Below are 67,862 nucleotides of genomic sequence, written 5' to 3'. Positions count from 1 at the left end.
TTGACACAGGGGATACGCGGAACGCTGGCTCGGTCCCCGCCTTCCGCCGCAGATATCGCGAATTGTCGCGGCCTTTCCCGGAGAAATCGCGGCTTGTCGCCGGCAGGAGCTTATCTCCGTCGAGAATCGTCCCAGGATACCGCGACAAATGGTTTCCCGGAACCCCCTCTGAGCCGTACGCGCGGGTGACTCGAGTGCAGTTCCTGCAACCAGGGCTGAGTATGGATCTCTGACCCGTGCTGTGGGCTTCACCCTGGCCATATGTACGTATGTATGATCCTGCCTGCTTCGTGTTCTATTTACTCGTGAAACTATACCGCGTCGCGGGTCACACCTGGGCCTTCCACGGGGGGGGGGGGCTGATGTTCGTACCATCCCGGTCACCTCAATCGACTTTTCGCGGTTAGGGGGAGCGCCAGCGTTCGCTCTGTGATGTCGACATCCGAAGTCGTGTCCACCTCCGACATGTGCACTTACACCATTAAATATCACATAGTTTCTCGATAACGGTCAACGTTGCCCAGTTCGTGGAGAACAAGTTTCGCCCCCCCCCCTCTCCCCGCCTCGCTTTCAGATCGATGAACACGAAGCGGAGCTCATCAGCGTGACATGAGGTGAAGCTGATAGGAACGATCGATCGACTCTGAGGAACAGCTCTTCCCTGTGATAATGATGACTCGGAACACTTACTTAGACATTCCGGACGGTTGTCAGCTCGTGAATTGGAAATCGATCCCGTATCACCACCCGTGCGTGTGTTTCTCCCGCGGTCGGCTCTGTCAGAAAATCTGAATTAGAAGTGCCCGTGGTGTCGGGTGGGCCCTCCCCCCGCAAAAATCCTCGCCGATTGAAGGTCGCCAATTTTTTCCCTCCGAATGAAAGTACTGACTTTGTTCGGTTTGCTGTGTGGACCAAGATGGCGTCCTTACGAGCGGGTCGTCCTCCCCTTGTTGGAAGCAATTTTCCTTTGTGCGGTGCTCGCTTCGCTCGGAAAGCATTATCGAGAGGGTCTCAACTCCCTCATACGACTCTCACTGCACTTATCCGGACTCATGGTCGGAACGATATCTCGACTGTGGGTTCAAAGAAACCGAACAAAGCTCGAAGAGTTTTTCACCGCTTCAAATCGGAGAGCCTCCCTCTCAGAGTTGGCGCTCGGCCTTTTCTCTCTGAGCGCGTATCTGAGTCGTCTGGCCCTCAGGATCGACGCTAAATGGTTCTCTGAGCCTGTTGTGTCGTTCATAGCGTCAAGCTTATTCCTCTACCTCACTCTTTTCAGATACTTGTGGATCCATTATATTTTAGCAATTTTTCTCGCTGACCTGTATCACCGTATGAAATCCGTGCCTGGAGAAGACGTTGCTTCCTTCAGGCTGCACTGCCAGATGCTCGACTCGGCGAATGAGCTCCTAGGTGTTCTCCAAGATTCGCTCCTGTCCCTAACAACTTTCGTGATGGTGAATTTGTTATCAACGACGATATCTGCGGATTGTAAAACCGGGCGCTATCTCACCATGTATGGATCTCTATTCATTGTACCCAACGTCGCGTTGGCTCATTGGGGGAATCAAATCAGCAACCTGATGCGCGAGGAGAAAGCCCGTATCCGCAGGAAAAGCATCGTGAGCACTGACTTCGAGAACGAAGCCGCTACAATCGTGCGGGACATGAAAGCTTGGGGCATCGAATGGATAGCGGGGACGCAGTGTTTGAATTATTCGAGTGCATTGTCAGTGCTCTCGAAAATCACGGCTTACGCTGGCCTTATCTTAACCACGCCAGCTCTCCTCAACATGGGCTACTCTGATTTCTTCTGTTGAACATGTCGCGGGCGAATGTGGGCTATGTGGCATATCGGTGGATTACAAGCCGGCCACGGCGTCAACTTGACGGACTCGATTCAACAAATGATCTCGACGCCTCGACAAGGAATAAATGCTTCTTCCTCTTGAAGCACCCAACCCCCCTCCTGAGAGATCCCCGGGATGGTCTTGGGGTTTCTCAACTGCGATTCATTCCGGGTATTCTCCTGCAGACACCAATGTTCCGTAGCGGATTCGCACTTCGCATTCGGGACTCCTCTGATGACAAGAGGCAAAGGGAGAGTGCTCGGAACTACGAGCGTCATTTTCAAGGTCACAATCTGCGACGGTACCTACATTCACGAGAAAGCCATCGTGCCGATTGCATGCCTCCGAAAGTCTACAGTGAGGAATCCTCCAGGCTCTGAGTGTCGATTCGATACGAGCGCGCGATACGCCGCCCCGTAGGATCTACATTGGGGTACCTGAAAAGGTTGACGTTCTCGAGTATGCGTGAAATGCGTCAGTCATTCTGCAAGTGAGCCAGACGGCCAGCGATGTGAATTTCACGATCAGCATCCTGAATGTCCTGCACGCAGCGGAGTCCGTCGATGGAGTTCAAAATTCTGGGATGTTCTACTCGGAAACGCCGCTGGAAACTGCGATGAGCCGCTCCCGCGTAATTATTCGAGCGGGACTTCCTCTTGAGAGTGCGGTCATCTACACAGAGAACAGGGGCGCCCGGCGTTCGCTGGATCCCTTATCTCCACCCACAGGCATACCGTCGAAGTCGGAATATTCTCGAAACCTTTCCGATCCAAGATGCGGTGCTTCCTCGACCGAAGATCAAGATTCTGTTGGTATTATCTGGACCTGAATCACCCGGAAAAATCGTTCCGTTCCCCCGAGACTGCTCTCTTACTTCCGTCTTCTTCCGGTATGATTGTATCGGCCCGGTTGGTGCAATAGTGCTGTGCATCGAAGGGTTCTCCAGACGATTGCAGAATCTTTGGCTATCCTTGTTCGGTCACTCCCCCTGTTGCCTTCCGCGGCTGCCGATGACGTCGCCCTCATTGCCTCGACTATTCGCGGATTCACAGCTCGGCGTTTCATCGCGACCTTCCTTCTCTTGCACATCTACAGCTGCAGAACTGGGCACAAATTGTGGATACCTTCCACGGTGATTTCTCCAGTCTCAACGGAGAAATGGATGCGAGCTCAATCTTCCAGGTTTTGTTTGCCTCGAGCTGGCATCTCCGGTGAATCAGTTCCCACTCAACTGAGCGATCACGTGAAGATCCCGTCGAGGGCTAACTCACCTCTCCCCCGTTGGATCTCGAAAATCCTCATACACTTTTCCGCTCATCAGACACTGCCCGTATATTCGAGACCGCCCTCATATAGGGACACTGACGGCATTGCTGTCCGACTCTATCCCCATCACGAGAGCAATATATTGAGCGCCGCTGAGTTTCTATGCTCGATGTTGCCACTCTTTCGGGAGGGTCCAAGATCGGCAACCCCGGTCCAGCGCTCCAGTCGACAGATCCGCCTCGTAAGAAAAGGACGAGCGCAACAGTTGCGAGCGGACCCGGAGACCATGGGAACTTCGCGGCGTTTCGGAACTCCAGCCACTAAGCAGCTAAATCGAGAGATCAAGGATTCGGCTCACCTGAGGAGACGGAGAGAAACTCTCGAGAATTACAGAAGCCCCGATCGTCGGATACGCATCCGGGAAATGCGTGTTTCATACTCGTGGCCTTCAATTCACCACCGCATTGTAGTGATTGACGCTCAGCAGCGTAGGTAATTGATGAGAGCGCCGATTGATATCTTGTGGTTCACTCGTCCATACTTGACGGCTATGATTCTGATAAGGGAAATGCATGATATGTAGTTGCCTGAGGCTTGATCACCAGACTCTTCCGAATGTGGCGCTGGTCGACCAGACCAATAACAGAGGCGATTCCTGGGGAATTCAGGAGACCGGGGGGTGCGAAATACCTATCGCGAGATAGCCTCTGCGAGCAGGCAAAGTCTTTTTCAGCGAGGGAAACTTGCGTTCCTGTGAGTGAGCTTAGCGTGGTACTTCACGTATTTTCTCCCCACGAACAGCAAGAAGTTCCCAAAATTCGGGTCAAGTTCAAAGCCCCCTTCATCAAATAATTCAGAGATGAGCTGCTCGACTCATTCTGACGATGTGGCTGGCGAGCTCATCGATTGAGAGTCAACGGCTTGTCTCGGATATCGATGAGAATTCAATTTCGAAGCTCACAGATGCTTAATCCGACGGAGAGAAATCGAATCCGGGGGCTCTCGCGGAATTCTTTCCGCCCGAGCGGCGCGCCCAGAACCTTCAAGTCGTCGTCCAGAGAATCCTTCGGAATGCCGATGGATTTCAAGAGAGAATGGGTTCTAGATGCGGCTCGAGACAGAGCACCTTCTCACCGAGACCCTCGAATCGATGCAATAGGCGAAGGGTTCTCGCGGACGGTACCGAGGGTTATAAAATGTGAAGCGAGTCCGCAGATGAACATCATCTTCTATTCGAATCGAGAGATCTTCGAGTCGACACGATCCAGCCAGGTATTCCGCCGCCTTCATCCAAATCATGTATTCCTCCAACGTCGTCCTATGCCTATTTCTGTGCATTCTGCCAGCTCTCTGTGCCCTCGACGCTCGCTCAGATGATGAGCAGCTTCCCAACGCGACCGAGGACCCGAATGAGCTATCAGTCGCAACTGAGGAGGCCGAGCTCGAAGCGCCTGGAGATAGTCCGGATATCACGACGGACGACGTGGCGGCTTTGATCGCCGACCTCGAAGAAGCCACAACGACGCCGGCACCCGGAGGATATCTCTTCAACTTCAATCAGATGGTAGCAAACCGTACCGGCAACTATCGCAAAAGTCTCGTCGAGCTCCGGAAGATTTACAACAGAGAGGGTGTGAGAGGTGTTGCTAAATATGTCTATGGCCTCGGTCAATCAAGAAGTCTCCCCCAATCGGACGATGATGTATTCGAATTGCCAGTGGATCAAGCAGATCGGCGCTCGAATTCGACCCTGACCATCAACGCTCCGCGCAGCTCCCTCGATACGAGTGAGGACGGTGCGATCGTCGACTTGACGCCCCTTATCCCAACACTACGGAAAAATTTCTGCGGACCGGATGCATTTGAAAGAGTTTTCGTCAAAATACCGTCTCCGTGATGAAGCTCTCGGGTGTTTTCCACTGATTTCGATCGGAAGGGGGGAGAGGGCTGTCGAATTCTGTGCATATCGGTGATAGTCCGTCAATAAAATACTTTTTCTTCACAAGAATCGTACCTTTATGCTACAGGCGGTCGGGACAGTCCTGACCACTTTGCTCTTTGCTCTCAGGAGCTAGGGGAAGAATTTTCGAAGGTGATCAGTGATCATGCTGTGAAGCTGGCTCAATAGAAAATATTTCGCGCGGCTCGACAAACATTCTCCATCTCAAGACACATGCTTCTCCATGCCGAGATGAGAGAAAATCGAAATGAGACGCCAGGGCCATGTTGTTGAAACAGGAATGAGCTCAGCACTTTCAAGCGAGACGCATCGTGTTGACCTTCGAGCTGGAAAATTCATTCACACTATGACTATTGCTCAACGAAGCCGTTCGATAGAGCGTCGTAAGCCTTGAGGCTGAGGCGAAATCAGGGCCAGGAATTCCACGTCGAGCTCAAGAGGGAAATTCGACGACGCTTTCCGAACGTTGCTAGCCCCGTTAATCTGCCGATGATTCCCACTCCCGACCCAATAGAATCGGGGTCAGACGGGCGGCTGGTGAGACTCTGAGGCTTTTGGGACGACGAGGAGGACCACGGAAGGGGAGCGGGATTTCGAGACTCGATACAGACAGACGAGATTCTGACAGGGACCTTTGATTTTGAGCATCGGCAAATCTCGAGAGCAGACCCTATTTTGGTGCACGGTCATTGTATCCAAGATTCTCCGGACTCCCCGCGTGGAGTTCAGTCGTTTTGAGAATCTGCGACTCGAAGCCAGCCTGCCTGCCGAACGCTGTCCGCGGGGAAGGCGAATCAGTGAAAGATGTCCCCGGATTACCGTCTCAAAGATTGAAAAAAGAAACCTGCGGGCGATCCTGATGCCCGCGCGATTCTAATATGATTTTTGGAAGCCTCGATTCGCCGGACAATAAGCTCGACGATAATGCAAACATTTGAAATTCGAATGAAGCTCCGAAGGTGATTTTCATGATTCGATCGCCGGAAAGAATCACCGCGATAACGGTCTGTGAGATCCTCCCGAGCTTGATTTGAATAGCTTTTCAGTTTCACCGGTTCCGAGCTTTGACGCGCCGGCTTGTGAATTACGCGAGCAGTCCCCGAACTAGCTGTGAAAGTGAATCAACATAGCACGACAGCGTTGGCCGTAGCGATGGCCGATCGACTCTCGCTATGCCGGAGCGTCGGTACCGTCAAAGTTATCGATAGAATCGAACATCGAACTCTTTATCTGAGTATATATATGAGTTGGGGACGGGGCAGATATCGGACCAGACAACGTGCCAGCTGACTGACATGAAGTTCTCAGTGGTGATCCTCGCGCTGTCGGGACTTGTCCTCCAGTCCATCGGTAAGCCGCGCGCTCTTAAGATTAACCCTACCGCCATCCGCTTTGCAGATATGGCGTGCTGCGCAACTCACCTAGCAGGAAGAGTCGAGCCTTGAACGACGACACTCGTTTCGCAGATGCCCAGCTCTACCACCTGACCCCTGCCGGAATGATTAGGCGGCCGCCGTCGCCATTGGCATTCATGCTCCACCAACAGCATTCACAAGCCATGCAGGCGCTGTGGCATTCTCCCGTGACCGGCACCAATTACATGCGGGTTCCGTACGTGATCCGCAAAGGTCACGTCGGCATGATGCCCCCGAGTCAGTTCTACCATCCCCTCTCGATGATCTCAGTCACTCAGACAAACTTCCAAGATCCGAGAAATCGGCCGTCTGCCACAGTGCCCAAAAACTTCGATGTTGTGAACATGTCGAATACTTCGACACAGCCGCCAACGACATCGACGTCAAGACCTCAGGTCGAAACGACGACCAATGAGGCTCCAATGATGGACTCCTCGGCTGAAGATTCCGATAAGGATTCTAGCGATGAGCCGGAGACGACTGAGAATATTTTCACGATGACCACCGTGTCTCAGGAGAACCTCGAAAGCGCTGCCTTGGGGACTCGGAGAAAGTTCAACAAGAAGAAAGTTTATTTCTAATCGGATTCTCGGCCGGGGAGTGGGGGACGCCCCAGAAAGCTTTCTCCGCGTAGTTTCCATTCACTCCCGCCGTGTAGAAGAGAGTACGAGTTGTTAGGTGAGGGAACCGCGGTGAAGGTCCCCAAGTGGTGCTACAGATAATGGCTGTGGTCTTCTGACCTGCTCCTCAGTCAGATGCGTCGAAAATCTTTAATCTTCATATCGCTGGTCCGAAAACCCAACGGATTCTGAGAGTTTTCCGGCCAGACAGTCTTAGAATAATCATCCGACTCTCTTCAGCATTAGGCGACACCAAACCAGTAGCCGAGGCTCGAGAGCCCGATATGAAGCAGTTGGATTTACTGCAAGAAATCTTCTCAAACCCCAACGTGGATGACAACAAAATCATAGCAGCGATGAAGAATTTCGACAAAGCGCCAATCGACCGATCTATCAAAGATCTTTCGAACGTCCTGAAGCTCCTCGTGACCGAACAACAGCTCTCGCACCAATCCTTGCGAATCATTTCGATCGCGATGGACAAGGTGGGTTTTCGATCGGACGAAGAATCGATTCATTCTGATGGAGATGGGACTCATAGCCCGAATAGACTCAATAGTTAATTCCCTGTTCTTCGATTTCGATCCGCAGCTTTCTCAACGAACCAGCAGTGGGCAACAAACGAAATCGACGAGAACTCGAAGAGATACGCTGCCTGTGCCAGCTGGCGAGAAAACCGCTATCGAGGAGCTCGGAAGTTACGAATCATTCGGCGACCTCACTAGAAATCGACAGAAGAGGTGAGAGAAGAAGTCTGCCGGTACCATGATTCGACTTTGATTGGCTCCTGCGCTCAGGTTGGAATTCACTATTGTTGTATCGCAGATACTCGTATCACGCCGTGGGTGCCTTGGCTCTATTGGCTCTTGCGTCATCTCCTTATTTATGGGGGGGACCATGGGGCTTCGGAGGGCCTTGGGCCTACCGTTACCCCGGATATCCCGGCTACTATCCTGGCTACGTCCCCGTTGCTGGAGCCCCAGCTGCAGCTGCCGCCAAAAAATAATCCAATGTTGGAATGGAAGTTTCAATCACATCACTTTAGATATACTCGGAAGGATTATGTTCAATAAAACCAAAGCCGACAGTTCTCTGACAAAAGTCCGATCTGGATACATCGTCATGACAAACTCTCTCCGTTCGAGAATTCCGATTTCCAAAACGGGAGACGCCTTCTCCGGCAAAGCATTCGAGAACCCTCTCGACATATTCGGCAATACAGTCAACTGTTTCGTTGTCCATTGCGCTATTCGATTGCATCGCTCTGGAGCACATTCTCCTCAGTGCCGTTGTGTGTGTATTCTGCGGTCAAAACCTACCGATCGAGAATGAAAGCTTTGCGGGCTGGTCTGGAACGCATCCTGGCTTTATACAGGACATTATACAGGCTCATACTTACCAATCTGAGCTCGCCGCAGATTCCAGCGATCACAGATCGGATAGCGAAACTATATGCCGGGCTTCCAACTTTCCCACAGCGCGGGAAGTCCGAAAACCTCGTCAAGTCACCAAAAGCGAGAAAAATGGGTACGGTGCTCTTGAGGATGACGCTCGTGGAAGGAGCGACCTCAGCATGCGTTGCATGAATGCTCCGATTTTCTTTGTTTACTCAACGTGATCCTCCAAAAACAACGATATACAATGAACCATGAATAATTAGGAAAAAAATTCTCAAGGTGGAGTCCTAGGGAGGAAGAATACGGTGAAACCTCCAGAGTTTCTTGAGGAAAGACATTTGATTCTCCCGAAAGAGCTCTCTGTCAGGATGCCCCCAGCCCGTGAGTACAAGCTCTGCGACTTGGTCGACGAGCATATCCTCCAGAATCCAGAATCGCATCTTTCGGGAGAGCCCGAACTCTGGCGCGAGCAATTACAATTTCGGGATCATCTCGTTGACTTTCCTGGCGGAGTCACGAGAATCCCTCGATATTTCTCCCGAAAACCTCTGAGACCACTTATCTGCCTTGATAGTGTTCCGCTCTCAGCTCTCGATCATCTTTGACCGATTCGCGGAAGATACGGAAAAGTTTCTGGAAACCCACATTATCCTTATACTCGACAGCGAAGTCCAGCAAAGTTCTGGGGAAGAAGAAGAAACAAGGTGCTAAGAGCAAATCGGTGATCAAGAAAGGTCGAAAATCTGGAGCAAAATCAGCATTGGCGAAAAAGGACAAGAAGAAAGGACTTGGAGGCTCGATCCTATCAAAGAAATCCCTTCTGAGCAGAGCCGGAGGGCGACGGGAACTTGGGGGGAGCAAGCTCCTCGGGAATGTCAAACTGGGGAAATTGAAGAAGTCACAATTAGTTCAGAAGCCAATGTTAGAAGGTACGAAAAGGACTGCGCCAGCGCCCATGCTCAGGAACCCCACTACGGCGCAGCAACCGGCCTCCTCGAAACAACAGCCCCAACAAGAACAGCGGCAGCAGCCGCAGCAGCAGCAATACTCGCGATCGCAGCAGCAACAGTACGCGCAGCAGCAGCAACAACAGCAGCAGTACAGTTCGCAGCAGCAGCAATTGTATCAGCAACAACTCTTGCAGCAACAGCAGCAGCAACAAATGCTGCAGCAACAACAACAGCAGCAAATGCTGCAGCAGCAACAACAACAGCAACAAATGATGCAACAATATCCGCCGGGCTATCCTGGTCAGGGGTTCCCTCAACCGAACGGTTACGGCGGCTATCCGCCGATGCCAGGGCAGGGATTCGCAGATCCTTCACAAGTACAACCTGAGTACCAGCAGCAAGCGCCGGGCATGCCTCCTGCTGAATGGAGTCCCGAGCAACAGAGTTTTGTCGATCCCTCCCAACAATATCCCGGTCAAGCACCGAACAACTACATGGGTTACAACCCCTATGAGGCGCCCCAGGGAGGGTTCCAAGGTCAAGACCCCGGCTATGCCAATCCTTACGGAGCGCCTCCGTACGATCCGAATGCTTTCGACGCGAACGTCCCGATGACCGGACAGCAACCACCCATGGGCGGCCCTGTGCCGGATTGGGATCCTTACAACGTTTACAATCCCTGAGCTTATCCCGAAAATCGGGCTATCTATCGAGCGGCAACTCTGAGGTACGCGTCAACGACGGTACTCAACGTCCAACTATGGGAAGGAGTCGAAAGAGATCGTGAATAAATTTCAATGAGGAAATTTAATTTATTTACTTTGCGGTGTCGCAAGGCTCATTATAATTATAATAATGAGTCATTATCCCTTCGTCTGAGCAATTCTTCCGAATGAACAGGATCTGCGCTTCATGGACTCCACATCGAGGAAACCATGCAAATGGGCCATCGCCAGTCCTAGGCATTCCTTTCGAGGCCGCGATCTAGACCGCGACTCTTGCTCTCAAAAACGGCGGTCCCCGATATCGTTTCCAGCGCGGCACATCTTCCGAAGTCCTCAGCTGCACTCAATATCCCTTGCGATGTCATGTCGGAAGTACGAGCCGGTGGCTCCGCCACTTGAAGAAGGTTTTCGTTCTCTCTTCATTAGAGAAGCCCTTTGACTACGGCGAGAAATCCTGACGCCTTGTGGCTAACTGGAATTCTTGTTAGCTGTATCGGATGCATCTTCGCGAATGATCACGGGTCTCGGCATAATTTATTTTCATCGACCTCCGGGAACTCCGAGAACGGCATTAGGGGGCAGTGGAATAAAACATCGAGAATGCTCGGCGCCCATCGATATCCGTTCGAATCTGACCGGAATAAGTACCTAAAAGATATCGCAAGAGATATACGAGTGCTAGCTCTCGATTCTCGTTCGCTATTTGACCGCGGTTTCTCAGGGCGGAGACTTTTCGCCGAACGGCCTTCGTGAACAGTTTCAGATCGAGGCTCCCCGCGCCGTGAGGCTGCCTGGGAGCGGCGATCGGCATCCATATACTGACAAACATCCAGTGTTTTTCATACGGAAAAAGTATCAAGATTGGCTCTGATGAGTGGAAAACCTTAACTCCAATGTCGTAGTTTGTTCAGATACGGCAGAACGGTATCTTTTGCCGGAACAGATCGTGTCAGGTGAGTGGGAGACTTTCTAGAATGATCTCAAACCATGTTTAGTTCTCGCCTCGCCTCCCGGGCGCAACGATATCCTGAGAGCAAATATTCTTCTTCACATTTCCGCGGGAACCTGAACGCAGAGTGTTCACTACGACTTCGGGAAACCTCGATCTCACCTGCGATCGATGCGAATACGAACCATAATTTGTGCATAATGCGAGTCTCAACGATTTGTCCGTTGGCATTATATATTTATGGATGGAATGAATCAGGATTGGCACGAGATTCGAGATGAAGCACTGACCTATTGTCGAAAGGGGATAGTTTTCCAATGGATGCTCTCTTCTGACTTGACTGATCGACCTACAATAGTATTACACGCTTCCGGGGCCTCGTTTGGAAGTGATAAATCATTTTCCAACTCCTCGAGACGGAATCTCCGCAGGAGCTGGATGCGGAATGCGGGATTTTCTTATTCGACGTCGCAATGAAATTCCCGGAGCATCGCTCCCTGAGCTCTATCTCTGAGATTGGAAACCGGCGGATAATTCTCGTCAAGGATCCGGCGGATCCTTGTAGCTACGTATACAGCTGCGACTTATGCTTTTATGGCTTTGGAGACGCTTGTGTTCCACGAATCCAGCCCACTCGCACTCGGAAAACGGTTTCTGCGCACATTGAGCGAGTCTGTGAGCTTGTGGCATGGCCGAACTGAGAAGTTCGAGTGGAATAGAGCTATCGGAAGCGACTGGCAGCTTAAATCTGAGGGAATCGGAGGACCAGCCATGGAGAGATCGATAGTCCACGCGTATTCCCACCTATGAGGGATGGAGTTGTGACTCCCGTCAAGCACCGACGTCCAAATTGATCGTCTGGCGTTTTGAATGAGAAGCTCGCTGTGTTTCGTGAGTGCTTTCCTCACACATCCTGAATTTCGACCGAGACAAGTTACATTTGCAGGATGACCTCCACGGGTGTTCCTGACGGAACGATGGAGTTCGCGCCTCTGGAGGTCCAACAGAATGGACTCTACCTGAACGTTTTGAACGTCGAAGGGGTCGGGACGTACCTCATCGACACGTCTCAGCTCAATATCCAACAGGTATGACCAAGTCGATAGAATGATGCCGAGAGGGAATGTAATCGCCAGGCGTCGGATACACCTGTGAGGATGAGACTCGATCTTACTCGGAGGAATAACCTTGTAGGGTGAAGAGGGTTTGTGGGAGATCACTCCGGTGGCTTCACGGGCTTTCGGTCAGAACGAGGTCATCGTCTCCCAAGCGCTCCCCGAAGCTACCGAAGAAGCGGCCGAAGAAGACTCCTCGAAGGACGTGAGTGCCTGGATACTTCAAGTGATTCCTACGAGTAATACTTTTCGCGAAGACACAGGCTCTATATCCGTCGACGAATAATCTTCCCAGGTGGTGGAAACGTTCCGATGTCAAATCTGTGAGCTGGAGTTCGCTTCGGAATGTAGGCTATCGCTCCACGCGAAATCTCATTTCATGGAGAAACCTTTCAAGTGTCAGAGCTGTGAGCAGACGTTCAACCACGAGGTAGGTTTTCATGCTTGTACGAAATTTCGTCCGGGATTGTTGAGGCGATCTCACAGGTTCCCTTGTTTCTGTCCCAGGTCAACCTCCAACTGCACACAGCCGTTCTCCATAATACATCGGAATCGCCGTCCACTTGTCCAGTGTGCAAGAAGACATTTTTGAGGTTAGCCTCTCTGAAGTCCCACGTGAATGTTCATCTCGTAGATGAACATTTCGTCTGCCAGCTCTGCGAAGCCGAATGCGAAACTCAGGTATACATCGGAAACTTGAGCGGACAACGGGCAATAATGACGTGGATGAATCACACGAGACTTGAATTGCCCTCAAGAGGATGCTTTTCTACGAGCGGATTTCTCCGTATTCGATTTCGGAACGTATAGAAACTTTCCAGGAGGAACTCGACTACCATGAAAATACCCTACATCCTCCGAGGGGCCCCGGTCAAAGCTCTGTCGACAGTTTGGCCAAAGTTCGGCTTCTGCGATGCTTTCCATGCAAGAAATCTTTCAGCAGCAAAGAAGAATTCCAAGCGCATCGAGCTCATCATCAGAAGTTGAAAACAGCCCTACGCTTTTCGAGGAAGACAAAAACCCGAAAAGGGAAAACGGTGCCGAAAAGGAAGTGGCACGAGTGCGTGACATGCAAGAAAACCTTCAACAAAGCATCTCTGCTCGCCAGACATATGACTCTCCATACCGGTAATTGTTCACATTGGATATCTGTCGCTCGGTTCTTGCCCATATTTAGAGAGCTTGTCGCTGCCTCGTTCCTCGGGAAACGAGTTCGAGTTAGCCAATTGGCTCTTCCAGGCGAAAAGAGATTTTCCTGCGGCGAATGCGGAAAGCGCTTCAGTCAACACGTATCTGTGCGAGTTCATATGCTTACGCACTCGGGCTCCAAACCGGAATCCTGTCCCTTCTGCACTGCAACCTTCGCCCAGAAAAGCAATTTGAGAGCTCATATAAATCGACTGCATCCGATGAGTGGTGATCGGAAGCTGAAGGTGCGAGTCCTCCGATTTCCTTCATCGATCATAAGAATAATTCCCCGCATCTTCTTCTTCCTACCGTTCTGTGCACAGCTCGAGGATGCGTATTCGTTGGGAATGATCTATATTGAGAAATCTTCTCTGTTCCAGTGTCCGGTGTGTCCATGCGTTTTCGCTACGACGACGTCTTTGGGATGCCATATCTCATATCGTCATCAAGAAATAAGGTCGAAGGATATAATAGATGCTGCGGAAGCTTCATCAGCAGAGGAGCAGAATCAAGAAGAGGTTCGCTCGGATACTTGTCTTCCTACGATTTCTCATGAGTCTAGCTTGCAATCTGCGAGTGGCAGACGGGGCTGATGATAGACGAGAATCAAGCGTTCCTCAATCCCTCTCTCCTTTATCAGGTCCCACCGGAGACCCCCGCCGAGGGGCAAGGTGCGATTCCTCCTGCCGAAGACGAAAAGAAAGATGCGATCTGTGAGAGAAAAGCTGTCGATGACAGTGAACCTGTACTGGCTGAGAAACACCCCGAAACTCCTGAAGAAGCCCCGAAGGGGAAACAGTCCGAAATCGTATGTGTACCGAGCGGGTGCTGCTCATCTAAGACGACAATCGTTGAACGTCTTTCTCGAAGAATCAGCGCCCCAGGATATCAATCCATTTGATCAATTCGCTCCGAAGAGAAGACAGACATACACTCTCTAGAAGGAGTCTCGAAAAAAACCGCCCGACTTGGTCTCTAATGTGATTCTTGTCATCCCCCAGGAAAACGACGTTCAACTGCGATATGCCCCATTAGCGGACTCGCACACGGGAGAAGTGTATACGCACACGGTGCGATTAATCGGTAAACTGACTTACCACCAGTGTATGTACTGCACCAAAGAATTCCGTCGACCCTGCGATCTCATCCGACACATTCGGGTTCACACGAACAACCGACCTTTCAAGTGAGTATTTCATCCCAGATCCCGACGTTCGCAAAAGAACCGGCCGCTGCCAGCATCATTACGCGAGGAATACTCCACGCAGGCGCGGCTATCCCTCCATTTGTTGCGATTAGCGCGAAGCCGAAGACGCGCACAGCTCAGTTTGACACTAATCGTGTTATTCATGACAGGTGTCATATATGTTATCGCGACTTCACTCTGAGATCCTCACTCCGGGACCACCTCAAGCAACACGCAGACTCGGATGCCTCGGAACCTCAGAACCCGGTCTCGTGTCCTCTCTGCGCGAAAACATTCCGGACTACTCAGGCTTGTAAAACGCACATGATGGTCCACGGGTTGGATGCGGCTGACATGTATACCCAATACAGGTGCGGAAATTTCGAAGAGATTCGTGGCCGGGATAATTGGACAATCAACAGCGAAGAGACGATTGATAATGATTTCATGCAATCGTCGCGTTCTCCACAGGTGTCGCCAGTGCGAGGCGGTGTACGAGACGAAAGAAGCTTTGACGAGCCATGTTGAGGAAGCTCATGGAGATCTCATGGTTGCCACCGAAATGCCAATTCAAGATCCGATCATGATATCCGAAACCGGTAAGAGATCGATCTTTCTTTTCTGCTCATCTAAAATGGGATATTTCTCCGCTTGGAGTGGGGATCGAATGGTGATAATGGTGAAACCTCAGGCTATAGGACCAAACTCAGGCGGGATTGGGTTTCACAGTTATCACGCAATCAGCCGGAGCGATCAATCAGATTGAGGGTGTGATGGAGGAGACTACGGATAATATCGAGAGGGAAGAGCGTCGTCCGTTCACATGCAACGTTTGTGGCTTCAAATTCAAGAAGTCTTCCCACCTCAAACAACACCTCCGATCTCACACAGGTGATTTCAATGCGCGGGCCGAAGCTCTAATAGACCTTTTCCCGGGAGAGACTCCTTGTAGATCGATGGGCCTCGCCTCTTCGACAGCCCACCGCACTTATGGAGCAATCCATCCGACGGAATCGAATGCAATTTGATCCGAAAAAAAGTTGAATCCATTTGCAGGCGAGAAACCATTCCAGTGTCCCACGTGCGAAAAGTATTTCGCCTCGAAATCGGTCCTCAATGCTCACATTAAGACACACAGCAACGTGAAAGCTTTCCGTTGCCAGTTATGTACGGCAGCTTTCACCACAAAAGGTGAACGAGTATTCCTCCCCTCCGGAGCAGCCATTTCTTGTAACTCGGATGTTCTGGTATCTCTGAGAGAATGAATATCGGCGGAGGTCGCTTATTTGCGGGAAACACCAATCCGATGAATCCTTCCCGCCGCAGGTTCTCTGAGGCGGCACCTCGAAACACATGATAGGGAATCTTCGAATCAGATGCCCGAAACAGATGAAGCTGGCAAGAGCGTGAATACAAGGTGAGTCGATCGATCGGGATTTGCTCACCCCAGGAGGGCCTTCATATGTCTGTCCGATTCTTAGGAGCTGAGATGTGGCATATGCCTCCGCTCGGAGGTTCGGGCCAAACGTTTCTGGCCATGTATAAAGTGAGCGTGACGCGGTGCTGAACCAGCCAATGTTCCCTTTGCAGAAACGATCAAGCCGAAGGGCTAGCCGTCGAGAAGATTTTCATGTGTCCCTACTGCGAGAAGAAGTTCCGCACAAACCTGTCGGCGAAGAAGCATATCTCAACCAATCACGTGAGTTCTGCTTCCGCTCGCTCCTCCCATGGTCGGGGGTCGATGCAAGGCTCCCCGAGTTTGGGCAACTCGGAATGGAGCAGGCCTCGCTGGATGAAAGCTGTAACATTTCTTCCAGGCTGCCGAGTCAACTATCCAAATCCTACGAGAAGATGTAGGTCGAGATTCACTCGAAGAAGCCATGACAACCATCGAGCAAGTAGACGTCGAGGAACAGATTGACGCATCGGGAGACGCGCAGAATAGTCCCGAACAGGTGAGACTCCTGTCCTCTGGAATGTCCGCGTGGCCTCGCGATTCCGGCGGATCCTCGAAGAGAGCTTGGAGTAAACGTATGAGATCTGCTTCCAGCAAAACGCACAAGTACAAGCCGCTGCAGAGTCAATCATGAGGAAATCTCGAGAGGAGGAGAACGCCGTGATGCAGGTTCATATAGTCGAAGATGAGGTGAGGCTTTCAAACGACGTCATTGTGAGGTATCTCGATCGAGCTAATTCTAGAGTCTGAAAACTGTATTGACCTCCCCGCCCCCACCACAGCCGACCGCCGGGACAGAGATGGAGCCTGGCGTCATTTCGGTTGAAAACTCGAATGCTCTGGGTCACGGCGTCTCTGAAACCTTCATCATACCCCCCGAGGGTATCAACGTGTCTGATTTGGCCTCGCATCTTGGCACCACAGAAGAGGCTATCACGCTCCTGCTTCAAGAAAATGAAGGCCAGCAGCTTCAAGGCTCCGTGATAGAGGCTCATCAGGACCCCACAGGTGTGTTCGCCCGGAAAGAAGCTTCGGGAGCCGAGATCGTATTCCTCGCCTTCCGAGGTGAGAGATCTCCGCAACCGCACTGAAGGGCTAATGAGCTAATACCGCATTCCAGGGGGCGTGCCTCTGATCCAGCATCTCCCCGATGGTCAGGAAGTGGACGGGGAAAATATGTCTAGTATTATAAATTTCAAGTGAGTTACTACGCGATGAGCGCTCTCATTCGACAGGAAACCTGCCGATGTACGCAAGCGGAGCATATCTCCTCCAGTCCCATGACCCGGTGACCTGAGTAGCGGGACCGAGAAACTCATCAGTCCTTTGAAAAAATCTCGATCCCACAGGTGCAGCGAATGTCATTCAGTATTCCCGACCTCCGGCGCTCTCGTCAGTCATTTGACCGAGTGCAAGAATCAGGATATCTCTACTGCGGCTGAAATTCAGTTCCCGACCTGTCCCGAGTGCGGAGTCTTCGCAGAAACTGAAGCTGTTTTGCGCGACCACTTAGAGGTATGATCTCCGTTTTAGGAATTCATTTGTTGATTCTTAATGAATTTCCTCTGAGATGGAGCATAACATCTCCATATCCGCCCCTTAGCAAGATCACGGCTCACTCGCATTGCGGAACGCCCAGAAAAGCCAAAGAAAGCCCAATAAGACGCGCTTCACCTCAGATCACATCCAGATCCAAACCTCCGAGGAACTTGCTCTCAAGAATCCGAAGGATACAAACTCATTATTCGAGAAGGCTCTTATCGCTAGTGCCAATGACATGAAGAGGTCAGACCTAAGGATATGATTTAAGGACCATCCCGCCAGGGACTGATTATTGCACCTTGACTACTGAGCCTAAACCTGTCGATTCTGCAGGACTCACCGCGTTGGCGAAGAGAAGACGAAAATCAACCAATCGTTCGCACATAAGTGCACCGAATGCCCGAAATCCTTCCGAAAGAATTCGGACCTGATACGACACGTCAGGACTCACACTGGCGAGAGACCTTTCGTGTGCCAAATTTGTCAACGAGCTTTTGCCGGTACTTTCGTCCTCTTGGATATCTCGATTCCTGAACATGGCAGCCGGAAATTTTCGATTTCAATCGACCAAGACTCACTAGATCTCATGAGTATCGTCCGTTGATAATTGCAGTTAAATCTTCCCTCGACATTCATTTCAAAACTCATTCGGGTGAGAAGAACTTCCCGTGTGAGGTGTGCTCTCGAGATTTCGCGACGATGGGATCTCTGGTGGTTCACATGCGACTGCACACGGGAGCTCGCCCTTATGTCTGCTCATACTGTCCAGCGAAGTGAGTTTTTTCCCGACCTCAGGCCTTCGAAAGCAGGAGGAGTGCAGGAATCATGCGTGTCATTGAGCGAAGACTCTCTGGATCGGGAAAAGAGCTGAGGTGCTCGCGGAACTGCCGCCTGAGCACCTCCTCCGGGAAGGCGGATGATAATTGCTCGATTCAAACATTTTCAGATTCAGAACCTCTGGAAACCGCAAGGTTCACGAACGTCAGCATGGTAAGACTGCGTCGACCCTGGAACAAGACGCAGCCAGAGTTTCGCACCATATCGTCGCGGCCCATCCATCGGCGGTACCGATTCAGTACCAACAGCAAGCCGGAGAAGCGGCGGATCAGAGCTTGACGGGCTGGCTCGTCGACGAATACGAGACGACGCAGCGCTGAGATCAGCCACCGAGTCATCGACATTGTTCCTCCTTGTAATTTAAAATGTATATTCAGATGATACGTATAAACCGTGAGTAGATCATTATGGGACTGGCTCTTGTGTTGAGCTCCAGGCGGAGTACATCCTCAGGATCCATTTCGAAATGTTCCCCTGTCGGTCTTCTTCCTGTCCCCTCGCTCCCCTTCCGACGAAATCTCCGAATTCAGCTCATTTATGTGATGATCGGCAGCCTTAGGAATTCTTGAGATCGTCTACCAGCTGGACGCTAACTTTCTGACTCTTGCCGTCCATCTTGGGTTCAGAGTCACGAATTGCGGCAGAAGTCATTCGCTTTCGACTTCCGTCCAGGCTAGGGGCGATAGGAGTGTCGATATTTAGGTTCGTGGCCTACGAGTAAGAATATCGATCATGTCGATAGAACAGAGAATTGTATTGAATGCTCCATACATGAAGTCGACTCCTATTCGAAATTATATCCTCCCGGAAGTTATACTCGACCGGATCGCAGAAGAAGTTATATAGGGGGGAGATATGCTTCCCTGATCGTTCTCGATCAGCATCCTGAGATAGGTGAATGAGTTATGTGGCACCGCAGTCGGAAGTGGCTTCGGATTTCGGGCAGCCTAAGCTTTTTCTCGTGAGAATCTTCGAGCCCGTCGATCTGGAGTCGATTCGATCAAATTTATCGCAAGACGCAATCATCGTGCTCCAACCATATCCTTACCCCGCCAGATTTTTTTTCCAACGCGACCACATGCTCGCTTATCCCGGAGGGAACGCAGCCACCGCATGTCCTGCTAATCTGTAGTCGGCATCCGTCATCCGTAAACGATGTATGCGAACAGATGCTGATTGGCAGTTTTGCTTCTGGTCGGCTTGTGAGCTTTCCGTATAGCCCTGTCGGAAAAGTCTCCGCTTAAGTGTCCCGTTTTGTGCTGTGTTATAGGATACTCGAATAAGGGTGAGTTTCCTCCGACCTCAAAGGACTAAGAATCGCTCTCCGGAGACCTCGGCTGTGGTGTGAGGTAAATTCGGAACACTGTGAGAGAGAGTCTCGAGCGGCGATTCTTTTTTATTCCGACACAACTGACCTGAGGTGCTCCGGAGCCGCCGCGAGTCGCCGTGAAGAAATTCTCGATCATAGCAAGAAGCGAAATTTCGTGCGTTGAGATGGAGTTTCGACTAGAGCTTCGTCAGAGTAAGAGTGCTCGGATTCCAAAAACGTTGCTTCGCGGAGAATCGATAACCTGCGACGACGATTCAAAACGAGTACTCGGAAAAGTAATATGAGAATGACAAACTTCAACTAGATGACGAGAGCAGCAGAGGAACGCGCCAGGATCCCTGCCGGAGGCACTCCACGGGTGAGCGAGAGCCGAGGCCGGAGCTCTCGTCCAGGAGCCCCGAGGAGGAAACGCACCGATTTCGGTTCAGGCTCGATGAGTCCCGCGATGAAGCGGGCTCCCCCAGTGGACCCAGCCGTCAAGAGTCCATGATATTCAGCGCTTCCGGGCTAAATTTCAGAACGGGAATGGAAGGGCTTGGGAGGAGTTTCGAGTGAAAATCATCCCAAGTCACTGGAACGTATATCCCCCGATCGGATCCCGTTCCAAACAGTAATCGCCAGATGCGTGATATGAGCTCCAATGAGCTCGACGTTGTTGGTTCCGTAGTAAAATGCCCGTCTTTGCTGCTCGCGAAATTGGTAAGGGGAGCTTTTGACCATGCCCGCCGCTCGATGGGGCATCCTCTTCAAGAGTCTCTCGCCGCTCACATGTAAACATGCGTTTCCCACTGTTCGGGCGTGAAGCATGAAGGCACTGCATCCAGACAGAGTAAGTGAGACGATACTATCTATCCCCTCTGAGTCTTTTGAGCTCCCAGTTCCCATAAAGGGCCGTGGGTATGAGCCAGGACGCACATGCGTTAGGCAGGTGCCGCACAGCAGAAATCCGGATTCGAGCAGACGACTTTTTTGAAAGATGAGGCGTGAAATAAGTCATCACTCTCTCTTGGAGTCTCTCGGAACCTAATTCAAAGTCACTCCCTCGCTGAGCAATGCCGCCTAGGACTCCTGTTTCCTCGCCATATCAAGCGTATGCTCGTTCAGCGACATGGCATAGGGCCGATCCGACTGGGACAGGGCCGATGACCCATTCCGCAGGATGGCCGACGCTCCCTAATTCAGATTGGAGAAACTCCCTCTTACCCGAACGATGAGCTCGGGAGATGTTGAGGTTTTGAGAGTTGACAAACCTCCGATAGGATAGTGACAAATTCGAAAAGGTACTGAATATATTTGAAGAATCGAAACTTGCTGGTTTTCCCCGGTCCGCTCCCGTGCCCAGACCGAGACTGAGTCGGGATACCTCAATCCTAAAGAAAGGCCCATCGTAAATTTCCCTCATGGTTGCCCCGTGGGTCGATGCATCTTTTCCCCTTTCCTTCTATCGGCTCTTCGTCTCGAGCGAATTCTCCGGCTTCCCGCGATTCCTCGTGATCCCGTGCTTTCATCCCTTCTCTCGAATCTTTTGATGAATCGAATCTCTGATTTGCTATCGCGCACTCCAACAAGCTTCCTGCATTCCGTTGTTGTCACAACGTCTCCCGACGAGTAGCCAAACCTTCCGAAAATTCCGAAGAATCGCTGCTCAGCTCCATGGCCGGGAAATTCACCATGAATACTCACGAGACTTTGGAGGCCGCACTATCGGGACGGAGAGAGCTTAGCGACGGGCACTGTCACTTCTACCGGAAATCCATTGCTCATGATCGTTAGACACCCTATCATACAGGATGACTAGAAATTGATGAAATTGATGACTGATCAGTGATCAGCAGTTGAAGCCGCTCGCGGGTGCGTGAGCCTCTAGCGGTGGCGACGCCCGCACGGAGCCCCGAGTATCACTGAGATCCCTGAGGCTTCCTCGGGTGACTCGCGCGTCTCGCGGAGCGTTCCTCGAACATCGATGTGGTTGGCGATCAGGGAGGTGATCGCGGGACTCACTCGCCTCCCGGCGAGCGTTCCTCTAAAGTCGCGATATTTCGAATATATGGGCTGTTCCCCTTATGCCGAAATTCTTGGAGCTGGGTTTTCCCCGGCGGGCACGCCGGAGAAGTCGATCTCATTCCACGGAGCGAAAATCAGTTTGATTCGTCGGACAATGCTCTTTTTTATCCCATCTTACAGCGCGTGCAGAGGATGGGAAGGAAGGCATTCGAGCGTTCTATGAAATCCACGAGAATTCGAAGTTAAGATCTTGTTGTATCCTGAGACCGTCGGTTCTCACCGAGTCCATACCTCGAAAATTTTCGAAAGTACTCCATCCGAGCATGGTGTCCAAAAGGAGGAAATTCGGCCTGCGGCTGGCACACGAAGTTTCAGACGCGCTGACCACTCGACCTCTCGTCGGTGTTTAGATCGATCGAGCGGAGATAGCCGGACTGGCTCTCAGGGTCTCAGTAAAATTCATTCCGTTCGACAAGCTTTGAACGGATTATGTGATGGGCAATGTGAGCTCCAATCCCAGAGACGTCACTCTGGGAAACTTTCGGCGTTTCAACACAGAACACCCGACCGAAGACATTAAGGTTCTTTCCGTTGTTCGCAGTGGTCCACGTCCACGACAGACGAAGAGAGGCGGGAACTTCTCACTTCCACCTCCATCCGACCTCGTCGAAGGCCCCCAACCATGAAGATCTTCTTCGGTGAGTGTCGCGCCGGAATCCACGTTGCTTCATAACAGACTCGACGATGTTGACTCAGTCAATGATTCGGCTTCGGGAGACATCACAAATGCAGAGGGGACTTTCAGGCATGATCGTTCTTTGTGCGTTCGCGTTTACGGTTGTGAGCCTGAAACGGAGCCGACGAATGTCAAGAGCCCCAGACTCGGATCCCTCACCGTCGGAGGCTTCGAGAGAAACATTCGATCGCCCCTCAAGCCCCACTGCGGACAGCCAAGGAGGTGGGTGCGATTTCGTCGTCCAGCCTATTTGTCTCCTGACTACCTAATCCTAATTTCCCGGAATCTCTCCGAAAGGAACATAGCTGGCTATGGCTTTGGCTCGGTCGAGGTCTTCGGTTTTTTGTCGAGGTATTTTTTTTCGATTATTGTTCTCGTTCGGCTCAGAGTGGATGCTTGTTTTGGGCTGGCACTTGCCTGGGGTGTGTTTCTCGGGATCTGCGTACCAGGCACGTTCTGAGTCCTCGTCATGCATGTTTATCCTTAGGCAAATCGTCGACAGCAAGGAAACCTGTATTCCGACAGAATCGGAATCCGAGACGTCTCGCCGACAGTCCGCCAGATCCCACTAGCCGGCCATACGGCGATAACGACCCAAAAGAGGCAAACCTATCAACGATCGGGCCCCGCGACTCGCTTTCCCCACACGGCGGAGAGGGTTCTGATCAGGGACCATCGGAATACACCGAGGCAGATTCTGTCGAGGATGCCGGAACGACGTCCTCCCCGGATTCGACTGAGACGGACCTGCCCGGAGCCGGGAATTCCTCTGAAACTTCGACCTCGTCGTCCGACTCTCCGGGAACTCGAGGAAGGACGAATCTCGTCGCTCGTGATCAAGGAGCCTCCCCCAGAAGGTCTAATGACATTGTTGGAGACGTAGACGCGAGCGACGATCCCGCAGCGGTATCCCCTGCGGGCGAACCTGGGAACACGACCGACGCCGTCGCCAACCAGTCGTCCGAAAGTGAGGCTCCGGAATCGGACTCCAACAGCACGACGACTTCAGCCACCGACGGAGATTCCTCTTCGGTCGGACCGTTGACGGCCCCTCGTTCCGATTCCTTGGTCGCGACCGCTTCCCCTGATGGCGGCATTGTCATCCCCGCCCGCGTCGCGGCCGTCGCGCCCTCCGCAGGCACTGCCGGGAACCCTGGTCTTGCGATCGCCGTTGTCGCCTTCACTCCCGTTCCCGACACACCTGAGACTTCGAGCTTCCCAACCGAAGTGAGTACCCCGAATGAGTCCGTCAACGAGAACCCCGTGCCCACTCACAACATCTCTGTAAATTCGGATAGTCTTCCTCCGGCCAGTGTGACGCACATCACCGACCAAGGCATATTCATCAAGACAATGCCCGGCCGTTCTGGGGACAAGATTCGAAACCACGTTTCGGCGTCTGCCTCAGCAGGCCAATCCGTCGCGGCCTCATCTTCGGTCAACGCGAATAAGGCCGAAGTTCAAGCTGGTGTCTCCGCCGTCCCGCTCGAGGACCCATCAACTGAAGGTCCATCGGCCGAAGGATCTTCTGTCGCGAGTTCGGATGTCGGGAACCCAGGCGCAGATACTGCACCCGCAGGAGGTCCACTCGTCGTGGTGTCGAGCGGTGGGAGCGCTCCCACCGTAGTATCGAGCGTCGGAAGTCCTCCCGCCGGGAGCTCGAGCGTCATTATCCCGGCGGTCGGGGTTCAAGGCACAGACGGTTTACCGGCCATGACGTCAAGCGTCGAGGCTTCGGCGTCTGGTGGTCCTACCGCCGTCGTCGCGAGTGTCGGAAACCCCGCGGTAGGGGTTTCCGCATCCGCTGGTGCTTCCGGCTCGAGCGCAAGGGTCGAGCTCGGACCCGGGCCCGATCAGTTGAGCGGAAGCACGAATCGTACAACCAGACCACCGGGTACCGTCAATCAAGACCCAGTGACTCCAGCCACTGGCTTCAGATGGTTCAGTAACTTATTCCGAAGAAGCGACAAGCTATTCCAGAGGGATTTTGCAGCTGACGCTAATAGTACAGCTGACCCGGGTGAGATGCTTACACACATCACACGCATTCAGAGTCTATCACACGGGGACGCTTCAAAGAATGGTGAATTTGCCCTGTTCAGGTCACTAGAGAAACGTCATCGCTGGGGCCACTCAATTTATGCAAATTCTCCTCATACTCAGATGTCGCATATTTAATTCTTCCTCTAGGATGTCTCATTCATCTTCTGCAGATCTCTGCGTATTGCGCATCTATCGCTTGTTCTGCTTGATATAGCGGGTTCCGAATTTCTCGCTGATCCGGCTGGGCTCAAAGGGTCTTGTGTATCTTTCGGCATGACTCCCCGTGCAACTCCGGGAGGGCAAGGCTATGCACCTCCCGCGCAGAGCTTTCTCCAGAGAAAACTATCCCGAGTGCTGTGCGAATACTCCGCCTATTCTCTGCTCCATTCCCTCTCCCTTTTTCCGCACATTTTTTGCATAAATATTGAGGCTCTACGTTCCGAGAATCCGAATGCGTCTGTACGATGCGGAAGGTTCAGCTCTTCCTCCTCCTCCACCTCGAGATCTCTCTCGTATCTGGATGATGCTCTCATGTGACACCCCTTAGTGACGGCAGAAGGCCACCCCCAGGTGATCCCGCCGACAAACCTGTCAGCCCGCCGCCCGGAGCAGGAACCGTTCAGAGGCAAGCCACGGACCAACTGGCTGGCACAACAGCCAAGGATGAGCTTGCTGGCGCCCCGTCCACGGATCAGCCTCTCGTTGGTCAGAAGCGACAGGAAAGCGCTCCAGAACGAGCGATGGCCACTCCAGGAGGCGAGGCTTCTCAGGACGTCGTCGGAGCCCTCGATGATCCGAATTCTAAGGGGGCGCCGACGGCCGATCCGACCCTCGGAGATATAGTGGCAATAAACGCCCCAGGGGCGGCAGGAGCTCTCAGCGATCACTGCGAAAAAATATTGGACCCGGAATTTGACGAGAAAGTCAACGGCTATCGGCAAATCGTGGAACAGATCATCCTTCACTGTACCGAGACTTGTGAGTGGCCATTTTCCCCTCCGATCATGGCAGAGCCATCGCGACGGTGCTCGCGCGATTTCTATCCCAGAGAACTTCCCCCATTTGGTTCCGGTACGACAGGAAGGAATTTCAGGATCAGTTATCATAACTTCTCGATGCTTTTCTCTCCAGCCAAGGGTGAAACTTATCGACAGTTGGCTGACTTCGTCGACTCACACGGTCCGCGCTTCACCGGAACCATCCAGCTCGAACACGCGATCGACGATCGCCTGAACCATCTTTCGGACATAGCAGGCCCTGAAAATGTTCGTTGTTGTTGCATTATCTCCCTGCTCCCTCTGATCCCGGAGAATGAAGACAAGCCCATGAGCCGAGAGCTCATTGTTTCCAGGTGGCCGAGGAACCCGTCACGGTTCCTGTTTGGATACGCGGGGACACCAGAGTTGTACTAATTGATGCCTGGAAGGGCAACAGGAACAAAACCTTAGCTTCGTTGACCTTGGGCTACTCTGTCGGAACTGGTCATCTCGGTTTAGTCGCCGATGTCGTCGTTGTAAAATCCTTCGAAGAATTGGAGGCGTTCCCAAACGTGAGCGCTCGGCTATGGGAAATCTGGAATATATAAGTTTACGTAAAAAATGAACGCAGTGAATCCCAGAGACAGGGAGAGTGAGGCTGTACGTCTCAGAGTCAAACCGGAGAGACCGGCGGGACGCCTTTGGCCATGGCGTGCGGCGTGGTCCTTCCCATCGTATCGCATCCCCTTATCGCTAGCTCTCCAATCGGGTGTAATGAAATTCCTCCGTGCGTTCAATCCTCAGATCACGGGGAAGATCGTTGTATTTAATCAAGACTACGAGGGCTACGCAAAAAGCGTGATTTACCGCACGGAGGGCGCATCGAGAGCCGCCGAGAGGGGAGCGGTAGCTGTCCTCATTCGTTCCGTGACAGATTATTCTCTGTACACGCCGCATACGGGAATGATGACGTATGGAGTCAACATAACCAAGATACCGGCGCTCAGCATAACTGTCGAAGACGCGGAGCTCATGTGGAGGAAGCAACAACGAGGTACTCATCTGCACCATTGAGGGCAGTCGGCCCGGCTTCCAGCTCCATGGGTGCTCGGAAACGTCGGTCGCGGAAGCTACGAACATATTTTAACTTTCGAATGCCTTCTCAAGGCGAAGCGATGCAGGTCTACATCAAATCCATGGCTGCACAGGCGGGCGTTACCAGCTCAAGGAACCTCATAGCCGATCTCCCGGGAAAAGACCATCCGGAGGAGATGGTGGTGATCAGTGGACACATCGATTCTTGGGACGTAGGTCAGGGTGAGTGGACCGATTCGGCTGACTGGTTGAATCAATCGCAATCGAATGAAGGAGGCGCTCGAAACACCGCACATCCGCCGAATCGGTGTAAGACGAGCGGCCTCTGAGATAGGAAATGGCCGTCCCGATCTTGGACACGGATTTTTTCGCAGGCGCGATGGATGACGGAGGCGGCGCTGCGATTTCTTGGAGAGCTCTTGAAGTCCTGAAGAATTTGAACCTCATGCCAAGACGCACCGTGAGGACAATACTCTTCACAGCCGAGGAAATGGGGGTGCTGGGCGGTGCGGCATACTTCGAGGCGCACCGGGAGAACGCGAGTCTCATCCAGTTCATGATGGAGTCCGATATCGGAACATTCTCACCACTGGGGCTATCGAGTGGAGTCAAGAACGAAATGGTTTGTGTCGTATCGGGATGGAAGATTCCGACGAATTTGAGTTCGAATTTCAAACTTTCAATCGGCACGGATTTCCCCCTCAATCTCGGGACCCCGATTGCAGGCTGTCTGCATGATCAAGAAAGTTCTGAGTCTCCTGGATTCGATCAACGCGACAGCATTCGATCCCCAGTACGACGGCCCAGACATCGAGAAGTGGTAAGTGAATCTCTTCGATATCGTCGAGTGATTTCAGCGAAGACGTGACTCAGATCCCGCATGTTTCGCCGACAGGTTCGAACTCGGAGTGCCGGGTGCCTCGTTATTCAACAAAAACGATAATTACTTCCGGTATCACCATACGAACGCCGACACCATGCACATGATGGATCCCTCAGCGTTGGACCGAGCGACGGCTCTCTGGGCCAGCATGGCCTTCGTCCTGGCTGACATGGATGCGAGGATTCCTCATGATCCGCCCCGTCAAGACACCGACGAAGCGATTTCGACGACACGGGCTTGAGCGACGCGGATGTCCGTTGCCGAGGCATACGCGTCTCGAAAAGAAAAACAGAGATCTTTCGTTCTTCCGGAGCCGAGTCAACGCGAATGGGGAATCGACTCGAAGTGCGAAGAGAGATTTCCCCCGTGGAATCATAGGTATCTCAACTCAGAGAGATGGCTCAGATGGATTGAAGCACAGGATGGGAGCAGCCGAGAAAATCACAAAATAAAAATCGATCTCTCCATCTCTTCTGTAGAACTGACGGACCCCGTCATCCTGCCTCGCATTACTCTCACCTCTCACCGTGAAGCTATCTCGATCTCACGCACTATTCAAATCAATCAACTCTCTGAGTTGGTCTGGTTCAATTCCGGTCCATCGTAATCGGGCTGTCGAAGATCCGATGACTCGTTCTTTTCCATTTATCCAAGTGGATGACTCATTCAGCTCATTCGGTTTAAGAGCCTTATGCTTGGAAGAAGGCCCTTACGAGTCACGAACATGCTCATCCCGTTGATGGCCAACATGGGCAGTGTGCAAGTTAGGGGCTCCCAAATCCTCACGAGATCCGGAACCGGGACTGGGTGAACTTGGTCGGTGTGTAGAGCGTAGCTGGGGAGATCTTTGGCCCTTCCCATTCGGAATCATAACTGTCGATGGAGCGACTTGTATTTTTCGAAGTCCCTCCATCGGAAGCGATCAAAGAGCTTCTCAGAAAATAATGGATTCGGTAAGCAACTCCAAATTTTCCCGAGATACTCGATGTCTATCTGGGAAGGAGATAGGCTGTGAATTCGTGCGGGAGATCAGCCTCGCGACGGTTTTCCGATCCCGGATGCTTCAGTCGGGAATAGCCCTGTGTCGCAGTCATGGAATTCTGAGCTCCGGGGCCAAGCATCATTAAAAAAATTTCACCGGCTACAAAGCGGTCAATAAAACTGTGGGGTGGCTATATATGACTACATTCGAACCATCGCTGTAGATCGACGTTCAAAATTCTTGGGTCGTGTAGGCAGTCACAAAGTTTTACTCTCTCCCACGAAACCCTTTCCGAGACCTTTCCCATAACGGACTCGAAACCTTGGTCGGAGGGCCAGGAGTCTGAGCGCGATATATCGCAAAGAGACAGATTCGATTGATGAAACTTGAATCATGCAGTGGCATCAATAGGTTAAGAGTGATTCATTTGCTTCATATATTCGCTCCTCACGAATTCTTCGACTCCAGCCGCGAAATTCTGCGGGTTTCGAAAATCGAAGGTGAGCGACGAGAAATATCTTCTTCGAAGCATCGATATTGCATGGACTTGTAGTAAGTTCGCATGGAGTTTCTCTCCACCGAGCCAGTTGGCTCGGAATCCCAGACAGCCCTGGAGGGCACCGAGGGGGAAAACTGCAAGAAATGTCACCGGGAAGCCTGGGAATCTGCCTCAGCGAAACCCGGCTTCTCCCTGCGGAGCTTTGAGCTCATCGGAATTGAAGGGAACTGGGAGCAGAAATTCCTGACTGAGTTAATTTCACGTATGATCGAATGCTTGAAGCACTGCCGTTTCTGGAGATTCCGTTCTGGAAGTCGGCTGAGCCATGAAATGTTACGCTAGTTCGCATGTATGATATTTACGCTGCTCGGAAGCTCTTCTCTCACGCTTCTCAGATGTTTGCTTCCCGAGTGCGCTTCCGTGTCGAAATGATAAACGCGAACCCACTTTTTTGAGATCGATATGTCATCCCTGAGCTTTGGAGGGTATGCTCATTTTTGAGGGAAAATTATCCTCAAAGCTTGCGAAGATATCGGCCGGTCCCATTCCTCAGATTTCGAACTCACGGCGATAAACTCACTCACGGCTCTGAGGAACGAGTCGGGATAATCAATCGTTCCTCGCCGGCAATCTCGAGAAACCTCGCATAGAACACGTCACAGGCAGGAGACCGAGACGTGAGCCTTCGTCAGACAGCAGATGATTTTATGCGACACGATCCCGTTTTTCATTTGAAAGCGCGGCTCCATCACGATTTTATCGCGGGATTCAACAGGAGCAACCGTCGACTCGGAAGGTCGGAGCAGATCGTCCTCTTGGGACCGTGTCTATCGATGATCGTGATTGTTAGAAAAAAACTCCGCATGTTGATCGGAAGGATCTGAGGCCGATATCGCTCTCGGACTGATTTCTTTTGCGTTCAATATCTCACGCATGGCAACCCTTTCACGCGTAACTCCTCCTCGACTCTCGACGTGCTTTCTCGAACTTCTCTTTCTCTTGCACCGACTGCGACGCGAAGACGGTCCAGAAGACTTATTCGTCCGGTTGTTTATGTCACAAGGTTGTTTGGCGAGACTCTGCTCGAATCAATCGTCTGAAAGGTGGTCATGCTTGTGATCATGCTACCGTGAGCAGGCACAGAACCCGATAGACGCCGGAGGACACAACCAGAAAGGGAGACGGCGGTACATGTGTCGATTCTCCGATGGCTCGATTGCGGGAGCGCTGCCTCCATAGAAAGAGCCCGCAGAAGAATGAAAAGACGCCGCCTCTCAATTCGCTTGTCAGGCCGAAAATGCTGCCGAGAATTCTACATTGAGTACCTCGGGGGAATCGAGCTTCTCTTTAGGTAGTTCTTCAATTCTTGAATGGCATCGACTCGCATTAGCCTCGGCGTACTGACGAATAATGATCGGATCTGGGGGTCAGTCTCGATTCCAATGGCCCTCCCTTCAGCCGTGGATTTGAGCAAGAGCCCAATCCGGCAGTTTTCTTCGAGCTACAACATGTTTCATTCGCTACTCGCGCACTTCCACTCCCGAGAACATTTTTATGAAGACGGTGAGGAAGAGCACAGCGATGCTGACAAATAAGATAGTTCCCTCTGCGTTTGCTTACATTGAGGCTTTCAAGAATCGTCGGTAACAGGTATACCTTGACTGCGGCCAGTGTTTTGAGCAAATGAGCGTCTTCGAATGGCGATCACGTCATAAGTCACAGTGAGAGATGTTAATTTCTCGCACCGGCATCCAAACTCGCGGTTTCCAGCAGCTTTCGGTGATTCCCTTGGAATTCGTCATTACTACACTCGAAGATACCTAGATCAAAATTCCTCCGAGCGACTAAGGAGAACCGCCTCTCCGATTGTGAAATCAGGCTCTGAGGATTGGAGATTTTCCAAATGACGACAGAGCTCGGTGCCATTGCTTGGGTTGGGCCACGAGCTCGCATACAGGGCCGGTTCGGGATTCGCCACATGGGTCGAGCTTGCAAAACCCAACAATTAACTCCGGGGACCCCTCTAACCGCGGATTCGGACCGATTTCCGCGATTTTTCGCGATTCCGAGGGAACCCCGGGCTTTTCCGCTAGTTTTGACCTGTCCTATCGCGTCGCGCCGCGCTTCCAACGATATTCTGCTGCGAAACATCTCCATTGCTCGTCTCCAATCCGTAAGCAACAAACAAGGCAATCGCCAAATCTATCCACGGGCGTTCTGATCAGAGACAACTTGTGACTCAAGCATCTGCGGTAGTAGGATTGGCAGAGGACTCGGGCTAGAATTCGACGGAATCTTCTATACATTTTGGTATTTTCCTTCCGCAGAAAGCTCCTCCGATCCCTCCGCAGAGACATGCGGTCGCCCCGCCTCCGCGACGAGGAAAACGTCAAACTTACGTCATGTAGCCCGACCAGCCTACTTTGAGCGTACCTTCACTGCTCCTCGATCCTCTGTCCGGATCGTTTCCTCTCTGTCGTCCAAAATATGGAAGACGCCAAATCAGAAATTTCGCTGCGGGTCGACAGTAAGGTTACAGAAGGAAAATCGCGCGGCGCAAAGTTCCGGCAATGCGTCAAGGTCTTCCTAACGCACCTCTTATCTCAACTCGGTCTTTGCCTCTTGGTTGTGGCGTACGCTGTCGGGGGGGCTTTCCTATTCAAATCAATCGAGGCCGAAAAAGAAACCATAAACCGCCAACAAGTTCGCGTTTCTCGATCTCATTGCCTCGACGACATGTTCAACATCACCGAACGCCTCAACGTCTTCGAGAGGGCCCGCTGGATACGAGCCGTCGAGAGTCGATTGAGAAAGTAAGTTTCCGGTCGCTTCTCCCGAAATCGAAGACTTCTCCCCGGCGTGATAGAACTACAGTCAACTCTCGTGAAACAGGTATGAGGAAGACGTCGTGAAAGCGGTTCGCGACAATGGCTACGATGGGAACGATAGCGACCAACCTGTGCAATGGACATTCTCTGGAGCTTTACTATACTGCATCACCGTCATCACAACGATCGGTAAGTTGAAATATCCTCCGAATCATCTCCCGCAAACGCGATCGTTGGAAAGAGGCAGAGATGAAGATGTCGTTTCCGATGATATTGCTTCGGAGTGACAGAAATTATCGAGATATCCGTTCCCGTCAGTTCTTGAAAATTTTCATCCAATCCTTGAGTCATCGAACTCGAAAAATAGACGGCACAAAAGGATCCGGGGCAATGATGATGATGATTAGACTCTTGAGAAGATCGACGCGGATTCTTAGTCATGTTCGTTAGAGGGAGTACTATGCGACACCGAACGCAAATAGATAATTAAGCATTGGAAAGATCTCAGAGGGTAGCGAACCTTCCTTGAGGCCATGAACGATGCCTCTCCGTGCGGGGGGCCGCTATGTCTTTTCTCGCAAGTGTGAGGAGGCTTTACGAGCGTAACTCCGTCTTACGATGGCGATGTCAACTCTAGGGTGCGCACTAAGAACTTGAATGAAGGCTCGTCCGTCACCGCGGCCGATATCTTGATACAATTATCCCATTTGGAATTTTTCCTTCGTTTCCACCGGCAGATCGTTCCAGAGAGGAATAATAAAATAATAATGCCATCAAAATGGTCTACCGGTCTCCGAGAACGCGCCGTTTGGGAATCGAGGTTGACTGTATCGGAGTGTCGCTTTCCCTGTAGAGGCTCGTGCAAGCGATGACAGCAACCAGACTGCTCAACCGCGCGAATTTGTGCTGCAGAAGTGCAGAAGAATACGCGACGTATATTTTGTAGCAAATCGGGATTTGGACCGCAGCCAACGAGCGGTCTCGTTCGTCCCCAATGACTCCGAGACTGCCATCTCTCCGTGTGGTAGAATTCTCCTCTCCGTGTCTCCCTCCCTCAAGTTACCGAAGCGGTTCTGCACGACTGATGTCGACGCTTAGTTGGAGAGCTATTCGCCAAACGTCGACGGCTCTTGAGCAATTATCCACGATGGCTTCCTCTGGTCCTAGTCGAAAGAGTCCGCAGCCGTCATTCGTGTCAGCTTCCAGATCACAGGACGCGAATATGAGAAACAGCCGGAAATGTACTTGGAGGGAGGTGGTGGAGGAGAGAGAGGACCGAGCTTCTGTTCGGAAAGCCAGTTCATACTCCTTGACTTGAAAAATGGAATATCACAGCCCGGAATCAGAGGGAAATCTCGAGAGATACCTCCTCTCTCTTTCGGAGAGATCCCTATGACGGGCTCTACCATATCATGACCTTCAGGCATAGATTAAGATATATTTCTCCATCAAGGAGTCGTGTGCTTTACGTCGGAGCTATGCAAAAGACGGATCCCAGTCTCGAGCACCGATAGAACGCGGGCTTCTTACCCCAGATTCCTGAGCCTGCGAATCATCCTGCATCCCGGGAAAGACCTCTGGCCATTCACATGAGGGAGAGGGTCGCAGAACTGCAGCCTCGAGTCCCCTTCGCTCACCCTAATCAATGCTCTGACACTCGACGACCTGCACCGAGAACTTCTTTATGGACTCGCGTATTCCCCGTTCCAACTCGCTCTGGATGGAACGGCCTCTTGGCCTCTCGAACTCTACACTATGGATCTTTTCTAGTGCGCAATCGACCCCATCGCCATTGTCGTGCGAGTCTTGATTCTTGATTAATTTTCGGTAGAGGTTCGGTCGGAAAAATGTTGCTGATCCTCGGTGCAGATAATGTGATTGTTGGCGACGATTCACTGCGATCGGTCGCGATCGCGAGCCGGGCTGGGGAAATGTTTAGAGGAAAAATATGAGCCTGTCGGAGAGGCACGGCACGAGCACGAGACTCAACTCAGCCAGAGGTAGCCAGAGAAGCTCCGAGCGGAGAGTTGGGACTCCGCAAGCTGTGATCTATTTACCGAGGCAGAGCTCAGATAACTTACTCTTGTCGCGAATACAACTGGATATTTCCAAAGCCATCGCCTTGGTTTTATCTCATGCCCGGGAGCCCTCTGAAAGTGTTTGGCTGAAAAGCGTACGATCGTCTGAAATCCCGGCTGTTCCGATTGCTTCGCCTCGAACTTTAAGACAAATCTCAGAGCTTCCACAGATACGGACAAACGCTCAAAGGGATGAACAAGAGCAATTCTCTTAGAAACAAGTGATGCGGTGAAGTTAAGAAGAGACAAAGCGCGCTTCGCTCTGCTTCAAACAGAGTGCCGCCCCCTCTGGAACACGCTCGGCCTACTCGTACCAGCCAGGCGGTCTATTCTCGAGCGAGGCTTTCGAATCGCATTCCCATTGGCTGGTCAGCGAGCATACAGGCGCTTGTGGCGTGAGGAACTCAATAGAAATGTCACCACAATGCCGATCAAGCGAAACGATCGACAGTATTTTCACAACGTTTGTTTGCAGAGGAACCGTGTGCATGCCTAATCAAATGAATATTGGAAAGAGCAACAGAATGCGGGGTGACCGAGGTCGATGTCTGGAGAATGATCGGATAATGATTTTTCATTAACGATTCTAAGAGTAAATTTTTTTCAAGTAACCAAAAGTTATAGTCATCGGGCATGGGTGCGGCTCCTGTGGGGTCGGAATTTCCAGATTTCGCGGAGTAGAAGCGAAGAAAAAGCGGATTTGATCTAAGTGAAAAAAATCCAGAGTCGGGAACGAGATTCGAGGGAAGAATGTGTTGCTTGAGGACGACGCCGGCCTCGCGGTCACGAACTTTCTGTTTCCGGTGATGTTTCGCCTTCGCGCTGTCCTCGAAGCGGGGGCGCGCGTTCTTCTTCATTGTCATTCAGAAACCAGAAACGACAAGTCGAGAAGCGACTTTCGCGTGCGAGTCAGACCCAACACATCTCCCGGTATGTGAGTCGCCGCGTTCAGGAGGAGCTTTTGTTCAAAGCTGTTCTGGCGCGTTTGTCGGCGGTTTGCGCCGTCCCGCGCCTGCTCAACATACGAGCGTCTCAATACTGCTATTGTGATGTTGATTGTCGTGTTGGTGGTGGTCTTCGTTGCGATAGTTGACGCTGTTGCCCTTTTGCCGAGAACGTTCACTGTGTGACCACTTTCCTGTAGGAGCGCATCGCCCCCCACTCCCGGCATTCAGAGATTCCCTGTTCTGGCTCGGCTCCCGGAAACGAGGGTTCGTCCCGAACACCATTCTCGTCATAGGAGAGAGACGCAACGCTCGAGGAATTCCGACTGACAGCCGCGGAAGAAAATCTGGCACTGCTCTCACCGGAATAAATCGGCTTGAAATGTCGACCAAGGTGCTTCGAGTCGAGCTCATTCGTCTCTCGGTGAGACATCACATGTAGAAAACACGTTGTAACAGAGCAGAACGTTTGAGTGTCTATCACACCGTTCTCAGCGGGCTTCCAAATGAAGCACTTCTTGGGACATTGATGCAACACGACGGACTCAGATGCGAAGAGGGTGGCGAAATTCCTGGATTTGCGCATATGGGGCCAATGGATTCATTGAGGAGAGGACGGCGAGGAGCCGTCTTCAGAAATCATCATCGTCGGAGCCGATGACGTCGTCTTCGATCGCTCAGCCTGCTGGTGAGACGTCCTGCCACCCCAAGACCCTCGTTCGTCGAGAGACCGTCTTTACTAACAACAATATTAGAGCCGGATGCTTCCTGAGCAGCTTGATCTCATTTGAAGTGACAGCAATGTGTCACTGTGCGCCTCTTGGCTGGCTCTGCTCAAGTAGAGCCAGCCGCGCCGGCATGTCACCAACAACACAAATAGGCGAGCACACACCACATACGCTCGCGCAAACAAAAGGGACAAACATCTGATAAGATCGAAAGCTTTCCGAGAGCACATTTCGGAAGGCAACTACTCTACGTCTGTTTTTGAACACCTTCGGGCGCTCATCGTTTACTTTATCTTCTTCGTTTTTATTGAATTAGACTCCTCGACCGACAGCTTGCTGAACAGGGGGATATAGATCGAGTTGATTGAAGAGAGCGAATGAAAGTACAATAGATCGGTAAGACAGGATGCATCCGGCCCCTCTCGATTCACGATCGACTGGGGAGAGTTTCGATCTATTGAGAACCGGGCTGGAATGCTCTGATGATGACAATATTAGGTTCAAGGGCGCCGAGAAGTTCGAAATCGAATGAGCCGTCGACATTATCTACCGAAGACCGGGAAATTGGCTCCAAGTGCGTTTATCGTTGGCGCGGGCGTCGTTTCTTCGTTATTAGTTATTAGTAGAGTTCCTAAACTTCGGACATTTCATATCTATACAATCCGCAAGAGCGAAGACCGACGACCACATCGACGAGGGAATCGTCTCTGATGAGTTATCCCTGTCGCCGGACGATGTGGGAAACGCTAGATTACAAATGCCGCAATCGGATCTATCCTCATTCGAGAGTCGGAAGATGAAAATGTCCGAATTTTGGGAACTCCAGTTATTAGTGAAGCACCCAATTCCGTGTGATCGCGCTCGAGCTATATTCTTCACCGCTGGCTTGGATGACTCCCGGATTCTCGAACCAGCGAACTGTAGACTCCAGGCTGAATTGGCCTGTCTGAGCGAGTCTCCCGAGAGCCTAACTTTCGGCTCGTAGAGAATCGGCAGAAATCATCAGGGAGAGCTCGCGATCATCCGAGACGCCGCGAGGAGTTCCGTGGATAACCCCGGAAGAGTTGCATCGACAATCCATACACCTGATCCCAATTGTATTCCGTCGGAGACACCATATGCGGAACTTGCGATATCCATGCCGCGTGTTTTCACGGACCCCAGAGACTGCTTGCCAGGAATGAGCAAGAGCCCATGCCTGCGGAACAGTCGCCCCATGTCATTCTCACGGCGAACATGCGGCTCCCGGATTCCTCCGAGAAGCAATGCATTCGGTCTTGTCTCCATGCAGGTACCCGACCGGTGAGATGTCCATATAGAGGTACTCCTCTCGAATTTTTCATCTCATCCGTCTTCCACGAGAATGATGCGGTCGGTTGATGTCGCGTTTCCTCCGCAACCCATTCTCTCGCGGATCAAACGAAAGGTCTCGACTCTAGATTGAGGACCCCTTTCGAAAGGCGACTTTCGTCATGCTACATTAGACAGAGATGGGACGACGGGACTCGTGAAGCATTTCTTGTGACCACAACTAATTCTAAGGCGATTGAGGTCCTTCCCGATTTTCATCCTACTCACAGCTCACAGATCAGCGTCCCCCTATCCTTCATGGAAAGTCGCGATTGAGATCCGCCACTAGACGGACTGAAAATGCGAGAGTATGATACAGCCCAGCATCTCCCGCCTAACTCCATTAGATGCGCCAGTCATACAGTGTTCATTGTGGCCAGGGAGCGTTGTTCGCTGCAGTGCCGCTCAAATTGACAGAAGTAGCGCGCTGGCGCCTAGGTAGTGCTTTCCCAGCTCACCACGTGTAAACATTGAATGACGTCATTTATCTCTATTTGTGTATATGTTTGTGACTTATGAACAATCGAACGTCGATCGGGTGCCACAACTTCTAAGGGAGCGGACAACTCAATTTGAGCGGATGGCACGAGATTCAAGCTCAGACCGACTGAGGACTCGACCGGCGCATTGACTGGAGTCTTGCTAACTCGAGCAAGGAAAAAACACAAAAACTGCTCCACAATTCACCTAATGATCGTCATCATTATCGAATCAAGGGCTATCGGTTCTCGGTTATTACTCTCGCCGTTTCTTTGACGGCGGACCTCCCGGATTTTTCATCCATAAGCTCTCAGTCTGGCGGTGGCTTACGCGAGTCGATCACGTAACGTTGACGCGGAACATGATGTCTCGATTCCAACATACTCAGTGTTCGTTCCAATCCCCCTCTAAGGCTCGCACGATGTCAATGGGGGAAATGTCACGCTCCTGATCGTCGCTGCGCGTTGTCGAGCCGACAAAGACCTCAGATGCTTATGGTGAATTTATGGCGATCACCAAGTGTCCTCCCATCGGTATTTGTTAGCTCAACACGACACGGGTGATTTGTATCTCTCAGCGCTGCGGGTAGCGCAATGAAAATAAGGGTAAGCTTTTCAAAACACTGGCGCATCTAAGGGTCGTCAGGAAAAATTGAGACTCGCGCTGACCGGGAAAGCTTCTCTGCTTTCATCGGCGCGGAACTAGGGAGGCGATCTGCGAATGTTGCTCTCGTTCGCTTCTTCAGATGTGTTCGATAGCAGTTGAGTCAGCACGTCCGCTGTGGAACGCCTCGATCTCGAAGTGATTTCTTGGCGCTAAACAAGAATGATCCATTCATTTTATGCCGTTCCGAAGATGCTCACGCGTCGTCGGCTCGTCATAGATTTGAGAGCTGAGATGAAACTCGAGAAATTGCCGGAATCTCATGAAAGGACAAGAATGGAGCAACAAGGGAGAGAGACGCAGCAGATGAGAACGCTCAGCTCGATCAGAAGTTGCGTCGAACCACGAAACGGGACGGCGTTCAAATTTGGCACACTGACTCACAGAAATGATTTTTTCCTCGTTGGTCGTAACGATCGAGTCTCGCCGTTCTGGAGTTTTTCCCCAAGTCAGATCATTCCGGTCGGGAGATTCTCCTCAAGCGAACGCCGCAATCCGTCTCGGCGAAGATCTCTCCATGGACACGTATTTTATTCGCCGTCCTGGACTTCAGGCTGTCCATTCGTGACCTCATGATGACGCCGAGGATTCGGAGTCGTCTGTTGAAATTGGACTGGCTCTTTAGGACTGAAATGTTGCAGCTCGGGGAGTCTGTCATCTGCAGGAAGAAAGCGATTCCGACTCCGATAGACAGACTGATTCATTCGGAGTCGTTCTCCGCTTCGCTGGCACGGATGCCCCACGGAGAGATACGTCAGATTATCCAAGGTCACGCATGCGGAGCGATCGCAACGCCTCGAAACGAGCCGAGTACCGGCCTTTGAATCGCTTGGCCGGTTTTTTACGCGATCGCGGGCGATTTGCCATCTGTACGGTGATACCGCGCTTATAGCGGGCGGCGTCCTCGGGCTCCTGCGTAGTCCTGGTATTCAAAGCAAAGCCTTCTTACTCTGCGGCTACGCACTTTATAAGCGACCCACAATAAATTCCGAGCGCCCGACGCCCAGACCGTGCATAGCCGTCCGGTCCGAATCGAACCCCTGGACAACAAGTCTGACGTAGAAACCTCAGACATCGGTCGGAGGACGCTATGGAGTCTCGATCCGGAGGACGGCTTGGTCCAGAGTGGATTTGTGTGATGGGGATCGGTCTCAACGAAGAACGTGGACGTGGGCGGATAGCCTACCTCTCAGGAGTAGAAATGTTCCCATAGTTCGACCTCAAAGTCTCCTCTGGCGAGGAACAAACACTCAATCCGGGCAGGCGAACAATCAGCAACGATCGACATCGTAAACGACTCTTCTATCAAACTTGTTTCGAGAAAGACAATAAAGACTCGCACGATCGTGATGAGGATGCCTCATCGATTTTTCCGCTCGCCTGCTCTTCTTCTTCAACTCGCGGAATCATCCGCGAGAGCTCGGACTTTGAGGGTTGCTCCTCTCGGTTTTTCGGATCGATTGCCCCTCAGCCTTGAGCCCAGACAGCGTTCAGATGTTCACTTCCAGAGAGCATGGATTAACATTTTATTTGAGGACTCCCGAGTGAGATACACGAGAGGGTCGGATCCGGCTTGAGTGTCGATTTAATTGCCGAATTGACTCCTCATTCGATCCATTCACAGGCTACGGTCACATCGCACCGAAAACGAATGAAGGAAAAGTTGTCACAATCCTCTACGCTCTGGTCGGAATCCCCCTGATGCTCCTCTGTCTATCAAACATCGGAAACGTCCTCGCCGGTTCTTTCAGATTTGCCTATTCGAAAATGTGCTGTTTGTGCATAATTCCGCCGCAGCCTAGATCAATGCTCCCCAACGGATTCGAAGGGTGAGTACGATGCCCATAGCGTCTTGTCATGAGGGTCCTCCCTCAGGGACACATTACCTAGACCTAGACGGTTCAGCTTTTGCTATATCTCTTTTCCGGCGATTCCTCGATGGCCATTCCAGGAATAGCAGCTCAATGTGTGTCGAAGTCGTTCTTGCTTCCTCCGCAGCTCTTACCGAAGGGCGTTTTACAACCAGTAGAGCGGAAGCGGAAGAGCTTAGTCTACATAAAATTCATGAGGCATTGTTGTGACTTTTTAATGACGATTCGAGCCACTCGAATAAGGACCTCCCTTTTCCGAAAGTGTTTCTATCCTCTGTCTTCGAACGAGACCGCTCCGGGACAAAAAGCGCGGCTTGTTCTCTGATCTTCAAACATAGCACCAGACTATGCGCTCAACAAGCCGGGCGCTCTCTATGGATCGTGAGAATAGGGTCGAGTAGAAACAGCGTGCTAGGGTTAGCAGATTCGCGGCGCTTAAAAAAAAAACATGTAGCAAAATCTTGGCCCCATCATGACGACACACGGATGAATGTTCCAACCTCATGTGTCCCCCGCTCGAAAATACTCGATACTGTATATATGTGTCGCCCGTCCTTCCGACCACCATCGGTCTTCCGAAAAATCCCCGGTGGCAAGCAGCAGGCCGATAGGTGATCGATGTCGGCGATTTCGATGAAATAGCTCGAGCCCATCATCAACCATCATGGATTGAATGGTCTCTCCGGGAGTTCCGCAGAAGGCAGCACGTCAACGCCGACTTGACATCGTGTCCTACAAGAACGGATACTCCCCCTTTCCGCCGACAGTCTTCGGGTAACCTCTTTCGCATCGCTGGAGCCATTTGTCTCCTTGACGATGTACCGTCGGACGCTAAACGGATGAAAATGTTTTTGGCCTCCAAAATTCAGCGACCACGTTCTCCCTTTGATACCGACAATCTGTTCTTCCTCCTTCGACTCGAGAACCTACTCCGCCTGATTGCGAACGGAGCGGGCCGTGCGCTGTGATTCACCGTCATGGGCGCCAGCGACTGTCTGGAATTTCCAGAAATTTCGGAAGCCGTTCAGAGATTGGAGATCCGCTGCTCGATTGGACCCATAGCGGGGGTACGAATCGAGTGAGCGAATGTTGAATATTTTCCCTTTCTCTTCCCCGCAGCAGTTCGCCGAACTCGGTATCTGTGGCTCCAGCGAGAATTCCTGTGTGTTTAGTGATGCTCTTCGTAGCGTCCTATATTTGCGTTGGAGCTGTAATCTTCTCGAAGTGGGAAGGCTGGACGATCTTGAATGGAGCTTATTTCTGCTTCATCACGCTGAGTACGATCGGCTTCGGGGACTATGTACCAGGTCAGAGTACATTCGGCTTCGATCCCACCACGAACACTTTGCAGGTCAGTCTCAGAGGCCGAGAGTCTCCAACCGATCGCTTAGCAGACAATTTCCTCTGGACAACAATGCGCTCATCTTTGGCAGCGCTCCAGACCCTCCTCGGTTGATCCTCGGGATAAGTCTCGAGATTTCACGACAGACCATTACGCTTTTCAGGACAGAGACGCTCAATTAAAGCTGATTATATGCTGTCTCTACCTCATTATGGGTCTTGCCATCATCGCTATGTCGTTCAATCTCGTCCAGGAAGAGGTAAGTGAATCGTGAATGTCTGGCTCGGGTTTCGTCTAGGGGGCTAGCGCTCCGGAGAGGGGGTCGATCAGCTCCGGATCGGGGCTGAGACATTCGGTGGGAATCGGAGTTGTGTGGTCTCTCTCGCCAGGCAGGAGATTTTCCCGTTCCAGGTGATCCTGAAGTGCAAGGACGTCGCGCGCCACCTGCGACTCCTGGCTCATGTCGATGATTAGGCGACGCATGCTTCGGTCACCCCAGTCACACCGGTTTCTCTCTTTCGAAACGCTCATTCTACACCGACAAGTTCAGCAGATCAACTCCTTACGGTTGTGATAACCGATGAACGGTCGGCGCGGAGACCTCGTGTTGAGATTCTCTCCGACTGTTGTCCCCCACCGACTGAGAGCTTGGACGTTCCCACGTTGAAGATTGAACGCCCGAGACAAGGCAGGAGAATGACCATGTGGAACATAAGGTCTAATTCCTCACGGAGAAAAAGAGCCAAACGTCCCAGTATGTGAGGTCGTCTCGAAAGAGCGTCCGCCGACTAGTCCGAGAACTGGAATACATGGGGAACACTTTCAGTACTTGACTGTAAATATTCGACTCATCGGAAAGCGTTCCCGTTGATAATTCCCGCAAACCGCCTGAGACGCTCACGAATATCTGAGATGTTGAGTTCTTTTCTATCCAACGAACCTATTTCGCGCAAAACAAGTGAGAGATACCGGGTGTTTGGAGTCGCTTGTCGGTGTTTCGGCTGGAAGCTTGCGGGTCATTCGAGTGAGCGTGTAAGTGAGACAGATTCGAGCCAAGAATTTTCGGGGACTGGATTTTCTTGGCCCCATCTTATCGGTTGAACATGAAATTTTTCTCCTCATATCCAGTTCTCATAATCGGCCCCGTTTCCGACACTATGGACGCCCAGGACCATGTCGGTTCCGAAGGCTCTGAATCTGTTTTGCGGCTGGAACTCGATGACCCAGAGAATCTGGAGAAGATTCCATGTCTATGTCGGCAAATTATCACCGAACGAGAGTCCCTCGTAGGCGCATGATTGGTCTCGCTTAACGCAGGCAAAGAGAAGCTGAATCGAAAGGAACGGTAAGAGAACGTGGTATTCGCCAGAGAGATGAGAATGATGCGAGAGACTTCTGAAATGACGGAAAGGCGGTAATAAGAGCTAAGAGCATCCCCCGGATGTTTTGTAAAAATCGAACGATCAACGAAGTGGCTCCTAGCGTCTAGGAGTGTCGTCGATGGTGGATCGAGCAATCCCTTCACGGAAGAAATGCGAAAAGCGGAAGGGTTTCCCCAAGGATCTCAAGATGTCAGTCATGTCAGTCGCCTAGGGAGGTCCTCGGGATCATCGTCAATCGATTTGTGGGTATTCGAGCCCTTCTGAGTGGAAGGTTCCGGCTTGAGTCCAGAGAATATTCAGCTATTGAAGGTAGATAAAATCAGCTGCGTGAATGGGAGATTATTGTGTCATCATTTCTAAATGGAACCTTCTATCTCATGGAAGTTCCTCGATGAACTCCCGGAACGTTGTTATCCACTACATGAGAGCATGTTCCGGGAGGGGGTGTGATCGGATATGACAATCCAATGGGGAATAGGCTCACTAACTCTTTGAGCTCGATCGTCTAGCCTTGGGTCGGGAAAGCATAAATTCTGGTACGCGCCGGATTCATGTGCGCGAAGTTGACAAATGAGCGTATCTGCAATTCGATGACATCCTGACAAATATATTCCTCGTAGCCTTTCAAATGATTGCTTTCGTCTAGCCTCCGAGCACAGCGGAATTACGAATGACCACATAGAGCAACTTTTTATCCAGACAATGCTCGGATTAGTGCATCGCGACGGAAATGCACTTGGAGTGCATCCAAGATAACTCCATGATATTCTGGTGATTCTGTGCGCTGCCGCACTCTATCATGGGATTCTCTGCGCTAAAGAGATTTTCACTTTTCAGCGCTCCCAGCCGGAGGGTGGAAACCCGCAGACCTCATGTCTCTTAGACCGCTGGGCTTCCCCTTCGGAGTGAGTGAGACTGGAAACGATCATCGCCGAAATGCTTGGATGGAGTCCGAAAAGAACTAGCGCTTACTCACGAACCCTATCCCCTATCCTCCCTGATATCCTGATTGGGCGGCTCCTAATGCGCTGCCATGAATATTCCGCATGGGCGGAAGTCCCGCAACGCGGCAGTATATTCGGGGCATGATAGCCCATGTATCTGCTAAACGGGTCTTCGATCGGAATCCAGTCGACCCGTCGCCCCACTCGACTCGATGGCACCCTTGGAGGGTTCTCCTACGGTTTCCCGAGATTTATGTCAGAGGCGACCTTGGGACAGTCTCGAAGCGCAATGGCAAGCTTTGGGACGGCAACAATGCGCAACAGTCTCGATCATTAATTCAGCCATCCGTTCATTCATGATCGCGCTCACGAAAACGACGTTCATTACGGAGCCGGAAACTTGGCTGCCGTGCGATAAATGGAGTCCAAAAAGCCCGTCTTCAAGGTCGACTGTACGAGTATGTTTTAGCTTTGGGTACCGAAGGCGGCACCGCAGACAGTCGCTGCGAGACGGAGTGACGCCGTCTACGAGATCACTCTCTTGGCAACAAGTCTGCCGTTTGAAAGAGAAGCTTCGGCAAATTCATCGCATTTGTAGGCCTACAGGTTGACTTACGACGGGGTCTCTTGCGCTTCTCGTCAACATGCTGCTTCCTCAGTCGGCGTCGCCAGAGAGAATTTCGGCCCGTCCAGTCATACTACGGAAAACTGAATCCTCGCCTTCCGATGCAAGGGAGAAATTGTTTACGAATTAGGCGATTCGGCTCCAGCATAGAGCCTGAGAACAGACGACGTTGTATCGAAGCGTTCGGTCAGGACCAGAGGACCGAAACCCAACTTCCGTGTGAGATCTCTATCTCCGGGAGGCCGTCCCTGATAAACCATCGGCAAGTGTGATTATCGGCGAGAATTATTATTATGCGGTTCGGTTCGGGAGTAAATCTGTCGTCATTCTCGTGAGAAATGCACAGAGATTTTCTACAGGCGAAGAACACGAGCGCAATCACTGCGACATTTATCGCCAATGCCAACATACAGGACCCGAAAACGCAAAAACCCAGCGACACCTTCGGGCACAATGTCCCGCCAGAAAGGAGCTCAACCTTGCCGTCGACCTGGGAAGACTAATTCTCTGATACTCTAGAATAAAGCGGTAGATCAGGAGACATTTCGTATTGGGAATCGGACAACTGACCCTCAACTTCCCGTGGCCATGATCCGATCCCCGTGTCTTCAGGGATAGTTTATTCCGTCCTGGCGAGGAATCCGCGTCGCAATTCTTGGTTGGTGATCGATCGTCCTTCGCTCGCTTGCCGGCGAGGAGTTCAGACAGCGGCAGAGAAGTCTTCCCATAGAATGGCGATACGGACGTGTCGGTCAAAGTGGAATAATCTATTGTTGGGCACTGGTTGTCCAGTTCGGTTTCTCGCGCAAGTCCAATCCGCACGGTTGTTTTTCTAATCATCTCGTCAAAGTCAGATGGCGTTTTCGTCAAGTCAGCATTCCCTTTCGGTGCCCGAAGAGGGACCTGATCTTTCACGGTTCTCAATGTTTTTTTCTTTCTGATTTTTCGGAGTGGTTTCACGAAGCTCGCCATATTTCCTCCGAGCGGGCTTCGTTTTCGGACCGATATTGGCAGCGGCCGCCACTTCTGATAATTGAACGGGAAGCTTTTCATCCGTCGGAACCGCACGGAGAAGATCTTGGAAATTTTAGAAACATCGCGTGAGTGATCCGTATTGACTCTCGGCCGGAGTCATTTGACTTCCCCGCGGGAAGATGGATCGATGCCGGTTCTATCCTATGGGCCTATGGGTCATCGGAGGGACCAAAACACCGATGGATCTTCGACTGCATTCCTCATGGGTCGCAACATCCGTGTCGGATGAGCCTTTTCTGGTCGGCTGAGGTTTCGCGGCTGAGGTGATCCGTCTCGATGTGGCTTCCGTGGTTACGGCGATTTATTAGAGACTCGAACAAGCGATATTTGGCGTGAGCTCACTGGGTGCGTCTCCCATGACTTGATTACAGGAAGCCTCACTGTCCCGCATCGTGTTCGTGTTTCCTTTCGTCCGCCTATTGAGCACATCTCGCGGCACTCCCTCGAACTCTCGGGATGCCCATACTGAACTCAGGGCTCATATTATTCCGATAAACGAGGTGGCTCCCCGGGGATATTGCTCGCAACAGTCCCGTGCAAGTATTATTCGCATTGGGTCCGGGCAATGGTGCGCATGCGTGATGTCGAGGAAAATTTCATCCATAATTGGCGTCTCAAATGAACGCGAGAGGAGATTCTTGGAGTTTCCTCATCCCATAAGACTGCGATGACCCGCACGAAGACCTATTTCGGCTTTCTAAAATAAGGCGCCATTCCCTTGTTCAATGATAGGAGGTGTAACTACTGTGTCCGAGAAGAGAGAGACCGCGAAGCAGACGACGGTTGTCTGCTTCTTGGAGTGGCAAGGATAAGTGGAGAGAGAGAAGCACAAACGGCAGCGTGTTCCATATCTCCGCTCAACGAGAAGGACTTCAGGATGAAACCAGCTGATCGCGCAAGGAGCGAATGCTGAGGACCTCAAGTCGACGAGACTGAAGCTCCCTTGTTTGTTCCGTTTTTCAAATCCCCGCGTAAGTAGGAGTTCTCCCGTTTGATTGAGCTTGCTGACGGATGAGACTTCACCGCGCCTAGTGAATCGTGAACTTCGTGTGTGCGTAGCGTGGAGTGCCTCTAAGTAAGTACCATCGCGTTCCGGGTTGTTCCCCGGGAAAATGGGGGGATTATCATGAATTATCATCACATATTAACTGTCGACCTGCCGGAACCCCTGTCCTTGAAATAATCGCTCCGCCGACTGACAGATTGAGCGAAGTCGACGAAAATTTCGGCACTCGCCTTATTTCACCTGTCGACACCCCATCGTGGAATTAGCTCCGTAAGCGTCGGAGCTTTCGACGAAGTTGTCGAGCAGACTGGGAAGCAGGACTCTCTTAGTTCCAGAATGGAGCTGTCTATCTGGAGAGGAGAATGGGGCTTGGGATCTGTGAGTATTGAATGCTTGGAGGCCTTGGTCTACTCGAAGATCGTCCAAGCCGTACAGAAGATTCATGTGAGGAAGTACGTCTTCTCGTCGGACATGTCTCCGTGGCTTTGGGTCAGCTCCTCGGGGAAAAGTGTCGTCGGAGCATCGTCGATAATCTCGTATTTGAAAAGCGAAAACTTGGACGCCGACTGCAACTTGACTCAGAAAGAGCGAGCGGATATTCTCGCCTACAAGAATATGATCAAGTACAAAATAGCCCCCGCCCTGAAGTATGCCATGTGGTGAGTTCGATTGCTGCTCGGAATCCATCATCAGAAAATAATTACAGGGAGAAGAATGATTCGTACCGCGGAGCCTGCCGGGCAAGGAGAATTCCCGCTCTTCCACACACGAGCTTCTCGCCAATTTTTCATTATCCCTCCTCAATTTCCAGGTGCGATGAGCGCAACTACTGCGAGGTGATCCGACCAACTTTCGCGAAAATATACACTTTCCCGTCGAATTATTCGATGCCTGGGCGATTGCAGAGAGCGGCATTGCTCGAAGCGTGGGGACGATTCGGAGAGTGCGCAACGCCTAATGAAATGGAGACAAAATTAAATAGAAAAGCCAGGGAGTGCATGACGGCATTGTCTGAGCGATTGGGTGGGTTCTCTAGAGGTTCATCAGACCTCAATTCATGGCAGATCAAATCGAAAATCTCTGAGCGCGCTTCATACCCACAAGCGAGATGACACTTCTCACGGTATATTCGTTTAATTCCAGGGAAATCTTCATATTTTTTCGGCAGTAAGCCAACTTCTTTCGATGCTTACGTTTTCGCATATTTGTCCTTGATAGTGAAGACGCCGCTGCCCAATGCTAGCCTCAATGGACACCTCAATACATTTTCAAATCTAGTGGAATTCGAGAGTCGGATCCATAATAGGGTGAGTTTTCATATCGGCATGAATTTCCTGATCGAAGGCAGTGCATTCGACGAAAGTAGGACCGGGACTTTTCCCGCTAATCCGAAGAGATGCTCCTGTCCGTCTCGACCGTCCGGCTCGAGTTTTTCTTCCAACGGGCCCATATCGATTATGAACCTCCCTCCGAATTTCAGTTCGTCGCGTCCGAGGTTCGGAGGAGAGCTGCCGGTAGAACGAGACCCGAGTGGGTCGGAGTCGTCCTATCGCTATCTTTCGCAGCCAGCGTGATGTTCTCCTATGCCATCGTGAAAGGAATCCTTCATATAGACTTCAAGACAGAATGAACTCGCCAGCATGGAATAAATATTTTTAAACAAGATAGACATTTCCAGTACCTTATAGAGATGCGTGAGCTTGGTCGCCATGCAGCCTTCGATCGGATGCTCGAAGCTCCGTGTAGAGTGTTAGAGGCCCCAGGCGCGATATAAATGAAGTATTCTTCTCAAACTCTACATACGAATACACTTGAATCGCACTGAATGAGAGAAATGGAGAGGTTGTTCAAGTTGGAAATAAATGTATTTATTTGTACAGGATTGCCTTCAATGGAAAACTCGTTTTTACAAGTTAGTTCTTCGAAGGTGGTCGGTAGGTTCCGACTACCACTGCGTGGTCTCTCTCGTAGGGTTCGAGAGTGATCTGTTCCTGAGGTTTGAATTTTTCGCTCTTAAGCTTCTCCACTTCCCCTGCGAATACAGCTTCTGGCTCAGCTGTAGAATCGATGCAGTTAGCCTTAATAGAAATAACAAAGTGTCCCCCGTTCTTGAGGAAGTTGTGGGCGTTGATCGCCACGATACGGGCCTGGTCGGGCTGGGCGACGTCGGCGAAAATGCAGTCGACCATTCCGACAAGCATCCGGTATTTATGGGGGTGACGAGCGTCCTCGATGATGGGGATTACGTTGGTTCGTTTCTGTGCAACACCTGCATCGGATAAAGAGGATGGTTAGAACCCCGTTCTGAGATCCGCTCAAGGCTGGATGTGAACATTAAGAGTTTCGGATCGGAGCTTACCGATGAGATCTCGTCCTGATCTGTGGGAGAACTCGACGGCGTACACGAGTCCTTCGGGACCGACGACGTCCGCAACGTGGGAAACTGTTGTTCCCGACGCTGCTCCGAGGTAGAGAACTTTGGAGCCGGGCGGCATGTGGATCTTGTCGACGCCTCCGAGAATCGCGGCGGCCAACTTCGATCGGAACGGATTCCAGACACGGTATTCAATCTTCTGTTCACCGTCTTCGACACTGATGCGTTTCTCGTTGTACACCGATTCTCCCGGAACGATGTTTTTGGTCACCAAGACGTCCTCTTTACCGCGAGCGATGAAAACTCCTGCGTGACGATGGGGCTCGACGATGACCTTCTTTCCACCTTTGAAGCCTCCCCGTCCTCCCGCCGCACCTCCACGTCCACCGCGTCCGCCGAACCCACCACGGCCTCCCGGGCCGCCGCGGCCTCCGAAACCTCCGCCGCGACCCCCAAATCCGCCACGACCACCGCCCCGGTCGCCGCCACCACCACCTCGGCCTCCGCCGCGACCACCGAAGCCACCTCGTCCACCACCTCCACCTCGTCCGCCGAATCCACCGCGACCGCCACCTCGGTCGCCGCCTCCACCTCGACCGCCCCTAAAACCTCCCCCACCGCCGCCTGGAAGGGAAAATTCCGATTGTATTAAGAGCAACCCCGGATGGAAGACCCCGAAGCCGAAAGTATGTAGTTTCTCGCGAGGACACAATCACCCTTGCGGAGTATCGATCAATCAAAGGAGCAGCATCCAAGGAAGATCAGGGAGGCTTGATCTGTATCTCAACAAAATTTATTGATCCTCATAGAATTGCTCTTAGGATGCTTTTGTTTTGGTTTCGAGCTCAGTGGTTCTCACGCATTACACAATTGACGCTCTTCGTTTATCGAGTTCTGCATGAAAGCAAATTTTGAACCGCATCATCCGACGGTGACGAGCGGTAATAACTCAAGATAGTCAGGAGTAATTGGGTGACGACTCCCAGATGCACGCTTTCAGGCTTCGGCTACTCTACGCGTCGAGTGTACCCACGTGTTGGTCGCCGGTCGCCCCACCGCGCTGCCAGGTCCAAGAGGCCTCGTGTGTTCACTATGGAATTTCCGAGTCAAAAAAGCACGACAATCCTCCCATTCCGAGATGCAGCCAGACACGGACGGACCCAACAACGACGGTGCTACAGTTAGTCGGAGTTCAAATTCCGAAACGGCAAGAATACCGGCTATCGCATGAGTGCTGAAGTTTCCCGGGCGCCTGCAGCGCGAATGAACATCGACGGGACGCGTCCCAGTCTGGAACCGATTGCTTACCTCGTCCACCGCCACCTCCTCCTCGGGGGAAACCCATTACTTCACGGAGATTCCGTGACACGCAATTTAACGGAAAAACGAACACTCAATGACCCAGCGCGCGCTCAACACTAGCCCACGCAGCTCGCAGCGCTGTGTCTCAAACAAGAACAGCCGAAACGCAACACGTGCTCCGGCTTCGAGGCTGATCATTGAGGGCGCTGCGAGCGCGGCGCGAAAATTCGAACCCAATCCTCCACGAAACCGTTTCGGACGGTGCACGAAGAGCTTGGCCACAGATATTGTTCGAGCGTTCGCGACTCCCCCGATTTCGCCCGAGAGGAGAGACCGAAGTGTGTTTTCGGTGCCGGAAATGCGACCCGCGGCTGCAGAGCGGTGTCCCTCGAGCTCCGACCGGGCTCCCTCATCCGAGCAGTCGCAGACGGACCGGTTGTGGAGGAGACTCCTCGCGGAGAGACCGCCTCGAAAACAAACCGAGCTCCATGGGGTATCCCTCTCATCGGAAATCCGTCCAGCTTCGCGTTTCGTGAGCTCCGAACGCCGCGATGGTGGTGGAAGATCTGTCAGACTCCTTCCGGGGACGTCTGGACGTTCCAGTGGCTTAGTGCGCTCGCAGTCGAGTCGGGTGTTCCAGAAATGCACTTCGAACAGCTGGTCATGAGTCTGCTGCACGCAGCGCAGCGGTATTCGTGGCGTAATTTGTTGCTCCTGCTGATCTTCATGAATTTCTTCGCGATAATTGTGATGTTCTTTTCGCTGGAACGACGTTGCACCGCTGATGCTCCACTGGACGTGCCCGAACCCCCGGCGAAAGTGAACAAGGCTCGGCTGTTCGAAAGAGCTTTCGACCTTCCGAATAATATGGTTACGGCGATTTTTCGAGAGTTCGAACCCTACGAACACGATTTAGAGGAAACACTCTTGTCGTTCAATTCGGTTTTCTCGAGGATGCGGATCCTTGTCGTTTCGGACGACGCTCTCTACCCGCCCCTACAGCAAATACCCCAAACGGTGGAGAGCGTTCGACTTCAGAAATACATCTCGGATTTTTCCAACAATTCTCTAGCCGATTACATTCGGAACCAGTTCGTGCTCCTCGCTCCGGACAACGTCCGGCTCACTCAGCCGGTCATTCTCACTGAGATGGTGAAGTTCCTCATCAATAATCCGGACCAGCTGGTAGCCGTCCCTGTGGGGGACGTGGATTGTTTGCAGCTAAGGGTGGAACCCCGCCTATGGAGTCTCTCCTATAAGACGCTTCCTAAATCGTCTTCCTTGTGTGATGCAATCTCGGGAGAACATGCCGTCCTCCTACCGTCAAAATTGCTCCTCAGCCTCCCCTTCGCGTTGGAGAGACCTCTGCCGGACTCTCTATACATCCAAACGACACTGCGCGGAATAAAAACCCGAATCATTCAAGACGTTCACCTGAGCAAGCCTCTGAAGCGGCTCTTCGGGAATGAACATTTACGAGAGAAGAAAGTTCGGTACTACTCGTTCCACAAGCAAATGTTATATCAGAAGTTCGGCGTCAAAAAAGTGACCCGTGAAGATAAAATCGTCGAGTGGTACGGATGCCACAAGAATAGCGAGCGATGTTTCGGGACTGTGATCAACGAGACTCCAGATTACTTATTCAAGGTCTGTGGATATATCGACCTCGCTCATTGTGCCCCCAGATGGTCCGGAGGGATTTCATGAGTCTCAACAGCATATCATTATGCTCTTTGTAGAAACGCTGGACACCGCCGTGTTGTTTAGAAAATCTCCGAGTGACCGCTCGTCACACCTTCAAGGTTCTGGAGGAATTCCAAGTCAGGTACTGGCTCGAGGGGGGATCGCTCCTCGGGGCCGCGAGGGCAGGCGATATCATCCCGTGGGACTACGATGTGGATATCGGTGAGAGCTGAAGCCAAGTACCTAGATCCCAAATGCTCCACACTGTTCGTTTGCCTTAATTCTGGTTTCGGGAAGCTTCTCGAGTCACATTCGAGGATTCGGACTCGAAAATCGACTTATCACTGCAGGAGCAGCGGATTATCATCGCATCTCCAATCAGGAGCTCTAATTGTAATGCTCGTTTCCCCTGCAGGAATCTACGAGGAGGACCTTCCCCGCTGTCCGTGGCTGAAACTCGCAAAAGAAAATAAACGACCTGTGGACCCGCAGGGTTTCATCTGGGAGAAGGCGACGGAGGGAAGTTTCTACAGGGTACAATTCTCAGCAAAGAATAGACTCCATGTCGATATTTTCCCGTTCAGATCCAAGGGAGGGACGATGACGAAAGACACTTGGTTTGAGACGCACCGCCAAGATAGGGAATTCCCAGAATCTTACCTGAAGCCGCTGACTCGCATACCGTTTGCCGGCGTCCACGCTTCTGCTCCGAATAACGTCACCGGCTTCCTGGAGTACAAGTTCGGCAAAGGGGTGATAACCAAAAAACAGTATCCCAATCCCGAAGTTTTGACGTACGATGAAGCATGAGAAGACTCGCACAATCTCTTTCATCGACTTTTCCTGACGCGAGAGGCGAGCACGAATGTTATTCATCAAACATTTCCCTCGGAGCTATCCCTTCTCGACTTGGTATTCGCCGACGGAGGATATCGGCATGAGAGCTGTCGAGCAATTGGGCTATGGAGGATTGCTCACAGTTCTCATCGGTCTCGAATGGGAGGCCGATACGAGACTCCATCCGGTCTCATGTGAAGCAATGAGCTCCAGAAGACGGAGAGAGATATCGGGAAGTTTGTTCGGCGCGTTTCTGTACAAATGTAAATAAAATGACCCGGTTCTCGACGAAGACCGATTATCGGACTGAGGGGAAAGAGAGAAGACGAGTTTTCACCTTTCAGAACAACAAACATTTGAAAGTATTTTCTTCTTTACATACACGTACATGAACGATTGAGAGCATCTCTCCTGCTTGGAGGTCAATGAATGCGATGAACCAACAGCGAATATCGGAATAGAGCATCGATTCCGAATAACATCCCAATCCCTAGAGCACACGACGTAGTTGCAGAATTGTACAGTGGGGTCCCGGCTCGGGGAACGAACGTTCCGGATAATGAACCTTCCGAATCTACACCATTGACCCGCATCACGAACCATTCTGATCCGCTTAACAAACTTTCCCAAGTTTCAGGAGAGAATCGAAGCGGATCTCACAGGTCTCGGGACTCCCGAATTCCCTGTTTTTTTCTGCTAGCGCGTCGACCGAGATGCACGATGCAATGTAGATGCCTAGTTTCCCATCGAGACCATTTCCAATTGTGGCTCCGCTCAACGAACTTCTCGGTACACGAATCTTTCCACGGAACCGAGCCCGTTCGTTAGCCGGGACCCCACTGTATTGCGATTCTACTCCAACTTCATCTCGTCTCGGCTTAGATTACCGTCCAATGATTTCGATACGCCAATGACACACCAGTGAATCCAAAAATAACAAAGGGCGAGGTCATGGTGATCGGTGGTCCCCCATCTCCGACATTACATAGCGTTGTGTTGCAACAGGATGTGCATAGATGCAATTTGTGGCGTTCACCGACGACCACACAATCGGGCTTGCATCTATCGACGCATTTACGTTCTATCGAATGCCTCCGGACTCCTGTCGCTTGTTCCGATGTGTCGAATCTGAACACCTGAAATGCCGAAATGGTCTAGAGCTCAAGATCTCTAACACACATATGTAAACCTGCGCTTCGGCTCAGCGCAAAGATTCATGGCTCGACCAAAACTGATAATTGCTCCTGGAATCAGACCCAATCGTCAATCTCCGTCCGTGATCCTCTCACTCACCGCGCACCCTCCTCCTTTGACTATACTTTGTTGACAGACCATCGACTCGTTGGCCGAGAACTGTGACTCATTGTAGCACATGGGCCCGTCTCTTTCTGAATGACATTGGAAGCAGGTTATGTTCTTCAGGGTTGGGAACAGCGGTTCGACCTTGCGTCCGGCCGAAGTGGCTTCTGCAACCGAGGACAACCATTTTAGGAGAAAATCGATTGAACGAGAAGGCAGAGTTAATTCGACCAGAGCGTGCTCATGCATGCTTCACTATTATGCATAATCCTCCACGAGCCACCGATTACGGAGCGTTCGAATGGGTCCCGCCGAGGAGGAGCGCACGCACGGGATGGCCACTGACTGCGGGAGGAGTGCTCCGCGCCGCACGGCACTCCTGCGCGGCCCACTCGTGGAGCCGATGGCACGGACTCGGGAATGCACGGGGAAAATACGCATGATTTCTGAGCTTCACAGGTGCAAAAGTGCACGCGCATCGAAGCATGGCTGACGGTAAAGTTCGGTCCCCCACCGCGGAATCGGTCCCCTGTGCGAGTGCTCTACTTTCGCCTATCCTATCGAAACTTGAAAGGAATAATCGGGGAGCGTACCACAAACGATGCTTAGCATTGACAGAACTGAGATGACTTTAAAGATGTGAGGGAAATTCATGTTCGAGGGGAAGATGCCCAGGATCCTCGTCCGTCTGCTCCTGAACGACGACCAACAGATGTCCCAGGGAATGGAAGAGCAGGAAAGAGGATGTTTATACACAGGAAAGGGAGAGGGACTCCTTGGTTGAAACCAGCAGACAAACTTCTCCAGGAATGAGCACCGAGTCTAAGAGCATTGTCGATCAGGTACGCACGTGCCCGCTCGTCGTTTCCGCGAAGGCTGCTCACAGTCTCTACGTTCCGATATAGCGAGCTTCCGGAATGACGGCAGTACCTCCTCCATTGAAGCGGAAGCGGGAGGGAACACCGAGCCTGGGATCGGAATCCCATGGTGGGATGGGTGCGAATCCCGGGAGACGAAGGTCAAGGCGATCGGCGAGAGCTCGGGCCTCGCTGTTCGATGAGAAGGCCCGCCGCCGTAGACCTGGAATAATGCCAGAAGTTCCTCTCTCGAGCGGGGCTCTCGTTCGCTCATACCGGGAAACTTCGTTGGGGTGCTAAGCGAAGATTTGGTTCGCCTCGAAATGGAATGAATCAAGCTTATCAGGGCTAATGACAGGCGCTCACAGATCTCGTCCACTAAGCGAGCCTAGTCTAATCCTCTCGAAGTTCGAGGATCGCGGATTCTACGGGTACGCCTCCTCCTGGATATGACGAGAGACACGCGTGTCGGACCTTGTAATAGATCTGCCTGCTCTGGGGCAGTCCATTCAGAGGAGGCCGCAGAAACAGCGAGACTGAGCATCCTGCTCACTTCAAAACGCCTTCAAGGGCTGGTACCGACAACCGAGAGCATGCTTTTGTATTCGTCACACGTTTTCACAACTGATGAGCAAACCTAAAGATGCTCGACGAGAGAGTTGTTTGAACGAATCTGGAGTTCGCGAGAAAATCAGTTACGATATCCTGAACGCTTCTCGGGCGCGGGTGCGAAAGCTCACGACTCACGACGAGATCATCATCATTTTTCTTCATCGCTCCACCCTTCGCGAAATCGGGTTCGACTCGATCACGGCCAGGAGAAATTCTTCTCTTGTGCTCAGTGGATTGCGAGTTTTCGAAAGCCGAGCGAATTCATCGATGAACTTGTGCAATGAGAGGAGGTGACGTATTTAAGCCCGAAGAATTTCTCCATCAGGAGTCCATTCCGATGGGTGTTTTTGCACGGACCGCTACCGGAACAGGAGTTCACGGTGTACTGAGACGCTTTCGTAGCCTCTCATCAGAGGAGAATTCTTTCGCAGCATGTGAATATTCTATTCATGTTGTAATCATTTTCGGTAGCGATTGTTGGACTTGCAGTATTCGGTACGATGTCGTCCTCCCTCCCGATCACTCGTGATCACCCCTCATCCTTCAGGCACTGATATCGGAACGATCGACGATACGGAGCACAATCGCTGGACGCTGCTTTGAAGCTTCAGTAGGCCCAGGACAAGGGGGTAATGTGGACGATCATTCCTCTCCTCGCACGATGAACATAGACGTCGCGTCCGTGAACACAAAAAAAAGAATGAAATCATTCGCAAAAATATCGTTCCTCCATACGGGCGACGACGTAACCGCGGGATGTAGGAGGGGAGGGGACGGGCGTCCGTACGAAGCCGCGATCCACTGCGATCAAGCGAGATCTATTTAGATGGTCAACAGTTTCTATGCGGAGCTCAGGAGCGCGCGAGGCGAGGTGCGGCAGCCCTCCCACTTTGGAATCTAGCGTGGACAAGGAAGGTTCTCAATCGTGATCCATGCGTAGACTATTTGCGACTCACTTTGGGAGTTTTTCTCGTCAAGACGAGAGCTTGCATCCGAGAAGACCTCTATTTCGGCTTTCTCAGCGCCGTCAATGTTTCACTTCTGTGACGCGGAATCAATACCTGGATTTTCGTTTGGTGGTCTAAGTTTAGGGAGTACATATTAGTGTCTCCGGTCAGATCCATGTATTGGAAGCTATCTCAGTCAGAACATTCGGCTCACTCAGGGTTTCCGAATGCTCTTCATCCCCGCTCTTGACGAAATTTATCCGAATTGTCAGAGCTCTCGTCCCTATCTCGATGAAATGCTCAATGCTTGGTTGCTCTCACATGGCCACCATTCCCCGATGAAGACTTCATCGTCGCCAGTCGATGCTTTTCCCCCCACGCAGGGAGAACAAGACCGCTTTTAAAGAAGAAGGAATTGATTGCGTTCGGCCTCCTCAACTTCCGATTCGCCGACGAATTCACCGAGACGCACCGAAGAAATGAACGGCAAAATATTCCGGATAAAAGTTTTCCTCGCTCGGAAACGAATCGATACGGATACCTCGACTCACGTACGAGAAGCATGGATACCGATGGACAGAAAGTCGAGGGTCCGAAAATCGGCCTTGTCTCTGGCGCTTGGCTCGAGTGCGGAAGAGCTCAACGTATGAAGGCCGTTACTGGATGTCTTCATAGCCCGTAACGACCGAGCTTTCTGATCGTTTGATCCATCGAAAAACAGTGAGTAGCGGAATGAGTCGGGAGTCGAGAACGCAAAGATCCAGAGAAGATTTTCTGATTCGTCCATCCAATATGAATGCTGATCGATGTGTAATTCCGAGCGGTGGAGCGATCGCTGCAGGAGGATCATCCGGAGGAGGAACTACTCCTGCCGGTGGAGTCACTCCTGGAGGAGGTGATGCCAAGCCAGATCCCAGCGACGAGTCCGTGCCACCGAACCTCAGCGTCATCCGCGGCAAAACAAGCTCGGTGATACTCAACGAAGAAGTCTCGAGCTATCTATCATGGAAATCTCTGCTCTTGATTACATTGAAGCTTATACCGCACGCGTGGGAAGTCGTAGACGGTAAAATAGTCGGTGACGAAGGTATGACCCCTGAAGCCGAAAAAAACAAGAACTGTACAACAGAGGAAACCTGGCAGCCAAGTATGTACTCATCAACTCGATCCATGGTAACATCCTTCTCGATCTGTTTTATGAGAATCTGAAGTATACTTCGGCTGCATCTATCTGGAATAAACTCAAGAAAACCTACGGAGCAGCTACAGAAAGTCAACAACTCGTAGAAGTCACCAATTTCCTCTCATGGCAGTACAGGAAGGACAGGAGCATTCAGGAGAACATCACAGCGTTCAAGAGATTAAAATACGCGCTCGATGAGTTTCAAGCTGACATCAAAGAGCCGATACAATGTATCACTCTGATCAATAAGTTACCCCCTGACTGGGCTTGGATAAGACACTTCGCCTTCCGAAACCAAAACCTGAAGAGACTTTCAACAATTTAGTTGATCTCATCCTGACAGGAGCAGCTAGTCGCGACAGCGGTGCTACTCAAAAAGGAAACCTTCGACCAAAACACGCTCGGATAAATATGCGCGTTTTTGCGCAGACACCTCTCCACTTGGAATTTCGACTCGGAACTCATTCCGCGGGCGGGAGGCTCAGCGCGATGGCGGCGAGAATCACCGCTCGGAACTGAAAACGAATAATCATGCCCGAGAATGCCTCGCGAACCGCGCATCGCGGGACATCACGAGCATGGCAAGGCTGGTGGCGCAAGTAGAACCGCGGCTTCATCCATGGAGCGACTTACGGCTGAGAAGCGCCCCGAATCCGAACTCCAGATATTCTCTCAGAGCGACGAGTTGTTGGGAAGCGGCGACGAGACTGAACTGCCATCATTTACCAGGATTTCCTCGCTTTACCAGACCATCCTCAGACGAAAGGGAGGGAGATCTATCGGACTTCTGATCGAGAAAATAATCGGAAAGCCCTGGTAGGCTCTAGGGAGCTCCCTCCGCAAATTCAGAAAGATTAGCAATGGGATCATGATATACCGTATACAGTAAGACCTCGCTTCTCGCGGTCAATCGGTTCCGGAGGCTTCCGCGATAAGTGGGAATCCGCGAAGAAGGATTTGGTAATTCTGGGGAGTGGTATTCCGACTTGGAGCTCCGACGCTCTCAGCTAATAGAGGACAATTATTGTTCGAAGAGCTATCCTTTACTCCATGAATAACCAGTCTCTGTGGTAAGCTACTATGTCACAATGCACAATTCTTGAGACTGTACGCGTCATAGACTACGTATAAATTAGGGCTCCTTCTATCAGTCCAACTCTATCATTCCCGCCAACTGAGGACGTCTGCGTGCACCGAGTTCTGAGATGCCGTCTCCACTTTCAGAGCTCGCATCAATCTCTCGGGAACCTGCGCAGCACCTCTCCGTGCATTCTGACGACTACGCCAGGCATTGCTCGCAGTATGCGCGGCAATCCTTCGTTTTCCATAATTTTATGCTCGGGAAAGAAAAACGCGATATAGCGAGGTCGCGATGAATGAGGTCGCGATAAGCGAGGTCTTACTGTATATCCTAATAGAGTGGCATGCCGTTCTATTTTTCGATCCCCCCATCAGGCGTCGGTCTATTGGAGCATGCCGTTCTATTGGAGCATGCCGTTCTATTTTTCGATCCCCCCATCAGGCGTCGGTCTATTGGAGCATGCCGTTCTATTGGAGCATGCCGCTCTATTTTTCGATCCCCCATCGGATGGGCGGTCCCTATTAGATTAGCATGCCATTCTATTAGAATAAATACGGTATGTAGTGCGAGCCAATGTACGATATCACGGATCTGAATGTCCCGTTCCCTTGATGGATGCACGGAGGTAAACTTGAAGTGGTCGTCGCTATCGTGGAACGTCTCCTACCCTGCGGCCACAATATAGTAGGGGATTGACATGACCTCATCCAACAACCGACCGCACCTCGATTCGCCGGGATTCCAATGTCTCGCCGTCTTGAACTCGGCTCGATAGTCTGAGCTCTCCGAGCAGCTCCGCTAATGCGGTGCTCATCGAAACGGAAATCCAAAATGAACGATTTCCTCCGCGGGCGTATGGCAACGCCGACGGCGCGGCGGCAAGAAACCAAATTTCGTCTCTACTCCCTCCGGCCAAGGTCCAGCTGCTAAGTAAGACCTCATCTGCCGTGAGAACATCACTTTGAGGAATTCGGTCATTCTCCTCTAACTTCAACTTCTTCTCCATATGAAGACCATATTCCTCTCCAGCTTCCTCTTTTGGCCCACTCTCTTTGACGTCCTTTGACGTTGATCAGGGACTCTCAGACGTGATAGACATCCGGTTCGTTCCGATTTCTAAACCACTGCTCCCAGGTCAACTTGGGATCTGGCGAACCTATCTCTTTTCGAAGAATTCTACCGCTGAGTGCGCGGAATCACAGGGTCAATCCGAGAGGTACTGCGAGACGTCGACGGCGCGACGGCAAGAAACCTTTCGTCTCTACTCCCCAGCGTGGATCATGACAGTCCAGATTCGGGAGTCATGACTCATGACGGCACATTACGTGCTCATCTGAGAATTTCGAGAGGTTCCTCATGGCCGAATGAGAGAGGACGTGAAAAATTGCGTCAAGTCTTGCGTGGTCTGCCAGAAATGTAAGGCAAAATTCACACCGAAAGTTGACATCTTGTGTCTCAGAACGAATGATGATCCTCCAATGCACACGGTGCGTTCGGACCTCCCGGAAGAGTCGGAAAAGAGCTGTACGGGGACCAAGAATCGTGCTTTCTCGTTCGCTGTCGATCGGAACTCTAGGTTTGCCATTGCTCGTTCTGGCCGAGAAATCGCGCAGTCGGTGACCAGTTTGTTGAAACAGGAAGTATTCGAGATCACCCGAGTTGCATCGGATCGAACGGGAGTCCTCGGAAGCGAGAGAGTCGAGGATTGGGCTCCCGCCAGCGACCGCGAGACATCATAATCGGTCTCATTGAAACACGATAGGATGCTCGCCGAGTTTTGCCTTGACGGCTGAAGTAACATATCTCCCGGCTGATGAAAGGTTAGGTATTCGGAATCGGTTACGTTTGACGGAACGGAGGGAATCTCCCGAAGGAGAATACGCGGCGAGGAAATCCCAGAAAAGATCTTCGATTAGAGGCATTCTCAGAAAATACCGGATTATGCAGCGGGAGACTAAGTCCTCACGGAAGTGGGTGATACGGAGAAGTTCTCCGGCCCCTAAGTCATTGCGGATATCCAATTCTTCAATTGAGTTCTTAAGAGGATATCGTAGGTGGACGATCGAGCCGTTCAGAGGGCTTGTCCATTGAAGAGAAATTACATCTTCAGTCCCAGGAGGGTCAACTCTTTCGGAGGGGTGAGTGGGAATCCCGCTGAGTCGGCGGCTCTTGACGGTGTATAAAAGGAATGAACGAAGTTATTCAGTAGTCAGTCTCAAGCCAGGCTCATCACTTGAGTCTTGAGTCATCTATGGTCAGTACCCTCGAACGAACAAAAAGAACACACTGCCTTTGTGCGTCTTGCGAGACTGGAGATATGGTTGGATCGTTGGTCGACCCTGGTGATAGGTTGCTATTCAGACTCCGTTGGGGAAACTCATCGCTCTGTATGCGAGGGACATGATACCTCGAGACGTCTCCGGAATCAACTGGAGTCATCGCCAGAGCTGTGGAGGCACTGGAAAACCAGATCGCAAATCAAGTCTTCAATATGAGCGGTCTGATACCTGGGGATCTGGGGAAGTTGCTGGTCGCGAGTCAGGGAGCCTTCAGAGGAATGAAATTCGACCAAGAAAACTGGTGCGAGCTCGCAGTCAGATCTCGATTAAGATTTCCACATAAGTCCGCTCCCTCCCCACCGATGGGCAGACCCTTGAGGGACTTAGACTTCGGTCATGAAACGGACCCTTCGAGGTTGACCTGGAGCAACAAAACAAACTGAACCCGATTCTCGAAGAAAAGGTGACGAGGAGGCCTTCACTTCGATGGTAAGCGAAGGGGCTGAATGAAATCGAACTCTCGATCTAAGGGGTGGCGAAGTCGAATGTCTGGCGGGACACGAAAGAGCGCTGAGAGAACCTGCGGGTCACACCTGAGCCCTAGTATCTCCGTGAATTCAGTTTTTCTTTAGTGATCGAAGGGATTGAGATTTTTGACGGGAATACACAATTACCGTCCCATCGCAGTACTACAAGTATTCCGCAAAAACTTCAATTATCCGACTCGAAATTGCATTGTGAAGAGATATATGGCACAGATAATATCCCGAGATATTCCTAAGGATCGATGGCGGGCCACGGGAAAAATCTCGCGGGCTACTCGTGTCCTGCGGGACACGTCTTTGACACCCCTGGTCTAGGCCAATGACAAGATCGAGGAGCAGAAGCCGTTCGCCACCGAGAAAAATGAAAGGGATAGCGACATACGGGCTGTTTGGAAAGAGTCGAGGTAGCAATCTGTTTGCCTTCGCCGGAACAGGAGAGCGACCGACGAGAAGCCTCAGAGCCCTAGAGGGAAATAACGAGGGATCGACCCGCATTGTGTCAGATGTGGCAGGGACTCCATACCCCACACCGTGTCGGAAAATTCCCCGATATAAAATACTCCGATATCGACGACGAAATGGCCGGGGCGTTGGGCTTCACCAAAGGAATACACGGAATCTTTGTGAGGATATGCAGACGGTTTCTGGGAATGATGCGAAATCGAAACCCGAACATCTGCTGAGTAATCCGTGGAGCGCTTCCACCGGCAGCTCAAAGCATCGCTCACGGCAAGGCTCAAGGGATCGACCTGTCTGAAGGAAATTCCGTGGGTCATGTTGGGGGTTCGCACCGTGCCCAGGGACAATCTTGGCTGCTCCGCTGCCGAAATGATCTATGGGTCTCCTCTGCGGCTGTCAGGAGAATTCGTGCACGAAGCGGCCTCCGAATTCCTTCGGAACGGCTTCAGCAGCTCCGCGAGACATCAGGTCCACTGATGCCAACGCCGCCGCGCTGGCAATGCGAGATGCCTCCCGACCAAGTGCTTTCGTGCCCAGATCAACTGCGCAACGCTAAATACGTCTTTGTCAGAGCAGACGCTATCAGGCCATCGCTTTCCCGGCAATATGATTGTCCATTCCGTGTCGTGGAGTCAGGTCCCAAGACCCTCAGGATTTTGCGAAATGGAAAGGAGGACCACGTCTTGGTCGACACGGTACATGACAACTCGATGCCGGACAACTCGATGCCGGGACAACTCGATGCCGGGACAACTCGATGCCAGACGAATCGATGCCGGACAACTCGATGCCGGGAAAACTCGATGCCGAGACCAGTCGATGCCGGACGAATCGATGCCCGATCGGGACAGCGACAGATAGTCGTTTTGGAATAATAGCGCCTCAAGAAACTTCTGCTCAGTCACAATTAAGCACAATTTTCCGTGATTTTCTTCGGAAGCAAATCAATCAGAATCTATTTGACCTATCGATCAGCTTATCCTTTCAAAGATATGCGGTACAGTGCAGCCAATCACGGCAGAAATCTGGTCATTCTAAAGATCTGTGGAGGAGTACGCATATTAGCGAAAAGTTCAGAGCGTGCAGTGCACACCTAAAGATGTGAGACTGCCGCGTTGAGAAGTTCCCTTGTTCGTGGATGAGCGAGAGTAGCGGTAAAGCCGAGTTAATTTCGATTTTCGAATTGAAAATTCCCCTGGGTCGGACGGGGCCAAAGTGTTCAAGTCTCATGTCAGTGTGCAACATTGGTCGCGGAATGAGTTTCTAGTTGAAATTCTTATGAAAGCGATCGACGGGCTTCATTCGGACTGCTCAAATGCAGCTCTGCCTAGCTCCCCGGCATCGAGGTGTCGGCATCGAGGTGTCGGCATCGAGTTGACCGTGTCCGTGGTCGACAGGTTAAAACGTGCTCACACGGACGAAGACCTCCAGGCCTCTGGTTATAGGCTTGCTGCCGAGACCCCGGCACCACAGCCCGCAGTCGCCTCTGATGATGCTACCACACTTCCTCTGAGATCGACTCGGTCGGGACGAGACATTTCGGCTCCGGTTCGGTTCCGAGACTACGTTCAGGAGGAGCTGAGGTCTCCGGGGTAGTCCTCGCGTTGGCGGCAACGCTGGGAGGGACGTGTATAGTGGAATAGTGGGCCGCCCGGCAGTGTCATCGCGGACGGTGCGAGCCGTGATGACAACGAAGTTAAATAAACCCACGGACCACGGGCCAGTATTACAACTGGACCACTCGTCCTAGATAGCTAGTTCTCGTGACCGCTTCACGCCCATATCGTCATGGATGATTTGAGCCTACTAACTGCATGGTTCAATGTGTGTCTATCCCGTGAAGGAAATCTCGTGGTCACCAACAGCCAACAGCGCTCTCCGGAAGTCAGCGGAAACGCTCCGAACTCCGAAGCGCGGTGGAATCCAACAGAAGATTCAAGCGGCCTGCGGCTAATTTCTTCAGAGCATGTCGCGTTTTCGATCCTGTGAAAATGAAATCTGACCGAAATGTGTCCGAATTGCGTCTGAGTTTGTCGTGGATAATATTCCCAGGTTCGAGGATGATGATCGAGCGCAGGCAGAACTGAGGATGTATCAATCAGTCTGATGAACTTGTTGTGTTCGATCATCCGATCTTATTCTGGAGGCATGCTGCTTCCTCTCACTTCCCAAGGCTTGCTGTAATCGCGCTGGTCTGCTTGAGCGTGCGCGTCAATAGCGTGGACGCTGTGCGATCATTTAGCCAGTACTCTGGTGTGATCCGAGACAATCATCGCTCCATAAAAGCGAGCAATCTTCCGAAGAACGATCTCATATATCCAAGCAGCGGGAAGCTCTAGATAGTGTACTTTCACATTCAATACGATAGACAACGATTTGATATAAATTGAAGAATTGAAGAAGTATCAATGAGTCATTGAGCTCCAGGCGCACATTGTTTTCTCTAGGGTCTCATATAAAGAGACAAGATTTGTTCTATTATTGGCCCATCTGTGACAATTCGCGGTCCCGCGACTTTCCTCCCACACAGCCGTGACTTCGCCGTGAATTTTCCTCTGAAATGCCGCGACGAAACTCTAGCCCTACCGAATAGGACACCGCATCTTTCATCTACTCTCAAGTGTCCCAGTTCGCTACAGCACAGGTTCCCAAAATGGGTTCCGTCGCTCTTTTCCGGGGGTTCCGTTGAAAAATCTTTGCGGAACCCTAGTGTTCCGTGGGCTGCTCTTTGCGCAAATCGGGCTTCCGCGACGGGGTTTTGCTTCCATATGTACGGTCATATACGGGCCCTAGGTGTCGTAGCCCTGTGGGGAACTTCTTTTCCTGATTCCAAATGTCTTCCTCAATTCCGAAGGGGATCGTTCTAATTGGCGCATCGATCGGCATCGAATGCACACTGCGAAGGTCTTTGCACAAGGTACGTTCCCACTAGATGAGCATTCCTAAGTTACGCAAGAATTGACTTAAGCAATGAACATTCGGGTCTGGTCCGGAACAAACGCGTGTTTTCTCCTCGAATAGCTGAAAGGAAAGAACAATTGACAGGACTTTGAATTTTTCGAAAAATGAGGACGGGTTCCCCGGAACATTAGGGGTTCCGCGAAGGGTTCCGCGGAAGAAAAAGTTTGGGAACCTCTGCGCTACAGCGATCACTCTCTCCGCGGTTTTCCTCCGGGTAGGCTGCGCCAGTCCGTCGGGCTGGATTGGGAGCCCTAACATCAAGATAGTCTTCAAAACTCTGCGACACGCGAATCCATTCCCCGACATCTCTTCCTGTTTCTTCGCGATGACCACAGGTCCCATGTCTCGCTCATAGCTCTCGATTTTCACGGAGGAACAGGCGTTGTCGCTCTGTCGGTCTCGGACCGGTCAGTGTGCGGTCCGCTCGCGTGTACACAGATCGATGCGTGGATGGAGAAAGATCCAGGCCAGACGCCGACGACGGGCATCATCTCCGAAGCTATTCCTAAAGCCACCGCAGAGCAGAAAATTGAGGCCGGCTCCGCCATCAGCGGGATCTCGTCATCTAGGCGCGAGGCCTTCGACGAGAGTTAATTCTCTCATTTGTCGTGACTGATTGCCCCGGGAATGAGCCAGAAAACAGCGTTCCGCCAACTTCCTCGTGGGAGCTGAATGACGTTCCTCAACACAATGGCGGATCCAGGAGGTGGTCGGACAGTCGTCCTCCTTCGAGGGTTCTGACTGCCTATACCTTTGCTTGTAACTTCTGACACCAAAAATATGACGCGTTCGCTCTGTAGGGAATTGAATACGCGGGGGTGCATTCGTTGGGATTAGAGCATCGCACGTCGGGATGTGGAACCGGCACTGTTTTTTGGGAGTACTCGGTCACGGGATATGGTCAAGTCGAACAACTGATAACTCTACGTGCGGCCGTCTGCTATTTACGCTCGCCACCGCGGATGCCGCTGAGGGCGAGAGCGCACCGCCGCGCGGATGGTCTCGCAATTGGACCGCTCGAACTACTCGGACCGAGGCGCCATGATAACAATCCGGAAGAGAATGTCGTCGTGCGCGGCTTCTTCCCGACACCACGACATCTCGCATTTATTGAACGATTAAAGATTGAGTGGGCTTCCCTTGAGCCGATTTGTCATGCTCTGAACACTAACATGCATCGTGCTCTGATATAGAACGTCGTGAGATACATTATCACTTCGCTCGATTCCGTCAACTCGTCTCCCGTGAATCGTGTGTCCGTGCGTGTGTGTAGGGGTAGATGCGGACCAAATAGCGCGCCGGCCCTCCGGACGCTTCACTCGCCATGTGAAGAGAGGATCCGGGCATCAATCCGCCGCTCCATCGACGCATTGATGCTCAGTGTCTTTAACAAAAACTGACCACTGAGGAGCCGAAGGGAAGGATCGCACGATGGATACATCAGCTCGCAGAAATCGAAAGGAAACACTGAATAGGACGTTCGATCGGGTCCCCGATGCCTTGTATCGATCGACTACAATAGGGAGCCCCTCGGATCATTATATTCAGCGACGGAATGCACCTCTGGAATATATCGCCGAAACAAAAAGTTTCGATTTTACAAGAGAATCTCGAGAGTCCGAATTCGAGAGGACACGACGGAATCTGGCGAGACCATCTATTTTGAGAAATTCTGGTGGCTTAGTGCGCGGAAGCACAGGGTCAATCCGTGAGGTACTGCGAAATTTTCCCGGCAACAGGGGCCGGATTCAAACTTATGCCGGACAGGGTTTTCTCTCCGCTTCCATGACGATCGGACAATGCAGATGATACATTTGGATTCACTCGGAATCATCAGCATCGAATAGAGAGGAAACCAATGTAAGGATTATCTCCGGTATGTGTCTCGGAATCTTGCTCACGTCAGTGTCCCCATAGCTGTTCGACTATGGTGTTATCCAGGTCCGAGCAATCAGCCGCGAGTAGATTAAAATTCATGATCCGGTCAACCTTAGCACAGCATCCAAGCAGAGCTAAGGATAATCATTTCGAGGATGTCTGTGTATGCCTCGATTATGAGGTTCTCACAGACCGTATTGGCGGAAACTCCTCGCCCTTGTCTCCAAAGATTTCTTCCGCACGGCAATCTACAATACTGACCTTCAGGGATCGAACTCGTCGACAAACGCTAAGAGATCCGAAGGGATACTCCTTTCGTCCTCTTCTTCAGGTTGTTGTTCTTGTGGTTGTTATTGTTGTTGTCGTCAACGTCGTCGTTGTTGATGCTGTTGTTGATATTGTTCCCGTGCCAATGATAGCATGACTCCAAATTGTTGTACTTGTTGAGAACAGAGTTCCATTAAGTATTTTTTGTCGGATTCTAATTCTTCTACTCGCCGCTGCAAGAATGGAAATGTCCGTTTAAGAAGGGACTAAGGCCGCGACTTGTCATTTCGTTCTTGAGGCACTACATTCGGCGAATTGACAAGCTTCGATTGCCTTGGACGTAGATGCCCCGAATCAAGTACAATCATCTTAAGAATATTTCCATCTGAATGTATCAATGAGATTGCGGAACTCGGACGAGAGACGGAGGAGGGACAAGACACCTGGCTTGACCAAGGAAGAGCTTTGATTTTTCCTGATTCTTTTTTGTCTTCGAACGGATCGGCGAACCCGGATAGCTTCAATGTGGATTAACTTCGAAAAAAGGCAGGATTCGGCATTAAATGACACGGAGCTGGGCCGAATTTGGCGCGCAGGACATTGAGACGCCGGCCGCTCCGCGATCGAAATGAATACTCATCACGGTGAAAAAAGTTTGATTCCAGTTCGGCAATGAGCCAAACCTAAGGTCGTGGGAAATTCGTTCAAAGATCACAAAGGTCAGTGAAGCCCAGAGATGGAACGCTCTACGACGTCCGCCGCCTTCATTCCCATTTCGTTCCTCATGACTGATGTTATTCAGGGATTTCTGATAGATACGGGTGATTCGGTTCGAACAACGTTTCGGCTTCTACGAGGCTCTCTCGTCAAAACACGAGAGCATGATGATACTCCCCTGAGAGAAGCATGTCCCAACAGGGAACTCGAAATTCGTTCGGTGAACGAAAATTGCTTCGTCTTTGGAAAGGAGCTCACGAAAACCTCACTGCTCTACAGATATTGAGCGACCCTGACCTC

General features: G+C 51.6%; 9 protein-coding genes across 9 annotated transcripts; 7 read left to right on the top strand and 2 right to left on the bottom strand.

Moving 5' to 3' along the window:
• The first annotated feature begins 7,538 nt into the window (after window positions 1-7,538).
• LOC100897809 (uncharacterized) lies at window positions 7,539-8,201 on the top strand. Its single transcript, XM_003738019.1, has 3 exons — window positions 7,539-7,596; window positions 7,703-7,851; window positions 7,937-8,201. The coding sequence occupies exons 1-3, from the start codon at window positions 7,588-7,590 to the stop codon at window positions 8,115-8,117; spliced, it is 339 nt and encodes a 112-aa protein (XP_003738067.1). The 5' UTR covers window positions 7,539-7,587; the 3' UTR covers window positions 8,118-8,201.
• Window positions 8,202-8,876: 675 nt separating this feature from the next.
• LOC108864926 (calcium-binding protein P-like) lies at window positions 8,877-10,141 on the top strand. Its single transcript, XM_018641419.1, has 3 exons — window positions 8,877-8,889; window positions 9,174-9,580; window positions 9,707-10,141. Exons 1-3 carry the CDS (start codon window positions 8,877-8,879, stop codon window positions 10,139-10,141), a joined length of 855 nt encoding a protein of 284 aa, XP_018496935.1.
• Window positions 10,142-12,079: 1,938 nt separating this feature from the next.
• LOC100900521 (zinc finger protein 236) lies at window positions 12,080-18,852 on the top strand. Its single transcript, XM_029112887.1, is given in 23 exon segments — window positions 12,080-12,214; window positions 12,327-12,677; window positions 12,755-12,928; window positions 13,069-13,375; window positions 13,487-13,680; window positions 13,816-13,953; window positions 14,076-14,243; window positions 14,437-14,621; window positions 14,792-14,992; window positions 15,093-15,220; window positions 15,351-15,512; window positions 15,678-15,812; window positions 15,948-15,985; window positions 16,240-16,320; window positions 16,439-16,576; window positions 16,672-16,767; window positions 16,860-17,142; window positions 17,198-17,276; window positions 17,427-17,592; window positions 17,681-17,862; window positions 17,953-18,119; window positions 18,233-18,392; window positions 18,566-18,852. Coding segments are annotated over 23 exon segments (3,879 nt in total). The 3' UTR covers window positions 18,777-18,852.
• A 3,620-nt stretch (window positions 18,853-22,472) lies between these two features.
• Window positions 22,473-27,765, top strand: LOC100900379 (uncharacterized). The gene is made up of 10 exons (XM_029112882.1): window positions 22,473-22,488; window positions 23,431-24,546; window positions 25,140-25,547; window positions 25,701-25,834; window positions 25,921-26,124; window positions 26,351-26,600; window positions 26,714-26,863; window positions 27,016-27,263; window positions 27,367-27,461; window positions 27,537-27,765. The coding sequence occupies exons 1-10, from the start codon at window positions 22,473-22,475 to the stop codon at window positions 27,763-27,765; spliced, it is 2,850 nt and encodes a 949-aa protein (XP_028968715.1).
• Window positions 27,766-31,492: 3,727 nt separating this feature from the next.
• On the top strand, window positions 31,493-41,878 carry LOC100900237 (potassium channel subfamily K member 15). Its single transcript, XM_003738035.1, has 6 exons — window positions 31,493-31,818; window positions 31,898-32,022; window positions 39,701-39,905; window positions 41,067-41,298; window positions 41,453-41,548; window positions 41,701-41,878. The coding sequence occupies exons 1-6, from the start codon at window positions 31,493-31,495 to the stop codon at window positions 41,761-41,763; spliced, it is 1,047 nt and encodes a 348-aa protein (XP_003738083.1). The 3' UTR covers window positions 41,764-41,878.
• Window positions 41,879-45,755: 3,877 nt separating this feature from the next.
• Window positions 45,756-48,149, top strand: LOC100897664 (metaxin-1). Its single transcript, XM_018641509.1, has 6 exons — window positions 45,756-45,843; window positions 46,008-46,350; window positions 46,611-46,940; window positions 47,093-47,304; window positions 47,425-47,588; window positions 47,762-48,149. The coding sequence occupies exons 3-6, from the start codon at window positions 46,618-46,620 to the stop codon at window positions 47,909-47,911; spliced, it is 849 nt and encodes a 282-aa protein (XP_018497025.1). The 5' UTR covers window positions 45,756-45,843; window positions 46,008-46,350; window positions 46,611-46,617; the 3' UTR covers window positions 47,912-48,149.
• On the bottom strand, window positions 48,131-50,000 carry Fib (rRNA 2'-O-methyltransferase fibrillarin). The gene is made up of 3 exons (XM_029112940.1): window positions 49,964-50,000; window positions 48,641-49,279; window positions 48,131-48,550 (listed from the first exon to the last, which is right to left on the bottom strand). The coding sequence occupies exons 1-3, from the start codon at window positions 49,998-50,000 to the stop codon at window positions 48,195-48,197; spliced, it is 1,032 nt and encodes a 343-aa protein (XP_028968773.1). The 3' UTR covers window positions 48,131-48,194.
• Window positions 50,001-50,599: 599 nt separating this feature from the next.
• Window positions 50,600-52,561, top strand: LOC100899950 (fukutin-related protein). Its single transcript, XM_003738033.2, has 3 exons — window positions 50,600-51,604; window positions 51,697-51,862; window positions 52,056-52,561. The coding sequence occupies exons 1-3, from the start codon at window positions 50,600-50,602 to the stop codon at window positions 52,448-52,450; spliced, it is 1,566 nt and encodes a 521-aa protein (XP_003738081.1). The 3' UTR covers window positions 52,451-52,561.
• Window positions 52,562-53,355: 794 nt separating this feature from the next.
• On the bottom strand, window positions 53,356-54,477 carry LOC100899814 (uncharacterized). Its single transcript, XM_003738032.1, has 3 exons — window positions 54,370-54,477; window positions 53,771-53,943; window positions 53,356-53,613 (listed from the first exon to the last, which is right to left on the bottom strand). The coding sequence occupies exons 1-3, from the start codon at window positions 54,428-54,430 to the stop codon at window positions 53,356-53,358; spliced, it is 492 nt and encodes a 163-aa protein (XP_003738080.1). The 5' UTR covers window positions 54,431-54,477.
• Window positions 54,478-67,862: the final 13,385 nt, after the last annotated feature.

The sequence above is a fragment of the Galendromus occidentalis genome, unplaced genomic scaffold (genome assembly GCF_000255335.2).
Source record: "Galendromus occidentalis unplaced genomic scaffold, Mocc_1.1 scf7180000075756, whole genome shotgun sequence".
Classification (NCBI taxonomy): Eukaryota; Metazoa; Arthropoda; class Arachnida; order Mesostigmata; family Phytoseiidae; genus Galendromus; species Galendromus occidentalis.
Note: the sequence above shows the minus strand (reverse complement) of the source record. Positions and strands in the feature narration are given on the sequence as shown.

What these genes read in the sequence shown, in the direction of transcription:
- LOC100897809 (XM_003738019.1), top strand. An exon ending in ACTAGAAATCGACAGAAGAG is followed by an intron (nt 7,852 to 7,936) that starts GTGAGAGAAGAA and finishes GTTGTATCGCAG; the next exon opens with ATACTCGTATCACGCCGTGG.
- LOC108864926 (XM_018641419.1), top strand. An exon ending in GATCGCAGCAGCAACAGTAC is followed by an intron (nt 9,581 to 9,706) that starts GCGCAGCAGCAG and finishes CAAATGCTGCAG; the next exon opens with CAGCAACAACAACAGCAACA.
- LOC100900379 (XM_029112882.1), top strand. An exon ending in TAATAGTACAGCTGACCCGG is followed by an intron (nt 24,547 to 25,139) that starts GTGAGATGCTTA and finishes GGCCACCCCCAG; the next exon opens with GTGATCCCGCCGACAAACCT. An exon ending in ACATAGCAGGCCCTGAAAAT is followed by an intron (nt 25,835 to 25,920) that starts GTTCGTTGTTGT and finishes CATTGTTTCCAG; the next exon opens with GTGGCCGAGGAACCCGTCAC.
- LOC100900237 (XM_003738035.1), top strand. Translation starts at nt 31,493, where the DNA reads ATGGAAGACGCCAAATCAGAAATTTCGCTGCGGGTCGACAGTAAGGTT. An exon ending in GTCGAGAGTCGATTGAGAAA is followed by an intron (nt 31,819 to 31,897) that starts GTAAGTTTCCGG and finishes CTCGTGAAACAG; the next exon opens with GTATGAGGAAGACGTCGTGA. An exon ending in CCACCACGAACACTTTGCAG is followed by an intron (nt 41,299 to 41,452) that starts GTCAGTCTCAGA and finishes TACGCTTTTCAG; the next exon opens with GACAGAGACGCTCAATTAAA.
- LOC100897664 (XM_018641509.1), top strand. Translation starts at nt 46,618, where the DNA reads ATGGAGCTGTCTATCTGGAGAGGAGAATGGGGCTTGGGATCTGTGAGT. An exon ending in GGCATTGTCTGAGCGATTGG is followed by an intron (nt 47,305 to 47,424) that starts GTGGGTTCTCTA and finishes GTTTAATTCCAG; the next exon opens with GGAAATCTTCATATTTTTTC. An exon ending in AGAGTCGGATCCATAATAGG is followed by an intron (nt 47,589 to 47,761) that starts GTGAGTTTTCAT and finishes TCCGAATTTCAG; the next exon opens with TTCGTCGCGTCCGAGGTTCG.
- Fib (XM_029112940.1), bottom strand. Translation starts at nt 50,000, where the DNA reads ATGGGTTTCCCCCGAGGAGGAGGTGGCGGTGGACGAG. An exon ending in AGGAGGTGGCGGTGGACGAG is followed by an intron (nt 49,280 to 49,963) that starts GTAAGCAATCGG and finishes TTTCCCTTCCAG; the next exon opens with GCGGCGGTGGGGGAGGTTTT. An exon ending in ATCAGGACGAGATCTCATCG is followed by an intron (nt 48,551 to 48,640) that starts GTAAGCTCCGAT and finishes TATCCGATGCAG; the next exon opens with GTGTTGCACAGAAACGAACC.
- LOC100899950 (XM_003738033.2), top strand. Translation starts at nt 50,600, where the DNA reads ATGCACTTCGAACAGCTGGTCATGAGTCTGCTGCACGCAGCGCAGCGG. An exon ending in CTCCAGATTACTTATTCAAG is followed by an intron (nt 51,605 to 51,696) that starts GTCTGTGGATAT and finishes TGCTCTTTGTAG; the next exon opens with AAACGCTGGACACCGCCGTG. An exon ending in GGACTACGATGTGGATATCG is followed by an intron (nt 51,863 to 52,055) that starts GTGAGAGCTGAA and finishes TTTCCCCTGCAG; the next exon opens with GAATCTACGAGGAGGACCTT.
- LOC100899814 (XM_003738032.1), bottom strand. Translation starts at nt 54,430, where the DNA reads ATGAATTTCCCTCACATCTTTAAAGTCATCTCAGTTCTGTCAATGCTA. An exon ending in AATGCTAAGCATCGTTTGTG is followed by an intron (nt 53,944 to 54,369) that starts GTACGCTCCCCG and finishes CCTCGGTTGCAG; the next exon opens with AAGCCACTTCGGCCGGACGC. An exon ending in TCAAAGGAGGAGGGTGCGCG is followed by an intron (nt 53,614 to 53,770) that starts GTGAGTGAGAGG and finishes TCGGCATTTCAG; the next exon opens with GTGTTCAGATTCGACACATC.